At 34.9% G+C, this 61,256-nt stretch overlaps 3 protein-coding genes across 3 annotated transcripts; all 3 read left to right on the plus strand.

The window, feature by feature from the left end:
- Window positions 1–14,742: 14,742 nt before the first annotated feature.
- On the plus strand, window positions 14,743–20,095 carry LOC115961879. The gene is made up of 2 exons (XM_031080784.1): window positions 14,743–16,472; window positions 20,067–20,095. Exons 1-2 carry the CDS (start codon window positions 14,984–14,986, stop codon window positions 20,093–20,095), a joined length of 1,518 nt encoding a protein of 505 aa, XP_030936644.1. The 5' UTR covers window positions 14,743–14,983.
- A 66-nt stretch (window positions 20,096–20,161) lies between these two features.
- LOC115961880 lies at window positions 20,162–21,411 on the plus strand. Its single transcript, XM_031080785.1, has 2 exons — window positions 20,162–20,301; window positions 20,364–21,411. The coding sequence occupies exons 1-2, from the start codon at window positions 20,162–20,164 to the stop codon at window positions 21,409–21,411; spliced, it is 1,188 nt and encodes a 395-aa protein (XP_030936645.1).
- Window positions 21,412–40,960: 19,549 nt separating this feature from the next.
- LOC115961881 lies at window positions 40,961–55,340 on the plus strand. Its single transcript, XM_031080786.1, has 2 exons — window positions 40,961–43,131; window positions 54,976–55,340. The coding sequence occupies exon 1, from the start codon at window positions 40,961–40,963 to the stop codon at window positions 42,605–42,607; it is 1,647 nt and encodes a 548-aa protein (XP_030936646.1). The 3' UTR covers window positions 42,608–43,131; window positions 54,976–55,340.
- Window positions 55,341–61,256: the final 5,916 nt, after the last annotated feature.

The following is a 61,256-nucleotide window of genomic DNA, read 5'->3' on the forward strand; positions in this document are numbered from 1 at the left end:
CCAATAGAGTAATGTTGAAGATCCTTAAGAAAATGAAGCATGAGTATGGAGGGAAATGGAATGATCATCTAGCAGATGTACTCTGGGCATGCAGGAGCTCTGTAAAAACAGCCACATGATTCTCCCCATTCTCCCTGGTCTATGGAACGGAGGCCATCAGCCCCGTGGAATTAGTCATTCCTACACCAAGGGTAGTTCTGGAGGAAAGCCAAGGAGAAAGTGAGGACACAAACAATGAAAGGAGGCTAGCAGATCTGGAAGGGGTAGAAGAAGAAAGAGAGCTGGCCAAGAAAAGAAGCCAGAGGTACCAGCAAAGAATGACTAGAGCATATGCATAAGCAGTACGCCCAAGAATGTTCACTGAAGGGCAATTGGTACTAAGGATGGCGGAACACGTGAGGAGGAATCTGCCTGGACCTTCCAAGTTCACCCCAAAGTGGGAAGGACCCTACATCATTAGTGCAGCTCATGAGAGTGGGTATTATTACCTTACCAAAGAAGATGGGACAGTCCTGACAGAACCCATAAATGGGAAATGGCTGAAGCAATACTATGCATAAGGACGAGGGGATCCCGGTACCTCAGGGTCCTTTTGCCAGCTTCACTATCTGCTAAGTTTTTTTATTTTATCTTTTTATTTCAACCTTTATCATGAATTCCGGTCTGAAATGATTTTGTTCAGGAACATGCGATAGATTGACACTTTATGGTCAATACTGCACTAAATGATTTTTCTTTATTCCTTAAAAATGACCATATTTTAATGAAGTTCATGTTTCTTCAACATTTAAGTTTTTCTTTAAATACTGCAAAGACCAAGTTTGGATGGATTTAAGGAAGGATACCTAAGTAAAAAAAAAGGGGGGGGGTATGTAATACCCTTTTACATATAGCCCAGGATCCACCTCACAGATAATTTCAGATATCCCACAGACAGTTCCAAGTGCATAGGTCTAGGATCACAGATAAAAGTAAAGTATCCAGGATACCTAGCCTAGCACTTGGCAAAAGGGGAACCTGTCAAAGTTCATGAACTGGAACCGTATCTCAAAAAAATATATAGGAAAGGATACCAGTGCACCCAGTTCAGTACTTGCATAATAGATTACCGGGTACCTGGACCAGAACTTACAGTAAAGCCTGTGGAAACCATGGTCCAGGACTCAGGAAAGAAAAGAAAGAGAGTCATAGAAAAGAAAAGGCAATATATATAAGAAAAATGCAGATTCACATACTAAGAAATGAGAAGCAGTTTTGAAACACAAACAAAGAGTAAAGCAATGTTCAAAAAAAAACTTATACAACCTCGTATTGTTTAAGTAAATCTAAAATAAGCTAAGGAATGAGGCCAGCCAACAGGGAGGCATCCGGAGGAATAACAGGCACAGTTAAAGTAGAAAGGATCCTCTGCCGCTTGATTTTCAAGTCTTGTAGAACCTTATGAGCATGAGCCAAAGCTTCCTCAGCAGCAGCTATCTCCATATCTATACTCTTGGATGATTGCCTCTGAAACAGCGTATGGGCCAACAAATGCAAGTGATCCAACAAAAAAGACAAATTGAACTTGGCCTCCAGAAGGTCTTGGACCACCCCTCTCCACTCCAGAAGTCTTTCTTCAGACAAAGAATCTACAGAAGAATTCCTCAGGGAAACCAGCACGGCACATAGCAACTCCATCAAAATATTGCCCAGAAAAACGCCTCCCCTGAAGCCACTGGTGAAATCCCCGTGACTCTTGAGCAGACTCTCTAACAGCGGCAAACCTTCCACAGGAACAGAGAAACGCAGGAAGCTGGCATAAGAAGACCCAAAAACATGGAAATGGCTGGCAGGAAGACTGTTAAATTCCAAGAGATCAAAGCGAGCCAAGAAGGAGGAAAGCCTTGAATCAAGATCTGAGGCAGCCACCGTCGGGGCGTCCCCCATCACTGTGTCACCACTTGCAGAGATAGGAGAACTTGCAGCCTTTCGCTCTGGATGAAGGTCAGCAATTTGAACGGGTCTCACAATTCCTTCAGGGATGACAGGCTCAAAATCTGCAAATCCTGTATCGATATTCAAAAAAAAAAAAAAGAAGAAAAAGAAAGAACAGATTTATTCTTAAAAAAAAAAAAAAAAAAAAAAGGGCAGAAAGAAGGACAAACCAGTACCGGCTTCTTGGGGCAGAGCCTCTCCCTCCGGATCCCCTGACTTCCCCGAGGATTCTGGGAAAGAACATAAGACAAGTTGAAGAAAGGGTGAAGAACCAATGGCAAATTGGCTAAAGGAAGGAATAGATGCAGGGGGCTTCGCCATAAAAAAAAAAAAAGAAGAGAAGGGCAAAGGGAAGAAAGTAAAGGAAAAGGAAACACAACGGGAGCAGCTCACACTCACCTTCTGAGCTTTCTGATTCTAAAGAAGAGGCAACATTGGGAACGGATTCTCACTGGTTTGACCTAAAAGGAGAAAGAAAAGGAGGAACTCAAAAAAGAAAACTGGAAAAGAAAATAGAAATGTGGAGCTATTTCAAGGAAACAAGGTGTACCTATTTGTTTGGATAAAGGAGTGTCTCCCAAAGCGCCTTTATCTGACAAGGTTTGAGGAAACACAGTCCTGATAGGACTAGGTGTGCGTTCAAGATGGGGACTTTGAGATGAAGGGATCCTGGAGGCTTTGGGATCCTGAGAATCCTGGGAACCTTGCATCGGTTGCCCGGTTTCCCCAGCCAGACCACCAGTAGGGGGCTCCTCCCCCACAGCAGAAAAAGCGACAGAAAGAGCTGTGACAGTTTCCTCCCCCAGAGCCTTACCAGTCATAGGAGGAGATACCTCCACCTAAAGGAAGAAGAAGAGGAAAAAGCAGTGCCAAATAAAAAAAAAGGGCAATGGGGAAATGCTAACAACATAATGTCAGAACAAAGGGGAGACACACATACCACGTCGTCACCTAAAGATTGGCTTTTACCCTTCTTGTGATCAGACTTGTGCTTGGACTGCAAAGGAAACCACCACTCGTCAGCAAAATAGAAATAAGTGCAATAAGGTGAACAAGTGAAAAAGAGAGTAGAAGGAAAGAAGTCTTGCCCTTCTCTCTCTCTCTACAGATTCTCTAGAAGTCTTTTGCTTACTACGAGTACGCCCAGAGGGTCCCAAAGGAGGCTGGGATACAAAACCAGAGGATCCTAAAGAACCATGGACTGAAGCAGTCACAGGAACCTGGGAAAAAGAAGACTCTACCATGGTCTTCTTTCGGGTCCTTGAAGCCAAAGTTTCCCTGACATCCTTGCCTTCTTGAGATGCCAAGTGTGTTTGAGATTTCCCAGTTTTTCTTCTTTTCGCCTCAGAACCTGTCTCCACATCCCCTGCACTTTCATCAACATCCACAGCTTTCATTTTCTTTGGCCTGACATTCTTACCTTTACTCGGAGCAGTGGCAGTACTTATCGTCTCCACTGCACCTTTCTTGATGGGCACTCCAGAGGAAGCGCCAATGATGAGACTATGACCCAGCCAAGTCTCAGGAAAATCCTGTCCATAAGTCACCCAACCTCCCCTGGAGGCATACCACTCTGCGAACCCAGTCTTGCTGCTTACAGCAGTAGAAACAATCCCAGCAGTAGGAAGGGATAAACGCCTATTGGATGTTGGAGCAGAAACAATACTAAGATTCGGGGCTTCCTGAACTGTACCAGAGCCAACATTGTCAACGAAAGACTTCTGTACTCTTCTCCAATAACTGGTATAGCCACTAGAAGTAAAGACTCCTCTCTGAGAGTTAGGCACTGCAAATTGGGGGCTCCTCCGTGACCAGTAAGAAAAGGCCTGCAGCCTCAGGAAAGGATCCAAAGAAGGAAGGGATGGGACCACGTCCTTAAAGACTGGAGGAATGTCCTGATCAAAACCAAATTGTCGGAGCACCCGGTGTGCTGAATAATGAGTATATTTTGGGCCACTTGAAGAAGGCATAGGAAGCCAGGAGGGGCTAATGCACGCAAGATAAGCCAGGCTGCCCTCATCACCACGGCGCAAGTCAAAAGTATTACCTGTAGAAGATAAAAAAGAAGACACTACAGAATCACACGCAAAGCCAGGGCCAAACTCACGAGGGGATCTCCAATGTAAGCTCCCTGCTTGGTCAAATAACTCCACAAGATTGAGCCCACCACCTTTCAAGCTAATCCAACGAAGATGATGGGAAAGGCATCAGTAGAATAGCCACAAAGACCCTTCACTATGTCAGGGGATCCTTGGAATTTGTCCTTCACAAATTTCAAATTCCTGCACTTGGCCAAAGTAGTTGCAGAACGGTCCCACATGAAAATTTGAAGGATAGCACAGTGAAGAGATGAGGTAATCACATAACAAGAATCACCCTCAGTCTCATCTCCATGAAGCTGGTCCAATTGAGAGTAAACATGACCCAAAAACAGAGGGGCCAAAGGATATTGGGTACCTCGAGCCAACTTGATTGTCAACGGAAAAAAGGAAGACTTAACTCCGTACCCAGGGAACTCACTAAACAAAAACTTACTAAGCCAAAAAGCCAGGAAACCGGCCCACCTCACTTCCTTATCTTTCTCACGAGAAAGGGTCATCACCCATCTCCCCATCCTAGCCAGCTTACCACCAGAAGAGGCAGCGCGACCACCAAAATGACCAAACAATTTATCTTCTACCACGAGATCCTCACCAGAAAGGTTAATATCAAAGGGGCTCTCTTCACCAAACACCGGAAGGAGGAAGTTATTAACCACATCTTCCAAGGTGATCGTCAATTCACCAGCAGAAAAGAAAAAAGTATGAAGGGAAGGGCACCAACGACGTACCAGATGCCTGAGCCCTTTAGCGTCTTTGAAGCCCTCAAGGTTTTTGGAAATAGCCACTGCCTTTAGGATACCGGCGCGCTCCAAGCGACCCATAAACTTAGCATCAGACAGTTCCTTGTCTACCCATATAGGCCAACCCTGAATCTTTCCCGGAACAAAATCAAAGAAAATAGGAACCGCCTCTCGAATTCCTTGTCTGATCTGAAGATCAAAAATCTCTCTAGGGTCAGGAACCTGGGCGGAACCAGCGAAACCTGCTTGGCCAGAAAACATCCAAACATGAGGGGATGGAGGAGCCTCACCATGAGATACATGAGGGAAAAATAAACTGGGAGAATACCAAGGATCCCGTAAAGGTAGGGCCGGACGTTCGGTAACCTCGTGAGAATCACTCGGAGCAGAACCAGAAGAACCTTCACCCTCAGAAGGACTGGGAGTACGCTCTCTCCTCTTTCGAGAAGAAGAAGAAGCCATCGGAACAACACATACTATGAGAAGAAAGGAGATTGAAAGTGCAAAAAGGGGAAGACCGGAGTAACAGAGAAGAAGAGAAAAAGAAAGAGAAACTCAAAGAATGAAAAACTCAGAGAAGCAAAGTGATAAGATGAAACGGCTATAATAAAGGCGCAAACAGCAGTTGGGGAAGACAGTTTATGAAAAGACGCGCCAGTTGCAAAAAATTTAATTTGAAGAAGGGATTAATCAGCGGTTATTAATGAGAAGTAATGGGAAACGAGAAAAGTGGGTAGAGGAGTTTTACCTCAAATATTCAACTGCCACGTACCGTGCAAAGAGGAAACTACGAAAAAATAATAATTGTAAGAGAACGCAACACGCAAAAAGGAGGTAACCAAAAGCAGCAGAAAAGGGGCGGGATCCTAAGTAAAAGGGAAGGGAACCCAGTAGAAGTTGAGAAAAAGGGGATCCCATGAAAACCTCAGGAAACCTAAATCACTCACGCGTGGGCTTCAGGCAACCCACGAGCTCGGGGGGCTAAATGTTGAGGTCTAAAAAGGATCATAGTGAAATAAGCCCAAAAAGAATAAGTCAAGCCCAAAAGGAAAAATCAAGCTAAACCCAAAGTAGTAGATGCAGGAGACCCATGAGGGAATAAAAGAAAGGCCCAGAGGATCCTGAAGCCCAGACAAAGAAGTATTCAAAAAAAAGAACCACGGCAAGTGATAAGGAGCAAGAACCCTCAGGAACCACCAAGAAGCGCAGATCCCTCCAGGCACAAAGACAAAGGAAGAATAGGACAGCTCGATAGAAAAAGACAGAAAAAGAAAACAAGAAACAAAAGCAACAGGAACGCGAGCGACCTCTCATGGCACGGACAGAAAAAGAAAAAGCCTCAGGGAACCAGTAATAGGGAAGAAGGATGATAACAAACAACTTTCAAAAATGGCAGAAAAGGATTCCGCCCATATGGGAAAGAAAAGGGAAAAGAGGAAGACGTCAGAAATGGGGATGCCGAGAAGGGCATACCTCAGCACATCCCAAAGAAGATGGTCAACCAGAAACTTTCAAAGAATCAGAGCTGAAAGAAGGAAAGAATGAGAGAAAACGGAAACGGGACTTACCGAGATGATGGGAACAAGACGTGCTCTGTTTGCAAAAGAGCAAAACAGGGGAACCAACGGTTCCCTGGGAAGACCAAAAAACTCCATTATAAAAGGAGGGGATGGTTTGCGAAGAAAAGCAGTGAGAAAAAAAGGGAAAAATACCAGAAAGAAGAAATTCTCTAGAAAAAACTATCAGAAAATCTGTGCAGAGGAGAAAATACTAAGGGAAAAACAAATATTACTTCCCGGTATCCTGTAAAAGCCACTATTGCACATGCTTGGATTCAACGAGAATCAAACTTTGCAAGTTTTAAAGGCTGAAATAGTCATTCAAGACTGCAATTTTTGAGCTTGATTGAACCTTGTATAACGTCCTAGTGAGCTTTCTGTAATTAAACAAATAATGTATTAATGAAACATTGTTTCATATTTCCCAGGATCCCCACAGCATTAATTTTTTATATCGCTTTGCTAATCCTGTTTCTTTCCTTCTGAACTTACCTTGTTAATTTTTGACATTATTCGATATCCTTGCTTGTCATTTTTTTTATATTGTCAGGAGCATCCTCTGCATCCCACTTGATTCTTAAACAGCTCGTTAGCTGTGGTGAGTTAAGGCCCGGTTCACCAAATCCCCCTTTCTATTTAGGCCCGGGATCCTTGGGCCTGAGTGTCACAAAAAGTGCACTCTCACAGGGTTTAATTAGAGTGAGTGGGTTTGGGCGGGTAAATGGATTTGGGTTTATTTTGCCACCTCTAAATATATGAAAGTGAAATTATTCTCTTATCATAGATGGTGAGGTTCAATTCTTCTATCTTTTGTCAACATAAATTTTATACATCAGCATAGTAAAAATATTGGCCTGATATCTTAATTTGAAGGCACACTATGTACTTTGTAAATGTTGATGTTAAGAGCATGGTTATTTGGGAGCAATAATTGTTGATAACTTGGCTGGTTGAGTTTCTCTTGGAGAGCGTTTGGATTGGGCTGAAAGTAGCTGAAAATTTTGTTGCGTTTTCAAGCTTTTTTTTTTTTTTTTTTGGTTCCAGCCGCACTATTTGACCAAGTCAACCGTGAACAATGCATTCATGCACTATTCACGGACCCACAAATTCCACTTTTCAACAACTTTTTCATTAAAAATGGGTCCCACGATACTATTCACGCATTTAAAAATTATTTTGCTATAGTATTTTCAGTTTCAACAAAAATAAGCTCAATCCAAATGGACTCTTGGTGATCTTTAAAAGTTAAAACCTTGCTGTGCATAGAGACTTCTTTAAATCTTGTCTGATAAGTTAAGGGCTTAGTTTAGAAAATACTTGTTGAATCTTCTTGCGTTGAACTATGTCAGTGTTACATTGCACTTAGCTTCTCCAACACAAGATATAAACCAAACTGCACTAGTTGTGACTTTGAAAGCTTCCAAGTATTTCGTTGTATCACTTGTGAATTTCATTACACTTTGAATGTGCTACATTACCACATCCTACAAGGTAGAAACAACACGAGCACCCCATCACTCTTAATTATGTTGTTAAATATGATTCTAACAAATATTATTGTGATATTTGTGAAGAACAAGACCCAATGCATTAGTTCTACTACTATACAAATTGTAATTATTGATGCCTACACATTTGACTGTCACCCACGCCCAGTCTATATAAATACCTCTAATCTAACTTTGAGATAGAGGAACACACATGCAGCAACTATGTTAGTACCACGATTTATGTTAAGTACCATTACCACCATCAGTGACAGAGACAAGAATTTAGGTTAGGGAGGCAAGATTAAAAGACAAGATTGGAAGTAAAAAATTAATCTAAAAAAATTAATCAATATTAATAACAAAATAAGTAAACAACTATATATTAATGTAATTGTCATACAGAATCTAACATAAAATGTAAACTTTAATTGTCATACATAATATTTAAATATGTGACTTAAAAACCCAACTTGAATGCTTTTAAAAACTACACAAAAACTCTAAGGTCTAAAGAAAGAGATTGGTTTGAAAAGAAATTTTTTTTCTTTTTGATGGAGGCCGTGCTTTGTTTGCTTTATATATATAGGGTAAAATTTAGGTACAGTACTTTATGTATAGTACCTTAGGTTCCCTATTTAAAATTTTGACATCTGTCCAATTTGACATTCCAAACAAACGGCGTTAACCCATGGCTTAAATTTTTTTTCTTTTTTCCTTCTTCCTTTTTTTTCCTGTACTGTGAGAACCCACAGCTTCAAATCTCCAGTTGCCTCATTTTTTACTGGGTTTTAAACCAAAAAAAGGACCCTTCTTCCTCATTTTCTCAATAACCAAACAGAAAAGATCAAAAAATAAAAGCCAAATCTACTGGGTTTTAAACAAAAAAAATGGCACTTGAACTTAAAGCTACGATCAGATCCAATCAGATTTGATCCGTTCCAATCAGATCTGATCCGTTCAGATTCCACAGAATCATAGATCAAAAAAGAAGAAAAAATCATAGATCTGAAAAGAAAGAATCATAGATCAGGAAAAAAAAAAGAAAGGAAACAGATACACATACACACACACACCGAGAGAGAGAGAGAGAAGAAAGAATCATAGATCAGAAAAGAAGAAAGAGTCATAGATCAAAAAAGAAAGAATCATAAATCAGAAAAGCTCCAACACAAAAACTACACAACCCATTTCCACTTCAAACACCCCACCTCCAAAAACAACGTCCCAAACCCCATCCTCCATAAGATCATCATCTTCAAATTCTTTACAATCAACAAAGAGAAAAGTAGAGCAATCAGTGCCAGCACTGATTTTCAATGCATTAGACAACATAATCAACACCTTTATAGACCCTCCTATCAAACCATCAGTGGATCCAAAACACACCGAGAGAGAGAGATATGAGATTTTTTTCTTTTTTCTTTTTTGGGTTTTGGGTTTGGAAGAGAAAGGTTGGGTTTGGAAGTGAAGCCGTTTGCAGGTACAGGAAAAAGAAGGAAGAAGGAAATATGGGTTTTGGGTTTGGAAGAGAAGGGTCATGGGTGGTTTGGAAGAGAAAGGGTGTGGGTTTGGAAGAGAAAATGTTTGCAGGCACAGCAAAAGGAAGGAAGAAGGAAGAAAAGAAAATTTAGTATTAATGCCGTTTATTTGGTTTATTAAATTGGACAAGTGTCAAAATATTAAATAGAAAACCTAAAGTACTGTATCTAAATTTTGTCTATATATATATATATATTAGTATTATGCCCGTGCGATGCACGGCTTAATAAAAAATATTTTGATAATATAATTAAATTTAATAACAAATAAAATGAAAAAAGAATTAATTCAAAATTTAAGATTAAAAGATAAATTGTACTTGTACACTTAAAAAGAAATTTAATTTTTATTTCTCCGTTTGATATTTAAATCATTTGTTTCAGTGTTGATTTCATTCAAATAGTTATAAGTTATATCAATCCTAAACTAAATTAATAATAAATAAAAATATAATACTCTAACTTAATGTAGCATTCTAACTTACTAATAAATAAATATAACACCCTAACTTAAAGTAATGTTTGTAATTGTATTATATTTTAACCTTTAAGAACACATATATTATTTTTTTTTATCATTAAAAAAACATAGATGTTAATATTACACATGAAAAAATAATGAATTCAATAATTGAAACGGTTGAAAACAAAATTAAGCCAAAACCTCAATTCATTAATGAAAAAATATCCAAATTTTTTAACCTTTAAAAAAAAAAAAGAGTTAAGTAAAGATAAACTTATATAGAAATTTGGACAGATGGATTCTCTCGTATCCAATTTCATGTTTGACGGCAAGTTTTCCATAATAAAATATTGATGTCAACAACAAATAATCATGTAATAAGAAATTAAAAAATACAAAAATATTGCTTGCTATATTGACTTCTAAAAAAAACACTAAAATGTGTGATCAAATATAGAATTTCAGCCTATCTATAAAACTTGTTGATAAAAATCATATTATATATAATAAAAAGGCAACAAATACACAAAATCTATTCAATTTGATGAAAGAAAAAAAAAATACCTGCAAGGTTATAGGTAGGGTAGAGAGAAGAAAGGAATAATATAGCAAATAATTGTAAGATACGTAGTAGAAATAATGAAACACCAAAAAAACTATGTGTATATATAGTGGGAATTTTAGGTTGTGAAGAAGATATGAAAAAAAAGAAGTAGTTTAGGTGAAACTCAAATACTTTTTTTTTTCCTTTTCTCTTTTTACTTTATTATTAGGAAAAAGATGACATAAGATGCAAATTTATCCACACAAAAAAAAAAAAAAAAACAAAAAACAAAAACAAAAAAGTAGGAAAAAAAAAAAAAAAAAGCAAGTTCTATCTTCTTTTTTTTCCTTTTACGTTTTTTAAAGAAACATAGGAAATTTTTTTTCATCAAGATCAAGATGGTGTCAACTAAAACCATAGATGGCAACGGTAACCTCTTTCTCTTTTATATATATATATATATATATATATATATATTATAATATATATATATATATACATATTATAAACAATCTCTTTCTCATTATGATGGGATTTGGATTTTACATGTGGGAGCTGCGATCATTTATTAAAAAATATATATATACATTTTATTTACTCATTATTTGCTGTGGCATACTGGCTTATGGAGTTTTCATCATCTTGGCTGGTGGAGTGTCGATGTCAACACGAATCTGTTTCATACTCATTAAAATTTCAACAAATTAAGAAGTTATATCCTTATCAAAAATAAAGATTTAAAATTGATCTCTCTCAAGATTTTAGAGTCCTTATTTAATTATTCTTTCACTTAAACTACTTTAATTTACCTACTCTACATATACTCTAAATTTTTTTTATAGAAATTATAGATAAATTAATAATAAAATGATTATATGAAGAATTTAGATTGTAATCAAATTAAAATTTTTATCAACTTAGAAATTATAGGAGAAAAAGATAAGGACAAAAAATATATATCTATTTTTTTAATTTAGGGTTTGTTAATAATATTTTAGATAGACACAACTGTTATATTTGTAAATCAAATACTAATTTCTTTTATTACTTGATTTGTCATATTTATCCAATATATATATATATATATATATCTATCTATCTATCTATTCTTAAAATCTAAAAATTTATTAAAATTTTTGCAATTTAGTTCGGCCACTTGGCACAACCACGGCGTCTAAGTTCATCAAGATCAAGATGGTGTCAACTAAAAACATAAACGGCAACGGTAATCTCTTTCTCTTATATATATATATATATATATATATATTATAAACAATCTCTTTCTCATTATGATGGGATTTGGATTTTACATGTGGTAGCTACGCTTATTTAGAAAAAATAAAAAAAAAAATACATTTTATTTACTCATTATTTGTTGTGGCGTACTAGAATATGGGGTTTTCATCATCTTGGCTGGTGGAGTGTCGGTGTCTACACGTAGCTGTTTCATACTCATTATAATTTCAACAAATTAAGAAGTTATATCCTTATCAAAAACAAAGATTTAAAATTGATCTCTCTCTATACTTTAGAGTCTTTATTTAACTATTCTTTCACTTTAACTACATTAGTTTACCTACTCTATGTATACTCTAAATTTTTTTTTTTTTTTTTTTATAGAAATTATAGATAAATTAATAATAAAAGGATCATATGAAGAAAAAGATAAGGACAAAAGATAAGGACAAAAAATATAGGAGAAAAGATAAATTAAAATTTTTATCAACTTAGAAATTATAGGAGAAAAAGAAAAGGACAAAAAATATATATCTATTTTTTGATTTTAGGGTTTATTGATAACATTTTAGATAGACACAACTGTTATAGTTGTAAATCAAATACTACTTTCTTTCATTACTTGATTTGTCATATTTATCCAAAAAATATGGATATATTTATTCTTAAAATCTAAAAATTTATTAAAATTTCTACAATTTGGTGTCGCCACTTGATGCAACCACGGCGTCTAAGTCCAACTTTTATTATATATAATATGATATATATATATATATATATATAGAGTTTTTATTTATTTTTAATCATTACCAAGTGAGACCCACAATTTTATTGAATAATGTGAATTCATTGAATGGTAGACTTCTACAAGCCGCTTGGTATAGAGCATAAAAAAATTCTACAGGCGGCTTTGTCCTATTGAGTTTACTAAGCGGGACTCATTGATTTTATACATAGAATTGTACTACTACTAAAGCTGGAAAGGTTACGTTAATTCACTTAATTGGGGCTTTTTTTTTTTTTTTTTTGTGTAGGGGGTAAATATGGTATTTCAGGTCATTATTAGTTAAAAACATTTGAAAGTTCCCGCCCGGGGGGGTGGGGGGGGGTGCAAGTCCTCCGCCCACCATCAACGTTACTTTCATTATGTCATTTTTTTCTTTTTCTGGTTTGCTTGTGCTGCTTGTTTTGAAGCAAATACCAGTAAGTGAACAAAGCAAGGTACAGCTTCTTGATTGGATCTAGATTTACTAATACAGCTATCCAATCAGTTTCTAACAAAACTTGCAATTCCCAACTTACTCGACCAATGGTCTATTTTACACTGACCTTATGGGCACATTAGTTAATTTAGTTGGATACATATATACAATACTGTCACCAAAAAAAAAAAAAAGTGCGGTGGTACTATCAAATTGGTCCGAGATTATATTTGAATGATTTTCAAACCAGATAAAATAGGGTGAGTGATGCAAAACATATTTAGAGGGAGAACAATTTGTGTTTGAAAAACTAAAAAATTGGGCATTTTTTTTCTTTTCTATCTTTTGGGTGTGTGTGTGTGTCATTCTTTGAAGTAAAATAATATGAAGTGAAGAAATCTGGATCTTTTCCCCTTTTAGTGCTGTTATTTGGAATATTAATGGAATTCTGGTGTAGATTCTATACTTGAATTTCTCAGTATGCTAAGTGCCATCATAATTGTTTAATGCTTTTGTCAAAATTCTGGTGCTCTTGAAGTACTAGGTTGGTATCAAGGTTATAATATTATTTCAGTAAAGTATATGATGAGCTATGGGATTAGAATAATATGCTGAATATGATCAATATATAAGGTATAGCTCAAATAGCACCTCATAAGAGCAAGGGGTGAGGGGGTGAAGTCAAAAGTTAAGACCCATTGAACTTAAAATGACACAATGATTTTAAAACCCAGAAAATCCATGTGTTAACTTACCTATATTTATTTCCCATAAAATAAATAAACAAATAAATATTTATGTTGCCTATGGGAATACCCATTTTTGTCTCTAGACGATTATCAAAGGGTCCACTTTTGAACATGTGGCCAAGGAAAATGACTTTTATAAATATCTTTGTTGCCTATGGAAATACCCATTTTTGTCTCCTTGACGATTATCAAAGGGTCAGCTTTTGAACATGTGGCCAGGAAAATTGACTCTAGATATTTTGGTAAGATATTTCCAAATTTATTAAATATGGTCTTAATCTACATTTGCATAGGGAATTAACCATAAACAAATATGAAAGCAAGCTTAGCTGGACTCTTTTCTTGGTATCAACTTGAATTCTTTGTGTAAATATGAAACTTGAATTTCAATCTAAACCTCAACTTCTTGTTTTATTTGTTAATGATTTGATATGAAAATGCTGCAACAAGTAAAATTAGTAGACAAAATAAATATATATATATATATATATATATATAATATACTTGCAAAAAAAGAAAATTATATACATAATTATACATATTTTGTCTACCTAAATAAAATATTGACCATCTTGACTTGAAAATCTCAAGAATTTGGCTTCAACAAAAATTGGAGTAATGTTAGGGATACAACAAAATGATACAACAATTTTACAACATTCTTAATTTAGCATATCAACTCACTTATAGGTCCATTACAATCTTTAATTTTTTAAAAATAATTTAATTAATTAAAATTTTTCGGTATGCTAATTTAGGAATGTTGTAAAATTATTGTGTCATTTTGTTGTATCCTAACATTAATCACAAAAATAGTTTTGGCCTACCAAACGTAATACTTCAACAAAAAATTAAAAGCACAAATAACAACAATAAAAAATGGCACAAATAACTACAAACATAACCCAAACAAGCAACAAGATTAAGCCAAAGATTAAAGGAGATTAGTATTCCCCAAAAAAAAAAAAAAAAAAAAGACTAGAAGATCTATGGTCTCTAAATAGGCAAAGAAAAATCCAAAATTGAACTAACTACTTTTCTAGTCAAAAGAATTAAAGAAGTGTGTATAGCTGTATAAGTATAGTCACTTTATTGACCCAAAAAAGAAGGAAAAAAACAAGCTACCACTACCACCCCTCCCAGTCCACACGCCAACCAAACCAAAAGGCAAGTTTCATCTCTCTCCACAAAAAGTGTGTGAACCTTTTAGGCTCTAGCAGCAGAGATTATTGAAGACTTTGCTGCCCATCTGACTCTCAGATAATCTATATCAAGGTATGAGTCCATCTCCAACAATTTTTCGCTACATTTGGTTAATCTATAAATTCCTTTTCTTTTTTCCTAAACAAGTTAGGATGTTTTTTTGTTTTGTTTCACGTTGTAAAGATGGAAAGTCAACATGTTTGCAACAATGAGCATTCTTTGGTATTCAATGAAGACGAGAAAAGAGGAATTCTTTGTTGGGCATGCAGGGAACCAGTATTGGGTCCTAGTTACAGTTGCATAAAATGCAACAAGTTTCACCATCATAAATCGTGTGCAGAACTACCTCGTGAGTTGCAACATCCTTTGCATCCAAAACATTCTCTCATTCTCTTTGCGGAATGGAAATGTGTTTGCGACGAAGAGTATAGCAAATGTGAAGTTTGCAAAGAATTTCTTGAGGAATACACTTATGGTTGTTCCCATTGCAACTTTAACCTTCACAGCAAATGCGCTACTTTACCACTCACCATAGAAACTGAAGTCCATAACCACCCATTAACACGCATGTGGAAGTCAATAAAGTTCACTTGTGACCTTTGTGGCAAAGAAGGCAATGTGCCCTTTCTTTGTGCACCGTGCAATTTCTGTATTCATCCAAGTTGTGCGTCTTACGTACGCAATGTCAAAGTTATACGTCATGACCACATCCTCCACCTTACCATTTCTTCTCTTGAAGTCAATCAATCTGTTTCTCGATTTTGTCGCCTCTGTGTTCAGAAAGTGGACACTGATTATGGGTTTTATTATTGCTCAAGTTGCGATTTTGTTGCCCACCTTGACTGTGCTATGGACAAGGAAAATAGAGAGGACATAAATTTGCTGAAACTGACAAATGAGTCAAAAAATGATGATCTAGACCTGGATGGATCTATAAACTCAAAAACTTACATAGAAAAAAAAATCAATGTAGGTGAAGATGGAATTGAAATTGCCACAGAAATCGAACACTTCAGTCATGAGCATGACTTAAAGCTTACGGATAAGGTTGAGAATAACAAAAAATGTGATGGTTGCTTACAAGTCTTTCTCCCTCCATTTTACAGTTGTACCAAGTGCAACTTCTTTCTTCATAAATCTTGTATTGAATTACCTAGAAAAAAACGACACCCACTTCATCGACACCCACTCAACCTTCTCCCAAAGGCACCTTATAGGAGTAAGTTATTTAGGTGTGATGCTTGTTGCCAAGATTGCAATGGCTTCACCTACCATTGTGAGGAATGCAACTTTGATCTTGATGTTCAGTGTAGTTTGATGTTGGATGTCCTTATCCACAATGGTCACGAGCATCATCTTCACCTCTCCAACACAAGATATGAACAGAAATGTAGTAGTTGTGACTTTGAAAGTTTCCAAGTATTTCGTTGTATTACTTGTGAATTTGCATTAGATTTTAAATGTGCTACACTACCACTTACTGCAAGGTACAAACAACATGAGCATCCCTTCACTCTTAGTTATGCTGTTGAAGATGACTCCGGTGAATATTATTGTGATATATGTGAAGAAGAACGAGATCCAAAGTTTTGGTTCTACTACTGTGCAGAGTGTAGTTATCCTGCTCATCCAAAATGTATTCTTGGGAACTACCCAAATTTTAAGTTTGGAGGTGCTTACTCATTTTATTGTCACCAACACCCCCTTACTTTCATTGAGAAAACTAAAGACCATCCTGCCTGTCACAAATGTGGCTATCCCTGTAAAGAATTTATCTACCAATGTGCCCCATGTAATTTCAATTTGCACAGACCTTGTTTATGGAAATGACAAATGTGATTTTTATACTAGACTTGGTCCACATAATTTTTGGTGCGAGAAATTCATCAAATGACATTGCAATAGTTATTTTTAATGCATTTTCTTGGTATCATGATCCACATAGGACATAAATACACTATCCAACTCATGGTTGTATGTGTTTGGTTGTACCTTGCCTTGTCCTCATATGTTAGAAACAAGAAGTGTGTAGATAGTAGGATTTTTTTAGTTTTAAATGTTTTATGGTGCTATATCTAAAATGGGAAGTTGGCACTCAATGTGGAACATTGAGTTAGGGATATGATGACAATCCAGGTAGTAAAAGCTGAACTACAAGAATTTCTTATCATTTTGTAAGAACGTTTTTCCTCTCTTTTCTCTTTTTATGCAATTTTGAACGCATTCATTTTTCTTAAGCTCATTGCTCATATTAAATTGACCATCTCCTCTTCTTCTTCCTTAGGTGGATTCCCGTTATTTTGAAGAGGGAAATGTGAAATTAGATGCAAAACATGAATGCAAAGATTCAAAAGCATTTCAAGTTATTACATATTTACATGTTCATCAACATCTTTTATGTCATTATTATCATTATCATTATCATTGTCATTGAACTTATTTCCATGAAAGCGCAATTATGAATGATAACTCAAGGGCTTAGTTTTATCATTATCATTGAACTTATTTCTATGAAAGCGCATTATCATTGAACTTATTTCTATGAAAGCGCAATTATGAATGATAACTCAAGGGCTTAGTTTTATCATTATCATTGAACTTATTTCTATGAAAGCGCAATTACGAAGTCAGACTTTCTTGCTTTGAACAATGTCATTCTTACATAGCACTTGTAAAATTTCAAGCCTTTATTAATTATACTTTGAAGTTTTGTTCTATGATATCCGGTATTTATGCCCCTACTAATCATACTTTTAGAAATTTTTGTTCAATAAAAATGTTTGCAAGTGTTGTATCTATGGTATACACTCAAGGTTGTGTTATTGCTATTGGGGTACTTTTGGTGCAGAAAAAGAAAAAGAAAATTATATTTTTCAATGGGTCAAGGGTATTGTTGATTTAATTACAATCCTATAAAAAAAACAACGGTGTTTAAATAACAAAAACTATTGTTTAAACATCACAACACGTATTTTCACATACTTTTTTACCCACACATATTTCCACAAAGCTTAAACAACGTTACTAGAGGTGTAACACCCCATAATTTTGATACCAATTTAATTCTTATACGTAAATTAAAAAGGAGACTCACAATTAAATGAATTTAATTGATTTGGGCCTAAGATATTAAAAATAAGATAAATACTATGGAATATGAAGCCCAAGTGAGGTGGCATAAGTAAATATATGGGCATTGATAAACTTTTAAAAACCCTAGCCTTTTACCTCTTAAGATACACGTATATATATAAAATATTTTTTTTGTTTTAGCTGCAACACACGGTTGAACAACTTATTTTTTCCTGCTTTGCGGCTGAATGTGAGACTGCTGCAGGTATTGTTTCCTTTAGCTTTAAATTTAGGGAGTTGAATATTCAATGGCTAGACTTGTCCCACGTTTGCAAGAAAGAGCTATGCTTGAAATTACTTTAGTAGCTAATAGGATAATAGGCATCACTTCATAAACCCAACCTATCAATATATTAAATGAAAAAGGACTTCTAGGCATATGTTTTGATTTCTCCATCTCTACCTATCCTTATATTAATGGAGAAGATGACCTATAATTGTTATCATATTGGAGTAAGAATGATGCATATAGCCTTTTTGTTTTTTCCTAATTTCATTGTCAAATATAGGGTCCGTTTGGATATAATTGAAAATTAAAAACTGAAACTGAAAACTGAAAAACACTGTAACAAAATAATTTTTAAATGTGTGAATAGTACCATGGGACCCATTTTTAATGAAAAAGTTGCTGAAAAGTGAAATTTGTGGGTCCATAAACAGTACATGATGTGCACTGATTGACTGAAAAAGTCAGAAAAGTCAAACTTTGCGGCTACTATTCATTGAACATTGCATGAACAGTAGCCACAAGTCTAAAAAACATGTGAAAAAAAAAAAGGGGAAAACAAAGGCGCAGAGGAAATCAGCCCAATCCAAACGTACTCATAGTCTTGACCCTTTCAGCCACTAGCAAGTTGAGATGCCTTCTTAAAACAAGAAATTTCCAACAAAGAAAATATCTAGATATTTCTTATACCCTTTCCAATGACATCAAAATAATGCTTTCATTGTTTTTCTATATTAGCAAAGAAAACGTCCACTAACTAGGAATGAAATTGGGCAGTAGAGAGGGAAAAAAATTTTGAGCATAACTAGGCCCTACGTATAGTTTGAAATTATAAGGCAGCCTCAGTACCACAATCAAAGTGGCACAGAGAATCTAACATCTTTGTAGACTTTAATATTGATAGATTAAACTATCTAAGTGTGAAAACTGATTTTAAGCAAGAAATTTGTGTATTGATAAACTTATTTTTGGTGTTGTTAAGTTCTAATTCTACTGGTTTAGTGTGACTCAAGGGTGGTTGATTTCATTTTTTTTTTTTTTAAACTAAGAGGTAAGTGGTGTTTACTAATTTTGAGAGTTTTTCCAAAATGGTGTTGACTATCAAACTATTCTCATATCAAGAAATATGTTGATATTTTATATATAAGTTGATATTTTATAATTGTTTGATGTGCACATTGACTATTCGTTTTATGAAAAATTTGTGGGACAACTTGAATTTATTTTACCTTGTATGTGTGAAATATATCTTTATATTTTTGAGAATTATGAATGGATTATTTTTGTGAGCCTATTGAATTTGTTTTGAAAACCTAGGCAAGTCGTGATTAAAAGTTCAGTATTGTATTTAGTCCTTAGTAAGGGACAATCATACTGCAGCTAATCCTTAGTAAGGGATGGTCCCAGAAAAAGGGACAGTGCATAATCTATAAAGGGTATGTGTCCAATCTCCAATTATTTTGATCTATATTTTGATTTGGATTTGGATTTTGGGTACCATCTAGCGTTCTATAAATAAATTCCTGTTCTTTTTTCTAAACAAATTGGGTGCTGTTATATCTTGTTATATGTTCATGTGATATAGATGGAAATTCAACATTTTCGCCACGATGAGCACCCGTTAGTCTTCAATGAAGACGAGAGAGGAGGATGTCTTTGTTGGGCATGCCTGAAACCTGTATTGGGTCCTAGCTACAGTTGTATAAAATGCAAAAGTTACCACCATCATAAATCATGTGCGGAACTACCCCCTGAGTTGCAACATCCCTTGCACCCAAAACATCCTCTTATTCTCTTTGACGAACGGAAATTTCGTAAAGACGAAGAATATAGCAAATGCGAACTTTGCAAAAAATATCGTACTGGATACATTTATGGATGTTTCCGTTGTAACTTTAACATTCACAGCAAATGTGCTTCCTTACTGCTCACCTTAGAATCTGAAGTCCACGACCACCCATTAATTCGCATTTGGAAGTCGATGAAGTTCACTTGTGACCTTTATGGCAAAGAAGGCAATTGACCCTTTCTTTGTGCCTAATGCAGTTTCGGTATTCATACAACTTGTGCTTCTTCTTATCTACGCAGAGTCAAAGCTATACGTCACAACCACCCCCTCCATCTCACCTCTTCTTCCCGTGAAGTACCTCAATCTGATTCCTCATTTTGTCAACTCTGTGTTCGAAAAGTGAACATAGACTACAGGTTCTACTACTGTTCGAGTTGTGATTATGTTGCCCACCTTGATTGTGCTTTGGATGAGAGAAATAGGGAGGACATAAATTTGCTTAAACTTACAGATGGGGAGTCCAATGAGCTAGAAATTGAAGATTTAGAGCTGGATGGATCTGTTGACTTAGCAACTTACAAAGTCAAAAAAATCAATGAAGGTGAGGACGGAATTGAAATTCCCACAGAAATCGAACACTTCAGTCATGAGCATGATTTAAAGCTTTCTAACGAGGTTGAGAATAACAAAAAATGCGATGGGTGCTTACGAGCCATTCTCCCTCCGTTTTATAGATGTGCCAAGTGCAATTTTTTTCTTCATAAATCTTGTATTGAATTACCTAGAACAAAGAAACACCCACTCACCCTCCTCCCAAAGGCACCTTATGGGAGTAAGTCATTTATGTGTAATGCTTGTGAACAATCTTGCAATGGCTTCACCTACTATTGTGAGACATGCAGTTTTGATCTTGATGTTCAATGTAGTTTGATCTTGGAAATCCTTTCCCACAAAGGTCATGAGCATCCTCTTAACCTCTCCAGCACAAGACATAGTCAGAATTGTAGTAGTTGTGACTTTGAAAGTTCCCTATTTTACGATCAAAATTCCCAAGTATTACGTTGTGCCACTTGTGAATTTGCATTGGACTTTAAATGTGCTACACTATCATTGAATACAAGGTACAAACAACATGAGCATCCCTTTACTCTCAGTTATGCTGTTGAAGATGACTCCGGTGAATATTATTGTGATATCTGTGAAGAAGAACGAGATCCAAAGCATTGGTTTTATTATTGTGCAGATTGTAGCTATCCTGCTCATCCTAAATGCATTCTTGGGCAATACCCAAATTATAAGTTTGGACGTGCTTATACTTTTGACTGTCACGCACACCTACTCACTTTCATTGAGAAAACTAAAGACCACCCCGAATGTCACAAATGTGGTGAGCCTTGCAAAGAGCTTTTCTACCAATGTGCCATGTGTAATTTCAGCATGCACGAACAATGTGTATGGAAATGACAAATGTAATTTTCATTTTCATTTTGTACTACACTTAGTCCACATAATTTTTGTTCTGAGAAATTTGTCAAAAGAGAATGCAGTAGTTATTTTTAATGCTCTTTCATGGCATCATGATTCAGAGAGGACATAAATACATTGAACCACCTCGTGGTTGTTTGTGTCTTGCTGTACCTTCCCATGTCCTCATTTCTTAGAAATAAGAAGTGTGTAGATTATAGGATTTTTCAAATTTTTAATGTTTTAGGGTACAATATTTAGAATGGAAAGTTGGCGCTTAATGCAGAACATTGAGTTCGGTGATGATGAACAATAATGGAACTAATTGGCAAACTTTAGGTATTTATTATCGATTGTGTAGCATTCCTTTTTCCTCTGTTTTCTGTTTCTATAAAATTCAGACTCCACTCATTTGCTTGATCTCATATTAAATTGTCCATCTCTTCTTCTCCTATATTAGGTGGGTGGCCATTATTTTGAGGAGATAAATGTGCAATTAGATGCAAAACATGAATGCAAAAATTCAACAACATTTCAGTTTATTACATATTTTCATGTTTATCAACATCTATTATGTCATTAGTTTTAGTTATTGTTATTATTGTTGTTACTAGTATTTCTATGAAAGCACGATTATGCATGATTAAAAAGTGCCCTTATCATATATGGTAAGGTTCTTTTCTTAATTCAACAGCACACTACATACTTTGTAAATGTTGATGTTAAGAACATGTTGACTAGGGAGTAATAATTTTTAATAACTTGGCTGGTTGATTTGTATTGTCTAATTGAATGTATTTCTGGGTAATCTTTAAAGCCTTGCTAGGTGTAGAAACTACTTCAACTCTTATTTGATAGGTTAAGGTCTTAGTTTAGAAAATGTTAGACGAACCTCCTGTTTTTGAACAATGCCATTGTCGCATAGCACTTTCAAAATTTCAGGCCTTTGTTACTTGTAATTTTGATGTTTTTGTTCTATAACATTCACTATTTATGTCCCTGTTGATCATACTTAGAGAATTTTTTGTTCAATAACAGAGGTTTGCAAGTGTTATAACTATAGTATACACTCAAGGTTATGTTATAGCTGTTGGGGTACTTTTGGGGCAGAAAAAGAAAATGAAACCTGTTTCTTTCACTCGGTCAGGGGTAATAGTGATTTAATTGACAGTTTTTTGGCAACCTTGGTGTATAACAAGACAAGTATAGATATCACTGATTCTGGCAGAGTATCTCACATTCTGGTTTTTTACAACTTTTAAGAGTAAGCTGACATGCAATTCATTGACACAAAATAACATTTTGAGGAAATGGTACTTAGACATGGTGGTTTAGGATGATGTAGCCAATGGGGCTTCTTTCGAACATAACAATGGGATGGAAGGCAAGATCGTGAGATTCGGAAGGGGGGGGGGGGTGTGTAAGTTATCAATAAATTAAAGAATTGTGGGATTGTTGTGTTCTATATCATTGCTTGCAGATTGTAAGAATTAGGTCCGAGTTATATGTTGAAAAAATATATTGGTACCTGAGTAGAGAGAGGCCTGCATTCAGTTCAGCTTTATATATAGATGGTACCTACTTGATCTGAAAACCTAACTTATAGTTAGCACTAGGAAACTCATTTGACTTCAATGGTTACCACTATGGCTGCCAATGTCAGAAGTCGGAACTGTATAAATTCATATCTTGAGCAGGAAAATTAAAGAAAAAATCCCACCCTTTCTGAAATTTTTTACCCCAGTTATGTTTTGGATTATGGGGTAGCAGTATTAAAGTATTGGCTTTTGTTTACTAATGGAGAATCAACTTTCAAATCACAACAGAAGGGACATGTGATTTGATGATTGCCTTTTCCCCATAATAGGTACTATGTCACATTGCTTGAGAGTGAGATCTGAGTTTCTAATATTTAATTAGATGATTTTTTTTCCTCTTACCAGATTATTGGGTTGTTTTTAAGATTGATATCATAGCGTAAGTCTGTTTTGTAGTCTTGCTTGTGTGTGAAATGAAAACTTGAAGCATATAAGGAAAGTTGAAATATACTTGTGTTGGAAACGTTTGGGAATATATGCAACATCTAGTTAATGATTTTTTTGTGTTATATCATGCTAAATTGATGTCCAAGACCCATAATATGTTTTTATTTTATTTTATATTTTTTATATTTTTTTATTTGTTTGCATTTTGTTTGATTTGAGGGGGATCCCATTAAATTCTTTCCCCCTGTCCTTGTGATATGTTTTTTTATTGGTTTGCATTTTATTTGATTTCAGGGGGATCCCATTAAGTTCTTTCCCCCTCCCCCAATTTGGTTGAAAGACTAGTTTGCAAAGTAATTTATTCAACATGGAAAAAGAGATTATTCAACCACTTGGAAAGTAGCTTAGATGCATGTTCATGGTATGTTTGTGGAGCAATAGTGGCATGAGGTGGTGATAATGTGGTCATAGTGACTGTTACTATGAAGCACAACAGATGAATGAAAAAGGGGAGTTTTGAAGCCTTATATCAACAATGATATATATAAAATACATGCAATTGAAAGTTTAGACTTTGGAACTTCTTTAATCCTATGATGGAAGGCAGGGTTAGGGGTTCAAGATTCAGGAGGTGTGTGTGCGTGTGTATAAATTACCAATCAACTAAAGAATTGTGGGATTATAATGTTCTATGTCATTGCTTGGGGATTGTAAGGTTTGGGTCTGAGTCATGTGGAAAAAATGTTTTGGGATCTGAGTAGAGAGAGCCCTACATTCACCTCGGCTTTATATATAGATGGCAACTGCTTGATTTGAAAACCTAATTTATAGTTAGCACTAGCAAATTCCTTTCACTTCAGTAGGTTGTTAGTATGGCTGCCAATGTCATAACCATATGAATTCATTCATTGAACAGGGAAATTTAAAGAAGAAATCCCATTCAAACGTTTCAGAGATTTTTTTGCTCCAGTTGTGTGTTAGATTATAGGGTAGTAGTATTAGAACATGTGCAATTGAAAGTTTAAAACTTTTTTAATCCTATGATGCACTCTTTTTTAAGATATATACTAAAGAATAAAATTCTAAAAGCTTTTCTTTGTGGTTGTAATGCCAAAACAGTAATACAGATAACGTTTTTGGTGGTGAATTAAATTGTTGTTCAGGTGTGTATTTAAGTAGTTGCTGAGGATGTAATAATACAGTCATAATTGTTGTTTGTTACTTTGTTATCATCTTTGGAAGGCCTAGTAAAAAGAGTATGTGAAGAAATTGAAGAGGAGAGTAGTTTGATGAGAAATTGAAGAGGAGAGTAGTTTGATGCTTTAAAGCTTAATGTTGAGCTTAAGAGTTGCTGCTTTGTTCTATGCTGGTGGCAATTCTCATGAATCCACCAAGCACAAAGAGGCATCAATGCACTTGACAAGACCTGGTGCATGTTGGAAGCAGAATAGGGATGGAGTATTTATCTTGTCCTATAAGACACCTCAATGATGATACAATGATCAACTGAATGGTTGTTTTCTTCTTCCCAGATTTATAGTGGGCCAAATTTTACCCATTTTTCACACTAGGTTGTTGAAATCTCTAACATTTGCACTCTCTAACTATTTTTTCTAAGCATCTTTTCACACAACCATCCCACCTTGAGCAAGATTAGAGCCATAATCAGATGTTGACTCTCTCTCTCTCTCTCTCTCTCTCTCTCTCTCTCTCTCTCATATGTATCTGTATTCAGTTTGTTTGATTTATTGCTTGAGAAAACTCTTGAAGCCCGTTAGGGATGAAAGTTTTGATTTTATTGCGACTTCTTGGTTGTTGAAAGATTTAGCAAATGAAGAATAAAAACCTTCAATTTGGAAGTTAGGTTGTCTTGTTATTTGACCTGCATGGGTATATTTGCTTATTCCTTAATTTTGTGGTAATACTGTTCAAATAATTTTGTAGCTTAACTATTAGGGGTAGCTCCAATGGAATGATTTGGATAAAAAAGACATGGACCGTATGAAGCTTTGGCATACAATAGGTAATATCACACAAGTCTTTGGTACCCTATAAAAACCTCAAGCTCTGGATTTTGCTTTCTGAATGTTTCAGCCTCTTCTCCAAATCCTCTTACTTTCATTTCCGTTTCATCTCCATTTTCCTTTTCTATATTTTTGGTGTCTGTGTATGTCATTCTTTGAAGTAAAATGACATGGAGTGAAGAAATCAAGGGCAGCATCTTGACTGGATCTTGATTGTTTTTACAATCCAGTTGATTCAATACGAACTTGCGATATTCAACTTGCCAGTATCACTCACCTTAACTTGACCATCATTCTGGTTTTTCAGGACCTTCTTATATTGTTACTTCCTTTTACTTTTTAATTTTTTTTCCAATCACTTGGGGGCACTACTCTTACTGTTGAGGATATGTTGAAAATTTTTGAGAAAATATATGTTTTAGACTTTTAACAGTTCTCCTTTTGGTGCAGTTGTTTTATACCTTTAGTTTGTGTGACCACATAAATATCATTTGGGTAATGTCTTTGTATCATTAGCAAATGCACTTTGTACCAGAACTGTCTTTTTAACAATGTTCTGGGGCAATTCCCTTGTTTGTGATATTAATGAAATTCTGGTATATATTCTATACTTGAATTTCCCAGCCTATCGACCAATGGACTATTATTCACTAACCGTGTTGGGACCAGGGTTGGGTACATAATACTATCCAATATATCATCGATGGACATAGTGCCATCAGGATTGTTTAGTGCTTTTGTCAAAATTCTGGTGCTTTTGAAGTATGGTAGCAAGGTTATGATATTTTTTCAGCATAAAACATTATGATCTATGGGATTAGTATAATGTGTTATGGAATATACTCTTCCCGCTATTGGAGAAATTATACAGTTCTTATAGTGGATTATGTCACTTGATCATCATTCCATGAAGACTCTCACCTTTTATAAAATTAAAAAAAAAAAAAAATTTAACAGACTTGTTAAATTGAGTCAGCAGAAACTACTGGGCTTCTCAACCCCAAAAAACAGAAAGAAAGAAAGAAACAATTGGGCTTTTTGTCTTTTACTTTTTGATACCAACAAAGCAAATGGTTAGACATTTCCATTCTCTTTCTACAGAAGTCTTCATTATATAGTAAATTCCCCAATTCTTAAAGTTTACACCTAGTCAAATTTTTTATAAAAAAAATATTTATTTATTATTATTATTATTTTTTAATGCGTGGCGTGACTGCCTTTTTGAAGAGCTTATTGGCCGATAGACTCGACAACTCTTAGAGGGCAAGATTGACTATGTGGTCATGTATCTAATGAAATTCCAAATCAAGAAGCTATATGATACCGGTCTTGCGTCTTGGTTTTGTCTTCTGGGCATTTCTTTAACACATAATACCTTCTCGCAAGATGCATTAGCATTAGAAAGTAACAAAAATGGGATGTGAAAAAAAAAAATAAAGAAAAGAATTTCTTCTCACTCTCTCGAAGGAGAGTTTTTCTTTTTGTTGATCGTGTGTTTCTTACTTTGAAACAAAAAAAAGGAAGTGAAAAAGGCAAGCTTCTTCGTTGGATATGGATTTTACCAATCGGCTAGCAGCGGAGACTATTGAAGACTTTTGTGAGCAGAGTGACGTGTGCTGCCGTAATCTATAAAGGGTATGTGTCCATCTCCAATTGTTAAACCTCTTTGATCTATATTTGAATTTGGATTTAGGGTACCACCTAGTGTTCTATAAATTTCTCTTTTTCTAAACAATTGGGTGTTATTATTATATGTTCATGTGATAGAGATGGAAATTCAACATTTTTGCCATGGTGAGCATCCGTTGGTCTTCAATGAAGACAAGAGAGGAGGACCACGTTGTTGGGCATGCAATGAACCAATATTGGGTCCTAGCTATAGTTGTATAAAATGCGAAGGATACTACCATCATAAATCCTGTGCCGAACTACCCCATAAGTTGCAATACCCCTTGCACCCAGAACACCCTCTTATGCTCTTTAACAAAATGAATTTTTTTAAGGATAAAAAATATAAATGGGAAGTTTGCAAACAATATCGTGGACAATACACTTATGGTTGTTCTCATTGTAACTTTAACTTTCACAACAAATGTGCTTCTTTACTGCTCACCAGAGAATCTGAAGTCCATGAGCACCCATTAAATCGCATTTGGAGGTCGAAGAAGTTCACTTGTGATCTTTGTGGCAAAGAAGGTAATGTGCCCTATCTTTCTGTCCCCTGCAATTTTTGTATTCATAAAAGTTGCACTTCTTACCCATGTAGTGTGAAAGCTATACATCACGACCGTCTCCTCCACCTCACTTATTCTTCTCTTGAAATCCATCAATCTATTTCCCAATTTTGTCAACTTTGTGTTCAAAAAGTAGACACAAACTATGGGTTTTACTATTACTTGAGTTGTGATTTTTTTGCCCATCTTGATTGTGCTATGGAAGAGGAAAATAGGGAGGACATAAATTTGATGAAACTTAAAGATGGAGAGTCCAGTGAGTCAAAAAATGAAGATTCAGAGCTCAATGAATCTAATGACTCAGCAACTTACATAGTCAAAAAAATCATTGTAGGTGAGGACGGAATTGAAATTGCCAAAGAACTTCTTTACTGCTCACCAGAGAATCTGAAGTCCATGAGCACCCATTAAATCGCATTTGGAGGTCGAAGAAGTTCACTTGTGATCTTTGTGGCAAAGAAGGTAATGTGCCCTATCTTTCTGTCCCCTGCAATTTTTGTATTCATAAAAGTTGCACTTCTTACCCATGTAGTGTGAAAGCTATACATCACGACCGTCTCCTCCACCTCACTTATTCTTCTCTTGAAATCCATCAATCTATTTCCCAATTTTGTCAACTTTGTGTTCAAAAAGTAGACACAAACTATGGGTTTTACTATTACTTGAGTTGTGATTTTTTTGCCCATCTTGATTGTGCTATGGAAGAGGAAAATAGGGAGGACATAAATTTGATGAAACTTAAAGATGGAGAGTCCAGTGAGTCAAAAAATGAAGATTCAGAGCTCAATGAATCTAATGACTCAGCAACTTACATAGTCAAAAAAATCATTGTAGGTGAGGACGGAATTGAAATTGCCAAAGAAATCAAACACTTTAGTCATGAGCATGACATAAAGCTTATTGATGAGGTTGAGAATAACAAACAATGTGACGGGTGTTTACGAGCCATTCTCTCTCCATTTTACAATTGCACCAAGTGTAGTTTCTTTCTTCATAAATCTTGTATTGAATTACCTAGAAAAAAGCGACACCTTCTTCATCGGCACTTACTTAATCTCTTCCCAAAGGCACATTGTAGGTCTATGTTTTTTGGTGTGATGCCTGTGGCCAGCTTTGCAACGGCTTCACCTATAGGTGTAAGAAATGCAATTTTGATCTCGATGTTCAATGTAGTTTGATCTTGGATATTCTTACTCTCCAGCACAAGATATAGTTAGAAGTGCAGTAGTTGTAACTTTGAAAGGTCCTAAGGATTCCGTTGTATCACTTGTGAATTTGCACTAGACTTTAAATGCGCTACACTACCACTTACTGTAAGGTATAAACAACATGAGCATCCCTTCATTCTTAGTTATGCTACTGAAGATGATTTTGGTGAATATTATTGTGATATATGTGAAGAAGAAAAAGACCCAAAATAATGGTTCTACTACTGTGCATAATGTAGTTATCCTGCTCCTCCGAAATGTATTCTTAGGAAATATCCAAATTTTAAATTAGGAGTTTCTTACACATTTGATTGTCACCCATACTCCCTTACTATCATTTAGAAAAATAAAGACCACCATGCATGTCACAGATGTGATGGTCCGTACGATGAAGAGTTTTTCTACCAATGTGTATCATTTAATTTCAACATGCACACATATTGTTTATAAAAAAGACAAATATAGTTTTAATTTTTATTTTATACTAGACTTAGTACATGTAATTTCTAGTGTGAGAAATTCGTCAAATGACAATGCAATAGTTATTTTCAATTCTCTTCCTTGGCATCATGATTCAAATAGGACATAAATACATTATACCAACTCATGGTTGTCTGGTTGTACCCTACCTTGTCCTAATCTCCTAGAAACAATAAGGATCTAGATAATATGAATATTCAGTTTTTAATGTTTTATGGTACAATATTTAGAATGGGAAGTTGGCCCTCAATGTGGAACATTGATTCAGGGATGATGAACAATAGTGGAACTATATCTTGTTATTTGTAGCCTTGTAGGACTACATCTCTCTCTTTTCTGTTTCTATGCAATTTAGACTGTATTCATTTTTCTTGAGCTCATATTAAATTGTCCACCTCTTTTTTTTTTGCATTAGATTAGCAAGTGCCCTTCCTCTTATCATAGATGGTGAGGTTCTTTTATTTTCCTTTCTCAACATAGATTTTATATATCATCACAGTAAATATATTAGCCTGGTATCTTAATTTGAAGACACACTATGTACTGTAAATAGTGAGGTTAGAAACGTTGTGAATTTGTGGGTGAAATAATTGTTATTTTCATTGATTTATTGGAAATAAAAAAAAATAGAATACCAATGCAAAAAAGAAAAAAAAAGAAGAAGTACCCAACTAAAGTTGTGTCTTTCTTGTTATAACCTGGTGGGCCTTTAGTATCATACGAAGCAGAGCCCTCCCACTCATTTGGGCTAGGACAAATACAAACCAGCCCATGCCCAAATGACAAAAAGACCACTCATTACTCCTCTCCCCTTGCAAAACCCTAATCTTCGGTTCACTTAACCCTATCTATATAAATACCTCTAACTCTCAGATGGACAAAAACACGCAGCAACTACATATGTTAGTACCACAATCTATGTTTCTTAGCCCAAAAAAAAAAAAAAAAAAACATGTACTACAGTCTATGTTTTTTTTTCATTCTGTAGTTTTTTCATTTCGTTGTGCGTGTGTTGAGTGTGTGTGTTTCTTGTTTTGAAGCAAAAATAAGGAAGTGAAATACGCAAGGTACAGCTTCTTGGTTGGATTTAATACCACAATCCAATCAATTTCTTTTTACAGACCTTGCAATATTCAAGCTAGCCAGTATCACTCGCCTGAACTTGATCCTCTATTTGATTGTTCAGACCCTTTTATTACTGGCACATTTTCTCTTTATAGAGATTTTCATTTTTGTGAACAAACTTGATTTTGTGAGATGTATTTGTAATGTGCTAGCAAACGCACTCTGTCCCTAAACCGTGTTTTTACGAATGTTTTGAGGCAATTTCTTCGTTTGCAATAGTGTGAATGAGATTCTAGTATATATATTTTTATGTGCTAGAATTTCCCAACTTACTTGACCAATGGTCTATTTTACACTGACCTTATTGGCATATTAGTTGGATACATAAATACAATACTGTCACAAAAAATGTGCATTGAATCGATCTTTTGACTTGTGATTGAAAAACTAATAAATTTGGCATTTGTGTTCTTAACAATTTTGATGATAAGAAGATGAAATGCATTGAATTGATTTAGAAATAGGATGAAATGGATTGCTATTGATCTTATCATTTGTAGGTAAATAATTAGTTAGTTTTCATAAAACTAACTTATTAAACTATTTTTGGATCGAGTAATAAGCCATTAAACATACGGAAATAACCAGAAATTCATGACAAATTTCTTGAGGTAAATTCGGACGAAGGAAAATAGATGAAAAAAAAGGAAATACTTAGAATAAGCTCTTGATTTCCTTAAATGCATCTGGAAATGCACTTTATTGAAATGCCGATGCCGATGAGCGTGAAAGATTTTGAGGACAAGTTTAATAAATGGGAATGTTTTTTTTTTTTTTTTTTTATAAATTTTTTTATGCAATTATATGCCTTAGTGGAATCTGCAACTAGTGGAAACAGACCAGAAACATGAGGTTGGTCTTTTTTTTTTTTTTTCCTTAAGGATTGATGTAGATGTTTCCCAAAGCCAAGGGAAACAAATTGGTTGAGGATTACATAAGTAAATGGGGCCAATGTAGAAATTGCTATCTTCCTTCTGTTCTCTGTTCATGCATTCATGTTTCGGAGACAGACCATAAAGACGAGGACACGAAAATCTTTCTGTTCATTACTTTACTTGGACAACCACTAACCAAAAAGTAATTCATAATTTCATATTTTTCCAAAAAATAAAACCAAAAAAAGAAGAAAAGTAATTCTCATTTCTCAGGCCTCTCTCTCTCTCTCTCTGTTTCTTTTCTCAATAAAATTGTCTGAACATTACTGTCCTCTCCCACACCAAATTGGCTTGCAGTGAATGCAAAACATGCTATGCCAAGATTCAACAGCATTTTAGGATATTACATATTTACATATTTATCGACATCTTTTATGTTATTAGTTTTACTTAATTGTTATTATTGTTGTTACTGTTAATTATATGTAGGGGTGTCAAATGGGTGGGTTTAGGTGGGTTTGGGGTGGACATAATTGGGCTGGGTATATAAAACTCATTTATCCATTAAAACCCATTTAACTAATTTGCTTCTAACCTATACCCAACCCAACCTAATTATTATCATATTATGGGTAAACTCCGACCCACCCAATTACCCAATTATCAAAATTACCAAAATGCCCCTAAAGTGAAAAACTCAAATCTCACTGCTCCACCCAGCCTAATGACCTTCTCTGGTTCAAAAAGTGAGTTCGGAAAATTTCATCAAATCTCCAAAAAAAAAAAATTTCACAGTAATCCCAAACTCTTATTTTCATCAAATCTCAAACTCCAATTTTCTCAGCAACCAAACACTCCCCAAAAAATAGAAGTGGAAAGTATACTGCCAGACTCAACCTCCCACCAAAAAATCTCTACACTCCTCTCCCCATTCTACACCAAAACCCTTCTCACGGTAATCCACACGCCGGTGTGTGTCAGAGATCTCGGTGATCTACTCCTCGTCTCTGGGGATCAGCTCATGCACGTTGATCCACGCGCCGGTGTGCTGTCAAATCGACTTGATGATGCTCCCAGACTTCCCGATCACCCCTCTAGCCTTCAAGTCGTGGCACAGAATCCGGAACGACGTTGTTGCGGTCAGCGACGGGTTTGGTTGGGGCTTCGCGGCTCGACCCGACCCGACTAGCCTCTATGGCGGTGGTGAGGCAGGCCTGGCGGAGCTAGAGCCGCCACGTAGTGGTGGTTGTACTGGTTTTTTTGCCTTGCTTTGTCCCTTTGTTCTCTGTTTGTTTCTTGGGAAAATGGGATTTTTTTTTTCAAACTTGGAAACCCTAGAAAATGGAAGAAGAGAAGAGAGGCTGAAAGAGGGATAGGGCTGAGTTTTTTATTTTTATTTTGGATGGGAAGGGATGGGTTGAATTTGGGTTAATTGTTTTTGGGTTAAATGGGGTTCAATGGGTTTTTAGTTCAAACCCAATAATTATTGGGTCTAATTGGGTTGATACCCATTTAACCCAAATAATAATTGGGTGGGTTTGTGTTTAATTAGAGTGGGTGGGTTTGGGCGGGTAAATGGATTTGGGCTTATTTTGCCACCCCTAATTATATGAAAGTGAAATTATTCTCTTATCATAGATGGTGAGGTTCAATTCTTCTATCTTTTGTCAACATAAATTTTATACATCAGCATAGTAAAAATATTGGCCTGATATCTTAATTTGAAGGCACACTATGTACTTTGTAAATGTTGATGTTAAGAGCATGGCTATTTGGGAGCAATAATTGTTGATAACTTGGCTGGTTGAGTTTCTCTTGGTGATCTTTAAAAGTTAAAACCTTGCTGTGCATAGAGACTTCTTTAAATCTTGTCTGATAAGTTAAGGGCTTAGTTTAGAAAATACTTGTAGAATCTTCTTGCGTTGAACTATGTCAGTGTTACATTGCACTTAGCTTCTCCAACACAAGATATAAACCAAACTGCACTAGTTGTGACTTTGAAAGCTTCCAAGAATTTCGTTGTATCACTTGTGAATTTCACTACACTTTGAATGTGCTACATTACCACATCCTACAAGGTAGAAACAACATGAGCACCCCATCACTCTTAGTTATGTTGTCAAATATGACTCTAACAAATATTATTGAGATATTTGTGAAGAACAAGACCCAATGCATTAGTTCTACTACTATGCAAATTGTAATTATTGGTGCCTACACATTTGACTGTCACCCATGCCCAGTCTATTTAAATACCTCTAATCTAACTTTGAGATAGAGGAACACACATGCAGCAACTATGTTAGTACCACGATTTATGTTAAGTACCATTACCACCATTAGTGGCGGAGACAAGAATTTAGATTAGGGGGCAAGATTAAAAGACAAGATTGGAAGTAAAAAATTAATTTAAAAAAATTAATCAATATTAATAACAAAATAAGTAAACAACTATATGTTAATGTAATTGTCATACAGAATCTAACATAAAATGTAAACTTTAATTGTCATACATAATATTTAAATATGTGACTTAAAAACCCAACTTGAATGCTTTTAAAAACTACACAAAAACTCTGAGGTCTAAAGAAAGAGACTGGTTTGAAAAGAAATTTTTTTCTTTTTGATGGGAGGCCGTGCTTTGTTTGCTTTATATATATATTTTTAGAGTTTTTATTTATTTATTTATTTTTAATCATTACCAAGTGGGACCCACGGTTTTAGTGAATAACGTGAATTCATTGAATAGTAGACTTCTACAGGCGGCTTGGTATGGAGCATAAAAAAATTCCACAGGCGGCTTTGTCCTATCGAGTTTACTAAGGGTGAGTTTGGTTCAGCTTTTAGAAAAAGTGCATAATGAAAAAGTGGAGTTTTGTAAAAGTGCATAATGTAAAAAGTGGAGTTTCAAAAAGCTGAGTGTTTGGTAAAAGCTGTTAAAAAGTGTATAATGAAAAAACTGAGTGTTTTGTAAAAGCTGATAAAAGTGGCTTTTTGAGGGGTAAATGACCAAAAAGGACAATGTATATATAAGGGAATTTATTTCAAAATTTTTTTTTTTATGTGAGTTTGTTTCATACTTAAATCAATTACTTCATCATACTTAAATCAATTTTTCTCTTTCTAAAAAAATTATTTTTTTCTTACCAATATTAGCTAATAATAATCTACCACTTAAGATTTATTGTGAAAGAATTGTAAAAATATTGTGATAAAAATTGATAGTAATTTTAATTTTAACATACTATAAAAATTATTTTTTTCTCTTTCTAAAAAAATTATTTGTTTCTCACCAATATTAGCTAATAATAGTCTACCTTAAAATTTATTGTAAAAATATTGTGAAAATATTATGGTATAATTTCTTTTTTCTCCCTTTTTTTTCTCTCCACACACGTGGCTCTACTTCCTTTTTTTTTTTTTTTCTCCTCTTTTTTTCTCATCCACCCACGTAACCAACCACACTCTTTTCTTTTCCTTTTTCCTTCTTTCCTCTACCATCTTCTCAGTCCAGAACATTCCCAGCTCTCTTTCTTTTTTTTTTTTTTTTTTTGCCTCTTAGCACTTCGGTCCAGAACACCTCTGCTTCTTCTTCTTTTTTTTTTTTTTGGCCTCTTAGCACTTCGGTCCAGAACACCATCTGCTTCTTCTTTTTTTTTTTTTTTTTTTTTTTGCCTCTTAGCACTTCGGTCCAGAACACCATCTGCTTCTTCTTTCTTTTTTTCTTTTTTTTTTTCCTCTTAGCACTTCAAATCGGAACACATCGGAACCATCGTCACCAACGCCAGAACTCATCCTTTATTCTTTTTTTTTCACACTTCAGAGAAGAAGATGATGATGATGATGATGATGATGAAGATGAAGATGATTGAAGCTGAAGATAAGGATTTTGGTATTTTGGGTTTTTTTTTTCTATGGATTTTGGGTTGATTTTGAGTTGGGTTTGGGATGGGTTTTCCGGATTTGAGTTTATTTTAAGTTGTTTTTGTGTTGATTTTGAGTTATTTTTGGTTTGGTTTTGTTGATTTTGTGTTCGGAATATCAAAGGTGAAATGGGTTTTGTTGATTGTGGGGGTAGACTGGTGAAGAAGCAGAGGAAGATGAAGAGGAAGAAGACGAAGGAAAAAGACACAGATGAGAGATGAGGGCGTGAGAGACTGATGGGTATTTCGGTAATTTTTGGATTTGCAACGGTAATATACAAAACACGCTATGCGCGTTTTCATTTATGGACCCCTGAGGGTCCATAATCCTTTCGCGTTTCTCCTCAGTTTTTTCTCAATGCTCAAAACGCAACTTTTATAAAAAAGTTGCGTTTTGAGTTTACCAAACGCAAAAATTGGTTGAGCGTTTTTCAAAACGCGCTTTTTGGGCTCAAAAAGCCGAACCAAACGGGCACTAAGTGAGATCCATTGATTTTATATATAGAATTGTACTTCTACTAAAGCTGGAAAGGTAACGTGAATTGACATAATTGGGATTTTTTTTTTGTCTTTTGTGTAGGGGGGGGGGCAAATATGGTATTTCGGGTCATTATTAGTTAAAAACATTTGAAAGTTCAGGGGGGGCAGGTCCTCCGCCCACCATCAACGTTACTTTCATTATGTCGTTTTTTTCTTTTTCTGGTTTGCTTGTGCTGCTTGTTGCAAATACCAGTAAGTGAACAAAGCAAGGTACAACTTCTTGATTGGATCTAGATTTACTAATACCGCGATCCAATCAGTTTTTAGCAAAACTTGCAATTCCCAACTTACTCGACCAATGGTCTATTTTACACTGACCTTATGGGCACATTAGTTAATTTAGTTGGATACATATAGACAATACTGTCACCAAAAAAAAAAAAAAAAATTGCGTGCGGTACTATCAAATTGGTCCGAGATTATATTTGAATGATTTGCAAACCAAATAAAATAGGGTGAGTGATGCAAAACATAATTAGAGGGAGAACAATTTGTGTTTGAAAAACTAAAAAATTGGGCATTTTTTTTCTTTTCTTTCTTTTGGGTGTGTGTATGTCATTCTTTGAAGTAAAATAACATGAAGTAAAGAAATCTGGATCTTTTCCCCTTTTAGTGCTGTTATTTGGAATATTAATGGAATTCTGGTGTATATTCTATACTTGAATTTCTCAGTATGTTAAGTGCCATCATAATTGTTTAATGCTTTTGTCAAATTTCTGGTGCTCTTGAAGTACTAGGTTGGTATCAAGGTTATAATATTATTTCAGTAAAGTATATGATGAGCTATGGGATTAGAATAATATGCTGAATATGATCAATATATAAGTTTTAGCTCAAATAGCACCTCATAAGAGCAAGGTGGTGAGGGGGTGAAGTCAAAAGTTAAGACCCATTGAACTTAAAATGACACAATGATTTTAAAACCCAGAAAATCCATGTGTTAACTTACCTATATTTATTTCCCATAAAATAAATAAATAAATAAATATATATGTTGCCTATGGAAATACGCATTTTTGTCTCTAGACGATTATCGAAGGGTCCACTTTTGAACATGTGGCCAAGAAAAATGACTTTTATAAATATCTTTGTTGCCTATGGAAATACCCATTTTTGTCTCCTTGACGATAATCGAAGGGTCAGCTTTTGAACATGTGACCAAGAAAATTGACTCTAGATATTTTGGTAAGATATTTCCAAATTTGTTAAATATGGTCTTAAGCTACATTTGCATAGAGAATTAACCATAAGCAAATATGAAAGCAAGCTTAGTTGGACTCTTTTCTTGAGATTCAGATCCTCTAGATTTCTTAGGGTACTTTACGAATAAATTTCTTTAAATCCTAACCACTCCTTAATGATTTAATGATCTAGATTCTGTCACGTCAGCATTCCACTAATAATATTCTTAAAATAATAAAATAACGTTGCAAACAAAACAATTAAGAATATTGTTAGTGGAATGCTGACATGGCAGAATCTAGATCGTTATATCATTAAAGAATGGTTAGAATATAAGAAAATCTATTTGGTAGATTACCCTAGAAAATTTAGAGAATCTAAATCCCTTTTCTTGGTATCAACTTGAATTCTTTGTTTAAAAATGAAACCTGAATTTTAATCTGGACCTCAACTTTTTGTTTTATTTGTTAATGATTTAATATGAAAATGTTGCAACAAGTAAAACATAGGTATAATACTTTTGATTCCAAGGGAAACCCTGCATAGAAGCCAAGATGTTCGTAGGAACAATTTAAAATAAGTAGAAAAAAGAAAAATATATAATGTACTTGCAAAAAAAGAAAATTATATACATAATTATACATATTTTGTCTACCTAAATAAAATATTGAACATCCTGACTAGAGAATCTCAAGAATTGGGTTCAACAAAAATTAGAGTAATGCTAGGAATAAAACAAAATGACACAACAATTTTACAAAATTCTTAATTTAGCATATCAACTCACTTACGGGTCCATCACAATCATTAATTTTTTTAAAATAATTTAATTAATTTAAATTTTTTGGTATACTAATTTAGGAATGTTGTAAAATTGTTGTGTCATTTGGTTGTATCCTAACATTAATCACAAAAAATAATTTTAGCCTACGAAACATAACCCTTCAACAAAAAATTAAAAGCCCAAATATCAACAATAAAAATTGGCACAATTTTATGTGCTGTTCGAGCTTTCTCTCCAAATATCTCCAAACATAACCCAAACAAAAAAAAAAAGACTAGAAGATTTATGATCTCTAAATAGGCAAAGAAAAATCCAAAATTGTGAGGAGTATAGATAGGCCTCAAAGTGGATAATATTTACATAGTTGGGGTGAGGTCATTACAATATATATATATATATATATATATATATATATATATATTTATATATATATAGTGAGAGAGAGAGAGAGAGAAATGAGTTCAAGTTACATCTGGTGTAACTTGATGAGAGTTACACTATTTTTTACTGTAGATTTCTAATCGATCTAATGGTTAAAAAAATAGCATTAAATGCTAATTGATTTACACATTATTTACTTAATTAATAGCAGTTTTTTTTCCTCTCTCCTTACTCATTATTTAAAACCTTTTTCATATATATATATATTGGTCGAATGACTTTACAAATGTATTTACAATACTCTTTTACCCTACATCTTCTTCTACTAGACTACCACTACTACTCTCTTTTTCCTTATACTTGTTTGCCGTACCTTTCTTTGTTTTCCTTTTTTTTTTATAGGATTCTTTCTAAGTCTTTGTTCCTCCTCTCTATTCTCTTGCGCCACTTTCAGATTGGATCTATTATCTCCCCTAGCCTACTTTTCTTTTTAAAATTTTTTATTTTTATTTATTTTAATTTTTATCTCTATGTAGTTTCATTTGGAGCTTCTTTTTTATTTTTTATGCTAAGAAATATTTGACGCCCATAACTCTTGAAACCAAAAGAAGAAAAAAATGGAAGAGAAAATTTGAAGATAGCCTTTGAATCCAAAAATTATTAGAAAATTAATTGTAGTTGTGTTGTTGATGACTTGATGAAACTGTTACCCCCCAGAAGGATCTCTATCAAAAGGAAATTCATCATCATTGAACTGATTTTAAATTGATGATCTGACAGTAATTTTCGGATGCTTATAATTGCTGCTCCTGGTGTTAATATTTTTGCTTGAACATTTTATGAAAATGGACGAGAAAAGTGATAGAGGAAAAATGAATTATAGTGAAATAAAGAGAGAGAAAAAGAGAGACAAGAAGTAATTAACAAGGAGAGAGTTATTAAGGATGTTGTTAATTAGGTAAGTATTTAATGAGATATGAAAAAATTATGCTTTCTTTTTTACTGTTAGATCTTTTGGAAATCTATGGCTTAAAAAATGTGTAACTCTATAAGAGTTACATCAGGTGTAACTTGAATCTATCTCATATATATATATATATATATATATATATATATAGAGTTGACTTTAAGTTACATCTGGTGTAATTCTAAACAATGTTACATCACCCAATAACTTGTTATAGAATTCATATTTTGAGAATCCCATCATTGAATTACATGTTTTATATGTTTTTAACATGCATGCCAATTTTCATGATAATTGAATGTAATTTATCATTTGATCTATATATAAACTTATTTTTTATACATTATTTTTAACTATAAAAACTTGAATTTAAACAATTGATTGATGACATAGCCATTGATCTTTTATCATCTTTAAATTTTGCAAGCATGGAAAATATACGAAAATAATGTAATCTAATAGTGGATTTGTCAAAATTTGCATCTAATTAATCAATATTGAGTGGTGTAATATTGCTTAAAATTACATCAGGTGTAACTTGAACCCAACCCATATAAATAGAGTTGGATTCAAGTTACACCTAGTGTAATTCTAAGTAATGTTATATCACCTAATAACTTGTTATAGAATTCTTACACTCTTAGCTAACTCATATACCCTTAGCTACTAAGAAAATTAACTTTTCTTGCATGACATTTGATCTCCTAAGTCCTACCTGCTCCTCCAATTTTTATTTATTATTTATAATAATTATTATTTTTTTAAAGGAGGTCAGTGTGAAACTAAATATGTCTATTTCACTCCCATTAAAAAAAAAAAACAAAAAGTCTATTTCACTCCCATTAAAAAAACAAAAAGTCTATTTCACAGAAGAAGAGTATAAACTAGAAACAAGCAGCTAAAAATTATGAAGTCATCTTCTAATTGGACAGAAAAACCAGCCTGGAGAGAGAGCAATTGACTTAATTCTTTTTTTCTCACATTCACACTGCCAATCTTAAAGCAGTTGCCACCTGCTTTCTCCTTGTGTTTTCCATTTTGGACGAAAGATTCCGCTCTCACCAACCAAGAATTTCCCATTTTTATTTATTAGCAACAATTGTTTGCATGTTTGGAACTATTTTTGTTAACTAAAGTCATCTTTGACTGTCTTTTTACTTCCACTTCTCTGTTCCTGTTTCTGTTGACTACCTAGAACCCAGTTCTTAAATTTGAAGATTTTGTCTTTTGCTTCATTGTTTACTGACTGAAGGTACATGTAAGGATTTTGTTTGTGTGTGTAATATATGGCTTAGTTGAGGTATGTTTTACATGTGAATTTGGAAACATATATTAGACTTTCATTAATTCTTTGTTTCTGTACTTCGGTTTTCTTTCCTATGACCTATGATCTATTTCTAAATAGGCAAAGAAAAATCCAAAATTGAACTAACTACTTTTCTAGTCAAAAGAATTAATGAAGTGTGTATAGCTGTCTAAGTATAGTCCTATTGTTGACCCTTAAAAGAAAGAAAAAAAGAAGCTACCAGTACCAGTACCACTACTAGCCCTTCCAGTCCACACACCAACCAAACCAAAAGGCAAGTTTCATCTCTCTCTACAAGAAGTGTTTGAACCTTTTAGGCCCTTTACTCTCCCACACCAAATCGGCTAGCAGCAGAGATTATTGAAGACTTTGCTGCCCATCTGACTCTCAGATAATCTATATCAAGGTATGAGTCCATCTCCAACCATTTTTCTCCACATTTGGATAATCTATAAATTCCTTTTTTTTGCTAAACAAGTTGGATTTTATTTTTATTTATTTTTATTTTTATTATTTTTTTTTTCACGTTGTAAAGATGGAAAATCAACATGTTTGCAACAATGAGCATTCTTTGGTATTCAATGAAGACGAGAGAAGAGGAATTCTTTGTTGGGCATGCAGGGAACCAGTATTGGGTCCTAGTTATAGTTGCATAAAATGCAACAAGTTTCACCATCATAAATCGTGTGCAAAACTACCTCGTGAGTTGCAACATCCTTTGCATCCAAAACATTCTCTTATTCTCTTTGCGGAATGGAAACGTGTTTGTGACAAAGAGTATAGCAAATGCGAAGTCTGCAAAGAATTTCTTGAGGAATACACTTACGGTTGTTTCCATTGCAACTTTAACCTTCACAGCAAATGTGCTTCTTTACCACTCACCATAGAAACTGAAGTCCATGACCACCTATTAACACGCATGTGGAAGTCAATAAAGTTCACTTGTGACCTTTGTGGCAAAGAAGGCAATGTGCCCTTTCTTTGTGCATCGTGCAATTTCTGTATTCATCCAAGTTGTGCGTCTTACGTACGCAATGTCAAAGTTATACGTCATGACCACATCCTCCACCTTACCATTTCTTCTCTTGAAGTTAGTCAATCTGTTTCCCGATTTTGTCGCCTCTGTGTTCAGAAAGTGGACACAGATTATGGGTTTTACTATTGCTCAAGTTGCGATTTTGTTGCTCACCTTGACTGTGCTACGGACAAGGAAAATAGGGAGGACATAAATTTGCTAAAACTTATGGATGAGTCAAAAAATGATGATCTAGAGCTGGATGGATCTATAAACTCAAAAACTTACATAGTCAAAAAAATCAATGTAGGTGAGGATGGAATTGAAATTGTCACAGAAGTCAAACACTTCAGTCATGAACATGACTTAAAGCTTACCAATGAGGTTGAGAATAACAAAAAATGTAATGGTTGCTTACGAGTCATTCTCCCTCCATTTTACAGTTGTACCAAGTGCAACTTCTTTCTTCATAAATCTTGTATTGAATTACCTAGAAAAAAACGACACCCACTTCATCGACACCCACTCAACCTTCTCCCAAAGGCACCTTATAGGAGTAAGTTATTTAGGTGTGATGCTTGTTGCCAAGATTGCAATGGCTTCACCTACCATTGTGAGGAATGCAACTTTGATCTTGATGTTCAATGTAGTTTGATGTTGGACGTCCTTATCCACAAAGGGCACGAGCATTATCTTCACCTCTCCAACACAAGATATGAACAGAAATGTAGTAGTTGTGACTTTGAAAGTTTCCAAGTATATCGTTGTATTACTTGTGAATTTGCATTAGACTTTAAATGTGCTACACTACCACTTACTGCAAGGTACAGACAACATGAGCATCCCTTCACTCTCAATTATGCTGTTGAAGATGACTCTGGTGAATATTATTGTGATATATGTGAAGAAGAACGAGATCCAAAGCTTTGGTTCTACTACTGTGCAGATTGTAGTTATCCTGCTCATCCAAAATGTATTCTTGGGAACTACCCAAATTTTAAGTTTGAAAGTTCTTACTCATTTTATTGTCACCCACACCCCCTTACATTCATTGAGAAAATTAGAGACCATCCTACTTGTCACAAATGTGGCCATCCTTGTGAAGAACTTACCTACCAATGTGCCCCGTGTAATTTCAACTTGCACAGGCCTTGTTTATTGAAATGACAAATGTGATTTTTATACTATACTTGGTCCACGTAATTTTTGGTGCGAGAAATTCATCAAATGACATTGCAATAGTTATTTTTAATGCACTTTCTTGGCATCATGATCCACATAGGACATAAATACACTGTCCAGCTCATGGTTGTATGTGTCTAGTTGTACCTTGCCTTATCCTCATATGTTAGAAACCGGAAGTGTGTAGATAGTAGGATCTTTTTAGTTTTAAATGTTTTATGGTACAATATCTAGAATGGGAAGTTGACAATCAATGTGGAACATTGAGTTAGGGATATGATGACAATCCTGGAACTAAAAGGCGAACTACAAGAATTTCTTATCAGTTGTGTAGGACTACTTTTCCTCTCTTCTCTTTCTATGCAATTTTGATTGCATTCATTTTTCTTGAGCTCATATTAAATTGTCCATCTCCTCTTCTTCTTCCTTAGGTGGATTCCCAATATTTTGAAGAGGGAAATGTGCAATTAGATGCAAAACATGAATGCAAAGATTCATTAGCATTTCAGGTTATTACATATCTACATGCTTATCAACATTTTTTAGGTCATTAGTTTTAGTTACTTTTATTATTATTGTTATTGAACTTATTTCTATGATAGTGCGATTATGTATGATAAGTCAAGGGCTTAGTGTAGAGAATGTAAGTCAGACTTTCTTGCTTTGAACAATGTCATTGTTACATAGCACCTCTAAAATTTCAAGCCTCTGTTAATTATACTTTGAAGTTTTATTCTATAATATATGGTATTTATGCCCCTGCTGATCATACTTTTAGAAATTTTTGTTCAATAACAAACGTTTGCAAGTGTTGCATCTATAGTATACACTCAAGGTTGTGTTATTGCTATTGGGGTACTTTTGGTGTAGAAGAAGAAAATGAAAGCTGTATTTTCATTGGGTCAAGGGTATCGGTGATTTAATTACAGTCCTATAAAAAAAACAAATAATAGTGATATAATTACAGTGTTTTGGCAACCTTGGTGGAGAACAAAGCTATTCCTGATCCTTTCTTTGGGTTGAAAAACAAGATAATTATAGATATTACTGATTTTGGGAGAGAGTATCTGTCACGCCCCGAACCCAAAAAGAGCTAGGCACGTGACAACAGCCACACACTTATAAAGTTTACACTCTACAAGTGTGTAAGACCCTCTTAAACAATTAAATAATTATCCTTAAGAAAATTTCATCAATAAATTTTTAAAATATCCTCAATAAAGAAATTCTCAAAAGATCTCCAAATAATAATCTTTCGACATCAAAAAATAAACTAAATTCTTTAAGTCTGAAGGATTACACCAATGGTAATCTTGAAACATAAAAGTTCAAAACTTATTCTATTAATTTCCTAAACTTCACTCATGCGCACATCCCAGCGGAAGCCCAAACATATGCTACTCTTCCTGCTCAAAATCTGAAAGGAGAAAGAGGGGGGTGAGTTGACAACTCAATAAGTAACCAAAATCCAATTAAGTTCTATCCAACAATAGATCTATGAAGTAATAAGATGTAATATGAATCTTCAAAAATTATACTATGCTATGGGTTTTCAAAAATAACTAAAGAAATTTCATAGTCTTAAAATAATGAGTTGCAAATAGATCACATACTTTAATCTTACAAATATATCATAGATGGTTTAGGAAGTAGTCAGTTTTTTTTTTTTATTTTTTATTTTTTTTATATATATCAAAAGCTATAACACACAATAGGTTCTAAAAATACATAAGCAGTTTTAAAGACTCAAATTAGTTCAAATACTCAAACGTAATTCATATTCTTAACAATCTTATGACTATGGTCACGCTATATCCCCGTGACTGGGCATCAGAATACCAATGAATAACCCCCATTGGTTTGGGTATCAGAATACCAATGAATAACCCCCATTGGCTGGGTATCAGAGTACCAATGAATAACCCCCATTGGTTTGGGTATCAGAATACCAATGAATAACCCCTATTGGCTGGGTATCAGAATACCAATGAATGACCCCCATTGGTTGGGTATCAGAATACCAATGAATAACCCCCATTGGTTTGGGTATCAAAATCAATTCATAGTCAATTTATCCATAATCATATATAATCATATTTTCAGTATTCAAATATATTTATGATATTTCTATATTCCGTACTTTAAATCCATATAGTTAAAGGAACAATTAAATAAATAAATCATATATTCAATGCTCATATTTATTTGTGAAATTCTCTATTCTTTACTTGAAATCAGTAATACAATAGAAATAAATAGTAACAACTGTGAACAATTTTTAGTAGTTAAAATATGAAAATAAAACTCATTAGAATAAGGTTACTTACCTCAGCTAGCTCACCATAAAGAACTTCTCCCTAACACCGTCTCTAAAATCCTTAGATATCACCTAACAATTTAAAACACCATTTACCCAATAATCAAATAATAAGAATAACCTCAAGTTACTTGACCAAATGAGAAACTTCTAACGTACCCACTGATTTCTCACTATTAATTCTCCTACAGTTTCTCTATGGCTATATTCCATATTCTATCATTTGTATTACTCCAATTAAAATTTGTTTCACGCCAAATCCCAAGCACTGTGTAGTATAAGACTCACCTCACACGATTATTAGGCTAAAAAGTTAAAAGCATTCATTCATAAATATTGAATACTCTGTAAAGCTGAGTACAATTTCTAACAAAAAGCCTTTGTCTCTTATCTCCATAGACTCTAAAGTCAAAGGCTATTGGACTAGTGGTGGTCTAACCAATAGTCCACTATTCCTTATAATTAAATATTCACAAAAGAGTATTATACACCCAAAGCAACTCCATGCCCAACAAAACACCAGAATTGACAATATTACAGAGAAAGCCGTGCCACCCAAAAAGATTTTATCGCCTAAATCCAATTCTTCCCTGTTTACACTTACGTCGTAAAACCCATAGAAATTTTAGATAATTCCGCTACTAGCCAGAGCTACCAACATAAAATATACTCTAAATCCTAGCAAAGCTTAGATTTGACAAGAAAGAGATTTATAGGCTCTTACCTCAATTGTGTAGTCAAATCTTCTCTACTTTAGTATTTTGGATAGTCTCCTCTCTCAAAATATCTGTCAGTATACGCTGACTTAAAATTAGACTATATAAACTAGGGTTTCAACCTTATTTTCTAAAAAAACCCCTTAGTAATATTAATTATAAAAGTTGACCCCATAACAAAATTTACCTAAATACCCCTCCTTTTATTTTATTTTATTTTTATATTTTTTTTTCCGGGTATTACATTCTCCCCCACTTAAAAGAAGTTTAGTCCTCTAAACTTGACATACCTAAGTCCTCAAAAAGATATGGGTATTTCTCCTTCATTTCATCTTCTAACTCCCATGTAGCCTCTCTCACAGACTGGTTCCTCCATTGAACCTTGACATAATGTATGGCACGACGCTTCAACTCTTGCTCACTCTACTACATGACTGGGGTCTGGAATATATTTCCTCAACATTGAGACATGGAAAACATTATGTACCCCTGATAAGGAAGGTGGTAAGGCAATCCTATAAGCAACTTTACCTATCCTCTCCAAGATTTCAAAAGGTCCTACAAAACGAGGGCTCAACTTACCTCGAAAACCAAATCTCATAACTTCCTTGGTAGGTGAAATCCTCAAGAACACATGATCACCCACTTGGAACTCTAATTTCCTTCTTCTAACATCTGCATAACTCTTCTGCCTACTCTGAGCTGTTTGGAGCCGCTCTTTAATCACTTGAATTTTATCTATTGTTTGCTGTACAATCTCAAGACCCAACAATCTTCTTTCTCCAACATCATCCCAACATATAGGGGACCTACACTTCCTGCCATACAAAGCCTCATATGGTGCTGCTTTAATACTTGCTTGGTAGCTATTATTATATGCAAACTCCACCAAAGGTAGATGTTCATCCCATGAACCTTTGAAATCAATTACACAAGCTCTCAACATATCTTCCAATGTTTGTATAGTTCTTTCTGAAAGTCCATCTGTTTGAGGGTGAAAGGCTGTGCTAAACTTCAAGTTAGTACCCATTGCCTTATGCACGCTCTCCCAAAATTGAGACACAAATCTTCGATCTCTATCAGACACAATGGATGCAGGTGCACCATGCAATCTCACTATTTCATTAATATACAATCTAGCTAACCTTTCGAGTGGGAAATCCACCCTAATGGCCAAAAAGTGTGCAGATCTTGTCAATCGATCCACAATCACCCAAATTGCATCTTTACCAGTAGGGGTTCTAGGCAGCCCCGTCACAAAGTCCATAGTAATGTCCTCCCACTTTCGTTCTGGAATGGGAAGAGGTTGCAAAAATCCAGCGGGTCTTTGATGCTCCATCTTGACTTGTTGACACACTAGACATTGAGCAACATATTGAGCAATCTCCCTCTTCATGTTGTTCCACCAAAAAGTCTCCCTTAAATCCCTATACATCTTAGTGCCTCCAGGGTGTATCGTGTAACTCGTGTTATGAGCCTCCTTTAGAATTTCTGCCTTAAGGTCTGGATCATTTGGCACACAAAGCCGATTACCAAACCTCAAGGATCCATCCTCATGAATGCAAAAATCAGATGGAGAGCCTAGATTTATCAAATCTCTTATCTTCTGCAACTGTGGATCATTACCTTGTGCAATCTTTATTCTTTCAATCATGGTAGGCTGAACTCTAAGGTTTGTCAGATGTGCCTCTGCTTCATGAAACCGTACTTCTACCCTTATTTTCCTCAAATCTTCCAAGATGTGTTTTTGTGTAGTCAACAATGCTGCCAAATTTCCTACAGACTTCCTACTTAAGGCATCAGCTACCACATTGGTTTTTCCAGGATGGTAACTAATAGTCAGGTCATAGTTCTTTAATAGCTCCAACCACCTTCTTTGTCTCATATTCAACTCTTTTTGAGTAAAAAGGTACTTGAGGCTCTTGTGGTCAGTGAATATCTCACACTGTTCTCCATAAAAATAGTGCCTCCAAATTTTTAGAGCAAAAACCACCGCAGCTAACTCCAAGTCATGTGTGGGATAATTTTGCTCATAAGGCTTCAACTGTCTAGAGGCATAAGCCACTACCTTCCCATGCTGCATAAGAACACACCCCAAGCCTTTCCTAGAGGCATCACTATAAATGGTGAAGCCTCCACTACCTGAAGGTATGGTGAGAATGGGTGCTGACACTAACCTTCTCTTCAATTCCTGGAAGCTTTCTTCACAGTTTTTGGTCCACTCAAACTTAGCTCCCTTTTGGGTCAAGCGAGTCAAAGGCATGGCTAAGTGAGAAAAACCTTCAACAAACCTCCTGTAATAACTAGCCAGTCCCAAAAAGCTACGAATCTCTGTCACACTATTCGATCTATTCCATTCAACTACTGCTTCCACTTTCTTAGGGTCAACAACAATCCCATCTTTAGATACAACATGCCCAAGGAATGCAACACTGTCTAGCCAAAATTCACATTTTTTAAGCTTTGCATACAACTTCCTCTCCTGCAATAGTTGCAGTACAAGCCTCAAGTGATTCTCATGCTCCTCCACACTCTTGGAATATATCAAGATATCATCAATAAATACTACAACAAATTTATCTAAGAAGGGTTTGAACACCCTATTCATCCAGTCCATAAAGGCTGCCGGTGCATTGGTTAAGCCAAAAGGCATCACCAAAAATTCATAATGACCATATCTTGTACGGAAGGCTGTCTTGGGCACATCAACAGTCTTAATCTTCAATTGATGGTAACCGGAATGAAGGTCAATTTTAGAGAAAACCTACGCTCCTTGGAGTTGATCAAACAAATCCTCTATCCTTGGTAAAGGGTACTTATTTCGCACCGTCACCCTATTCAGCTCCCTATAATCAATGCAGAGCCTCATGCTCCCATCCTTTTTCTTTACAAACAACACAGGTGCACCCCAAGGGGATACACTAGGCCTGATGAAGCCTTTGTCAAGCAACTCTTGCAACTGTGCTTTTAATTCCCTTAACTCAGCAGGTGCCATCCGGTATGGGGCTTTAGAAATTGGGCTAGAACCTGGTAATAGGTCAATAGAAAACTCTATCTCCCTATCTGGTGGTAACCCTGACAAGTCTTCTGGAAACACATCTGGGAACTCTCTCACTATAGGAATGTCCTCCAGCTTCAATTCACCTTGTTGTGTGTCTCTCACAGTGGCCAGATATCCTTTACACCCTTTCTTCATCATACGTCTAGCTTGTAAAGCTGAAACCACCCGTGGAGAAGTATATGCCCCACTTCCCACAAAACAGAACTCAATCTCGCCAGGTACTTGGAAAATTACCTTCTTCCTATGACAATCAACCATGGCATAATGTGCAGCCAACCAATCCATCCCAAAGATTATGTCAAAATCCCGCATCTCCAACAATGTTAGATTTGCTAGTAATTCTCTATCTGCTATTTTGACAACACAAGACTTGCAAACACTATCAGTAACTACTACACCCCCAACCGGGGTATCCACACATAATTCAGACTCCATAGGCTCAAATTTAAAATTATGTTTCTTTGCAAAATTAGAAGATATGAAGGAGTGAGTGGCACCAGGATCAAACAATGCATAAGCATAAGTTGTGGAAACCGGAATAATACCTGTTACCACAGCATTAGAAATATTAGCATCCTGTTGAGTGAGTGCATAAACCCTTCCTTGGATCTTGGGCTTTTGGCTTGCTCCCTGATTCTGTCCTGTTGTTGGTCTTGGGGTGGTCTGAACCTCCTTTCGTTGGGGACACTCAGCAATCCTGTGACCCCTTTGTCCACATGAGAATCATGCTCCAGTATTCCAGTGGCAATCCTTATCTGCATGAGGCCTACCACATCGAGAGCACTTTGGCAATGCCTTGGTATCAGCACGTTGTGTTCCTTGTTTCTTGGCTTGAAAGCCGGAGCTTTGCTCTCCTTGCCTAGGCCTCTTCTTCTGGTTATTATCTCTATCTGCTTGAGCCTCATTAAGCCCCATCTCCACTAGTAAAGCCTTACTCACTACCGCCCTAAAGGTAGTCAACTCAAAGGGCACAACTCCTTGCTTAATTCGAAACCTTAATCCATCTTCAAACCTTCGAGCCTTAGCTTCTTCATCCACCACCATTGTGGGAGAAAATTTGGCTAACCTGGAAAATTCTGCTTCATACTGAGCAACTGTCATGTTACCTTGTGTCAGCTTGATGAACTCTTTTTCCTTCTGAAAGCGAATGCTCTTAGGAAAATATTTCTCATAGAATACAGACTTAAATAGCTCCCAAGTCCAAGGCTCAGTCTCTTGGCCACGTTTTTCTTCTTCCAGCCGCCACCAATCATAAGCATCTCCACGCAACATGTAAGCTGCATAAGCCACTTTCTCACCCTCAGAGCATTCAAGAACTCTAAATACTTTCTCCATCTCAATGATCCATTTTTCTGCTTCCATAGGCTCAGTAGTCCCCTCAAAAGTTGGAGGAGACAACCTCTTGAATTCAATCATCCCACCATGATTACCTCAGCGTTGCTCCATCATCCTAGCCAAGTTATCTCCAGTAGTGACCTGTTGTTGGACCACTCCAACCAAGGTCTGCATCATCTGGATCATCTCTGGTGGCTGGCCTTGGTTGTGCCTACAGTCTCGGTTCCCATCTTGCTGATTCCTACCATTGCCAGAGTTGTTGGGAGTGCTCCCAGTGTTTTTACTGCGAGGTGGCATCCTAACCTCTCTGTTCATTAAGCACATAACAAACTAACACGTTATCAAACTAAAAAAAAAAGAGATCAAAAACTCATCTAGTATATATATCATACAACGTATCCCCAAATGCCTAATTTTCTACCCCTCTCACCATTTAGTTTCATAAATCAATGCCTAAGGATCCAACCTGGAGCTCTGATACCATAAATATTGTCACGCCCCGAACCCAAAAAGAGCTAGGCACGTGACAACAGCCACACACTTATAAAGTTTACACTCTACAAGTGTGTAAGGCCCTCTTAAACAATTAAATAATTATCCTTAAGAAAATTTCATCAATAAATTTTTAAAATATCCTCAATAAAGAAATTCTCAAAAGATCTCCAAATAATAATCTTTCGACATCAAAAAATAAACTAAATTCTTTAAGTCTGAAGGATTACACCAATGGTAATCTTGAAACATAAAAGTTCAAAACTTATTCCATTAATTTCCTAAACTTCACTCATGCGCACATCCCAGCGGAAGCCCAAACATATGCTACTCTTCCTGCTCAAAATCTGAAAGGAGAAAGAGGGGGGTGAGTTGACAACTCAATAAGTAACCAAAATCCAATTAAGTTCTATCCAACAATAGATCTATGAAGTAATAAGATGTAATATGAATCTTCAAAAATTATACTATGCTATGGGTTTTCAAAAATAACTAAAGAAATTTCATAGTCTTAAAATAATGAGTTGCAAATAGATCACATATTTTAATCTTACAAATATATCATAGATGGTTTAGGAAGTAGTCAGTTTTTATTTTTATTTTTATTTTTTTTTATTTTTTTTTTATATATATATCAAAAGCTATAACACACAATAGGTTCTAAAAATACATAAGCAGTTTTAAAGACTCAAATTAGTTCAAATACTTAAACGTAATTCATATTCTTAACAATCTTATGACTATGGTCACGCTATATCCCCGTGACTGGGCATCAGAATACCAATGAATAACCCCTATTAGTTTGGGTATCAGAATACCAATGAATAACCCCCATTGGCTGGGTATCAGAGTACCAATGAATAACCCCCATTGGTTTGGGTATCAGAATACCAATGAATAACCCCCATTGGCTGGGTATCAGAGTACCAATGAATGACCCCCATTGGTTGGGTATCAGAATACCAATGAATAACCCCCATTGGTTTGGGTATCAAAATCAATTCATAGTCAATTTATCCATAATCATATATAATCATATTTTCAGTATTCAAATATATTTATGATATTTCTATATTCTGTACTTTAAATCCATATAGTTAAAGGAACAATTAAATAAATAAATCATATATTCAATGCTCATATTTATTTGTGAAATTCTCTATTCTTTACTTGAAATCAGTAATACAATAGAAATAAATAGTAACAACTGTGAACAATTTTCAGTAGTTAAAATATGAAAATAAAACTCATTAGAATAAGGTTACTTACCTCAGCTAGCTCACCACAAAGAACTTCTCCCTAACACCGTCTCTAAAATCCTTAGATATCACCTAACAATTTAAAACACCATTTACCCAATAATCAAATAATAAGAATAACCTCAAGTTACTTGACCAAATGAGAAACTTCTAACGTACCCACTGATTTCTCACTAGTAATTCTCCTACAGTTTCTCTATGGCTATATTCCATATTCTATCATTTGTATTACTCCAATTAAAATTTGTTTCACGCCAAATCCCAAGCACTGTGTAGTATAAGACTCACCTCACACGATTATTAGGCTAAAAAGTTAAAAGCATTCATTCATAAATATTGAATACTCTGTAAAGCTGAGTACAATTTCTAACAAAAAGCCTTTGTCTCTTATCTCCATAGACTCTAAAGTCAAAGGCTATTGGACTAGTGGTGGTCTAACCAATAGTCCACTATTCCTTATAATTAAATATTCACAAAAGAGTATTATACACCCAAAGCAACTCCATGCCCAACAAAACACCAGAATTGACAATATTACAGAGAAAGCCATGCCACCCAAAAAGATTTTATCGCCTAAATCCAATTCTTCCCTGTTTACACTTACGTCGTAAAACCCATAGAAATTTTAGATAATTCCGCTACTAGCCAGAGCTACCAACATAAAATATACTCTAAATCCTAGCAAAGCTTAGATTTGACAAGAAAGAGATTTATAGGCTCTTACCTCAATTGTGTAGTCAAATCTTCTCTACTTTAGTATTTTGGATAGTCTCCTCTCTCAAAACATCTATCAGTATATGCTGACTTAAAATTAGACTATATAAACTAGGGTTTCAACCTTATTTTCTAAAAAAACCCCTTAGTAATATTAATTATAAAAGTTGACCCCATAACAAAATTTACCTAAATACCCCTCCTTTTATTTTATTATTTTTTATATATATATATATATTTTTTTTCCTGGTATTACAGTATCACACATTCGGGTTTTTTGCAACTATTTAGAGTAAGTTTGTATGCAATTTATTGACATGAAATGTTTAAGAAATTGTAAGATTTCATTTTGGTTGCATTTCCTATAAGTTAAATTCGAGTGCCTTTTCCTGCCAACATTGTGTAGAAACTATTTTCTTGTAATGTGTCACTACTTGGGTAGTTGGTCATTGTTAGTGGGTCAAATTCTAACCAAAAGATGATATGATAAATTTAATTTTTCTGGAAATTTTCAATGGCTTTTGGGCTAAATGGCACCTCCAACACCCATGTAAGTCTAGGTGGTGGGTGAGGTTGAGGGTTTAGTCCCCTTGGCATGTAAGTAGCTTACCAAGAAAAAAATTAAAACAAAATAATAGCCTTAGAAAAAAAAAAAAATTTTTTTGGAAATTGTTATTTGATTTTGACATTTCAAATTGAGTTGGAATTTATCAAACTTGTCTTGAAGCTGTTAGTTCCTTAGCCTTTCTACCTTTTAGTCTTGAATTTGATCCTCCCTCAACCCTCTCCCCGCATCTCTCTCACACCCCCCCCCCCCCCCACAACAACAAAAAGAAGAAGAAGAAGAAGAGAGAATTATATTAGCCTTTCTAATTGCTTGTCCTTTTGCAGTCAGGAAATCAGCACCTGCAAAAGGGATGTTTCGGAAGCATTCTCTCAATGTAACTGATATTCTACATCCTGATGGTTAAAACTTGCTTGTTATCATTTGGTTTATAACTACATCCTAAACCTATTCAATCTATATATTATTTTATTTTGAAAATTACATTTATAATTTTGGATCCCATGCAAATTGAATGATTGAGTAAAGAAATAAATTTTGACATTCTTGGAAAACTTGCAATCTAGCAATAATTTGTTTTCATGGTAGATTGGAATAGATGTTGCCACACAAAAGGTCTAGGGTTGGGATTGAATTGATCCTATAAGTGACCATGTTTGTTACCTTTGGATATATTATTATTAATTAATTTTTTTCCGTAATGACATTGTTTACTCTAGTTTCTTTTGGAATATGAGAGACACTAGATGCATATGGATTAGAAAATTATTAGAAATTTCCTGTTACAACCAAGCAGACAACCAAAACAAGATAGGTAACTGTCTATGGATGTTTGAAACATTTTTTCAGTGAATAGTGTCAATGTGGTAATTCATTAACTGATCAATTATACAGTAGAGAATTATTTGGTTGAAAATGGGTTGCATGTATAAGAATAATGCGTATGTAGTTTGAGCAGCTCATTCATGGCAATTCTGCATTTGAGAGAAAAAAAGGAATTATAAGACCAATGGTAGGGTGTCTTGGTAACAAAAATTGACCAATGCACTGGGTGAACTGCTAAAGGCAAGTTTAAAGTTTAGGTGTGAACATGGGTAGACTTACTGGTCGGAAATTTTCTCTTTAATTGGCGAGCAGAAGGGAAACAAAGTGTGTTAACTAAGTTTGGCCTGGAAAAACAAAATATTGAAATGACTGAGGATTCATCAAATATTGCGAAGGCATTTTCCCTTTCTTAGATCCTTATATGAGGGGATATCAGTTTCAGGACAATTTTCCATTTCAAATTTACTTGAGATGCTTGGTCTTTGTAATTATCATCAATGGTTATTAGTATATCTCTTGTATACTTCCCATGTACATGGGTTGCATGCCCCTGTTCTTTAATGAATCATTTACTATTTAAAAAAAAAAAAGGTTTTGAAAGGGAAAATCAGGTGATGATGGAACTTCTTTTTGCATCCCCCCACCCAACGATGAGAAAAAAGAAATTCCAAGGGCCTTCATTGCTTGTTGTGTCTTTTGCTTTTAAGAATGTGTTTTCATCCTATTTTATTCTAAGGTACTTGACCTCTGTACTATTACATGGATAGGAACACTGGCAAATAGGATGAGGTGGTTGTGTCAATAACTGGGGTGAGTTGTATTCCAAATGCTCTATTATGCTCTAGTGCAATTGTTAGTAGTACCCTCATAACCTATAGAGCTTAAGAAAATTGAAACGTATATTTCCCCTTCTTTCATCTAGTTCTTTATAACATTTATTCTTGGTCATGCAATTCTTTCTGACTTAGAATTTTAATATTTTAATGGTGTTTTAATTCTTTCAGGAGAATTATTCTTTTCTTATTGTAATTATATTATTCAGTTACTAATGCATTACTATTTGATGCAGCGAATGAAAATGATTGATCCCCACTTGGTTTCATTATTTTTTTGGCGACAACAAAAGGTTATATTTGCATGCTACAATGGAGTTAGAAAATAGAAATTCCAGAGTAACAAAGGGAAGCATTTATTAGTTGAACATCTTCAGACTCAACATGTGTCAATCCCTGCCGGATTGCAAGTGCAATATACATTTCCTGAGGTCAGTGATAGCATGCATTCTTTTGTTACTTTGTGGAGAATAGTCTTCTTTCAGCTTGCCTCGTTGTTAAGCCATTCAAAAGGTTATGATACTCTGTTTCAATAAGAAGTTAACAACCATTCAGTGTAAATTTCTTTTATTCATAGTATCTTAAAACGCATTTCTGATTTTATGCCCCATTGGATTGCCCCCATATGGAAAATCAAAAAACATGATTAGATTGGCTGGGAATTTTGTTTAAGAACTAAGCTATATGAGCTATCTATATTAATATACCCTGGCTCTTTTGGTGATAAAACATTCCTCGTACTTCGGACACTTGATTGTTTTATCCTCTCTTTTTACCATAGTTCTTGTATTTTTTTTAAGGATTGCATTTGTTTCCACTCATTGAATATGATCTTAGATCTTATCTGTTTGATGTATAGGGTTTACTGTAGTGATAGTGGTCAGCTATAGGATTGCTTCAAAGAGTAACTATTGTTGGCCTCAGCAGTTTTCCTTGTTGGTCCGTATGTACTGGCCATGACACTTCTTTCACTTATTTGTTAAAATTAAGTTAGATTTTTTTTTTCCTGTCAATATCTTACTAAAGCATATCATGATATTGTAGATTTAGGTAATGAACTTCCTTCTCTAATCATTTCATTGATATTGTATATTACCATTTAAAGAGAGGTGAAATCATATAAAACAGCCCCCCTCCCCCAAGTTAAAAAACTGCATATTGGGCTGGAGAATAGAAGGAATATAGCCTCCATTACTAATCCGTGCCTTGAATTATCCAAAATGGTAATCTAGAGATGTGTACTTTTAGATTACTAAGCATTTGGAGCATCTGATTACTATGGATTATAATATGTTGCATTAATCTAGTTTTAGGCTCTCAATGTGTTGTAGGTGATAAAGGTATGAATTTGCAGCTTTTCTTCTACAAGCCTGACTTATGGTGGATGAACAGTATGGGAAACAATCCTTGTAAAATGACCCATTTAACTTGAATGACGCATTTTTTCCTTGTAAGAGCAATTTGAGAGGGAAGTCATGAGTTTAAAACCTAGGATATCCATATGTTATCTTACCAATATATATATATATATATATAAATCTGTGTTACCTATGGAAATACCGAATTTGTCTTCTAGACTGATTATCTCCTGGACTTTACACACAGTTTAATGATTTGTGACCCAAATAGGCCAAGTATACCGCGTATGATATCTGCTCTCATCCAGAGACATTCAAGTAACACAGAAGGTTGCCTTAACTGTTATTTTCCAATTTAATTTGCCCAACCTTGTTGGACAACCTCTTATTAAAGCCAACCCCTCTACAAAGCAATGTTTTGGACTAGAAGGTGCCAAAACAAGTGATATCAGGACCAAATCAGGTACTCTCAACTCTTTGCAAGTAGTTGTGGAATCAAAATTTTATCTTTTGAGGACAACTTAACTGACTCTATCTTCAAGTTTGAGTGATGGTGTGATGGTATCTTGATGAAACCAGGAGTCATTTCGTGCACTTTCTGCTTTGCGCTTAATGGTTTCGTATATGCACAACTAGAGATCTTGATTTTAATATTTTCCGTCTTCCACAATGCACAATATGAAGGTATACGGGCAAGCCCAAATTTTTTTTTTCTTGTAAAGAAGATTTAATTTTTAGTTTTTCACCCAAGGCACATATGGAGAGCCAGGCCAAGTAATGTTTTTCAAAGCAGCTACCTCATTTCAATCTTTCACCCGCATAAACCTCAGCGCCAATATTGGCTTTCTCAGCAAAATATGCATATAAGATATTGCTCAATGCTTTTAACAAACTTTTAGGCAATATGAAATGTTGCAAACTTCCAGGTAAAAGATAAATCTTTTGCAATCCAAGACTGAATTCTTCCTACAAGCTATTGAAGAAAGGGTTTACACTCGTGCATAATCTTTCTAGAATCAAAGGCATTCTAAAATATCTTATTAAAGCCCATTGTTGCATTTGAAAATAAATATCTTACTTTTCCCATTAAAATCTGCATAGAACACCTTACTCTTTTCAATATTAATGTAGTTCATACATCGTTAAAAAAATGACTAGTCTATTTATAATTGAAGTTCTTTTGAGTTGTTAATAAAGCTCGATGTAGGACTCATTACACACCCACACACTTAATTAACATCCAATCCAGTTAATCTGAGGCATCACACCCTCGACTGCTACTTGCTCTTTACCTAACTCTTGGGGCTATAAAGTTAGAACTAAGACTCACGTAGACACTCAACTTGTACAGTACACACACTTACTGGTATTGTGGTTTAATTTTGAGGAAAAACCACTTCTTCAAATATTCATTACCGACCAAAGTTTTTAGCATAACCTTCTATTTGCTCTGGTTATATGTATAGGCGTATGTGAGATCACATATAACCTGCTTGAGCCAATACATTATTGTGTACGCTGGTATCAAAGTGGTATGTGACAATCATTTTAAGCAAATGCTATTTTGGACAGAATGCTCTAAAATTAAATGTTAAAATTTTTGGTAGTTTGTTGAGACTGATGCGTGAGCTTTTTGTGGATTTTTAGCTACATTTTTAACCTCAAGTTAGTTTATTGAGACTTGAGACTAATGTGAACATTCTAAACTTGAAAATTCAAAAGAAATAAACCAAACAAAGACCGTATTATCATTTACTTTTCCAAGTCCATAAAGAATATGTATTTATTTTCAAAAGCACAGCCAACCCTTGATATCAACACCGTTGCAGCAATCTTGTAAATGTGGTCTACTAAAGCATGCCAACTCTTAATATCCAAGACCTTTTTTGTAGGTTTTTCAAGGACTATAGGCTAAAACCAAAAATCATGGAGTCACTTCTCTATGTGACAGAGTTACTGGTGGATGTGAAAAAGTTATAGTCACGAGTGACTGTGTTAAGACACGATGCGGCAGAGCCAACCACAAGACTTGACATATACAGTTATACACAATGTTTTGTGATCCTTTCATAGTTAAAAAAAAATAATAATAATAAAAAAAACACACTAGAAATGCTATTAAAATTTGAAATTATTGTTGAATTTGATGTGAATTACCATCAAATGTGACGAGTTAAAGTCATTTGTGACCTTGATACTACTAATCCAACTTTACCCAAAAAAAAAAAAAAAACTATAATTTTAAAACATGGGTCAATGCATTATACCATAATAGAAAAAGCAATTGCAAGAATTGCTCATTGTAGAGATTTTGTATACATGAAGAAAATATTTATAGGGAAAAACTTTGTTTTTCTATGTTGTCTTCCCCTTGCTTTGTAGACTCCTTTTTGAAGCTATCTCTTAACCCTGATCTCTGTAATTTTAGCTTGTATGGATTCTGTGACATCTCCTTCGGTTTATAAGGTGAAGAGGTAGTGGTTTGATGTAGGCTCTGAAGAAATATTCTCCAGAACTGGCAAAATCTTGCATTAATCCACCAATTGCTTTCATGACCAGATGAGCAAATAATGTCTCATATATGTGTATCAAAGGCAAGAAGCAAAGCTACAGAAGTAACCGCATTATTCTGAGACCAAAAAGACACTAAAAAGTGGTGCCCATGTTGGGGAAATTCTTGGCAAAAAGTTCATAGATGTATTCTGGATACAAGCATTAGGCCTTCCAGATGCCTATTGGGTCTCGTGTAGAAGTAGGATTATGAAAACAATCTAGAATGATCAAGTGTGTTGCCCAATAAATCTAATATCAGATTCTTTATTGTATTGTCTAAGAAAACAGTTATGATGGACCAGAATTGGTTATGATTTGCTCTTTAGGAACTAGGACACCTGAAAGGCCATAGCAATAAGGTCAATCTTTTCAAATTTACGACAAGTTGATCAAATTAATACAAGTGATTGAAAAAATGCATTTTTAAAAATCTTTTACGGGTGAAAACAACATTTCAAGAATCAAGTATTACCTCAAAAGGTTCTTGTAGACACTTATAGTTGAGCTACTAAATACTAAAAATGGCTCTGGTGAAGCCTAACTCAGAAGTTTTAAGAAATTGGCCACTTGAGCCCCATACAATAATAGTTGGAGGAAAAAAGTGCGGTGAAACCTTTCATTCAAAGTAAAATAATTGGAAGAAAAACCGTATGATACTAACTAAAAAAGTAAAAATAAACTGAATGCAATCTTGAGACAAAATAAGTAGCCTAACTACAGAAATTTCAGGGTCTTCTTTCTCCAAACTAGTCCATTGCTCGTGATCATTCTGATTCTTTCATTAGGAAGTATGCATAACACAAACAAAAGTTCAAATATAGAGGAATTGGCACTTGGGAAAAAAAAAAAAATGTAATCTCCACTTTTCTATAAAGAAAAATTGTAGGGAAATAGCTTCTTGCCATACTAACTGAGACATAGAAAAAGAGGGACTAAAATGGTGATAATCTCTATATCGGTGAACATATGCTAATGCAACTAGCTTACTTAAAGCACTAAAAAGACTATCCCACCTAAATCAAGTTAATGCCTACTCATAAAAACAACAGCGCGAGAATTAACTCCTACATCCTCTGCAACTCCAAGCACGCAAAAAAGAAACATAATATATTTCTAAACCTAGACATGGATCAATGTATATCTGTCTGTGTGTAATTCCAAAATGTTCAGTTTCTCAGAGAAAAGAGGCACTGACATTGCAATCTTCAATAGTCAGAAACTCATTCACATGCTCAGGTGCGGCATAAAGGTAAAGAACCACAGAGATTGCAATCTTTAGGAGGCGGAATCAAATGTGCGAGGTCTAGAAGACAGCATGGAAAAGAGGCCATTCGAAGCTTGAGTAGTCAGAAACAGATTTACAATCAGGTGCAGGATAAAGGGGGATTCGTTCTTTTTTTTATTTTTTTATTTTATAGAAATAGGGATTTGTAAAAGTGTTCTTCCATAGTGACTCCTTGAAGGCTTCTAAGGCATCGCTGAGACCTCAAAAGCCAATTTGAGCACAGAAACTGTCATTGAACATCTCTATTTTCACTTTATTTAGCTCGCCAAACTTACCATAAATTCTGATAAAATCAGCTTTAGTAGGCAAACAGATCCTGGTCCATATGTCACAAAAAGCACTGCAGCAGTAGCTTCCCCCTCCTCATTCTCCTTATCACTTGTCTTCATATCAGAAACAGATGTTCAAGCAGCTTGGTTTTTTGACTTGAGATTTTTTTAACTTTGCATATGGTATTTCAGCTGCTTTCTTTGGTTTAGCCTGATTTGAGTTTGACTTCAGTTCCTTGTTAAGGGGCTCTTCTACTTCTCTGTCTTTGTTCTTTTGCACCACAGTATACTTGCTCTTCTTCTTCTTCTTCCTTTTTGTTGACAAAGGTTCATCATCAATTACCACTTTGTCCTTTCTCTTAGTCCTTGTTACAGAAGTTGCTTCAATACCCAAATAAGCATTAGTTTCATGATCACTGCCAGTACCTTTCCTTTTCTTCCACCCAGATGATGGTGCCAATTTGCCTTAGTTTGTCTCTTCTTTTTCAGCCACATCCTCAATTGGAACCTCAATGGTCCCAATTTCCCCATCTGGGTCTTCCCTATTTTCACTTAAAAGAGGACCATTCTCTTCAACTCTCCAAAGTTTCTCCCCCAAAATCCCTTCTGTCCCACGCCTTTCTTTGACATTCCACCAACTACTGACACACCATCACCACCACTAGCCATTCCCTCAACTCCTGAAGTTTCCACAAATTGCATTCAAATAATACCCATAAATGACAATTAATTACACATTAAAAATGTAGGCTCACATGATGCATGCAACGTATATAAACTCAAATTCTGCATAAGACTATTAAGAATTGAGTCATCATAAATGGGACCACGCTCCACTCTATTAAGTAGGTACCATAGATGAAAAAATGAAATAGTAAAACTATGGAATTACAAACATTAGTTATCATTCAATTTGATCAATTGATATCTTATGAGTATGTTAACATATAAGTGTGTTCATTCATATATGCATTAGTAATTTAGTAGTTCTTAATCTCTAAGAGGATGTGTCAATCAAATGCCCATTTTAATAAAATATTCCTCTAATCAAA

Source organism: Quercus lobata, chromosome 9, assembly GCF_001633185.2.
Source record: "Quercus lobata isolate SW786 chromosome 9, ValleyOak3.0 Primary Assembly, whole genome shotgun sequence".
Taxonomy (NCBI): Eukaryota; Viridiplantae; Streptophyta; class Magnoliopsida; order Fagales; family Fagaceae; genus Quercus; species Quercus lobata.

Excerpts from the sequence above, each read along its gene's own strand:
- LOC115961879 (XM_031080784.1), top strand. The coding sequence starts at position 14,984 with ATGGAAAGTCAACATGTTTGCAACAATGAGCATTCTTTGGTATTCAAT. Across the intron at positions 16,473-20,066 it reads CCCAAATTTTAAGTTTGGAG|CAAATGTGCTTCCTTACTGC; the intron begins GTGCTTACTCAT and ends TAACATTCACAG.
- LOC115961880 (XM_031080785.1), top strand. The coding sequence starts at position 20,162 with ATGGCAAAGAAGGCAATTGACCCTTTCTTTGTGCCTAATGCAGTTTCG. Across the intron at positions 20,302-20,363 it reads TCACCTCTTCTTCCCGTGAA|GTTCTACTACTGTTCGAGTT; the intron begins GTACCTCAATCT and ends CATAGACTACAG.
- LOC115961881 (XM_031080786.1), top strand. The coding sequence starts at position 40,961 with ATGGAAAATCAACATGTTTGCAACAATGAGCATTCTTTGGTATTCAAT.